The 72,089-nt window shown below is 31.6% G+C and overlaps 4 protein-coding genes and 1 long non-coding RNA gene across 7 annotated transcripts in view; 2 read left to right on the top strand and 3 right to left on the bottom strand.

Annotated features, from left to right (window-relative positions):
- Positions 1–9,327: 9,327 nt before the first annotated feature.
- Positions 9,328–15,292, bottom strand: LOC7478711 (dihydrolipoyllysine-residue succinyltransferase component of 2-oxoglutarate dehydrogenase complex 2, mitochondrial). Its single transcript, XM_002300294.4, has 15 exons — positions 15,160–15,292; positions 14,967–15,051; positions 14,791–14,856; positions 14,602–14,665; positions 14,444–14,471; positions 13,832–13,902; positions 13,111–13,185; positions 12,946–13,001; positions 12,802–12,846; positions 12,423–12,695; positions 12,240–12,334; positions 11,851–11,941; positions 11,636–11,746; positions 10,450–10,644; positions 9,328–9,822 (listed from the first exon to the last, which is right to left on the bottom strand). The coding sequence occupies exons 2-15, from the start codon at positions 15,024–15,026 to the stop codon at positions 9,631–9,633; spliced, it is 1,422 nt and encodes a 473-aa protein (XP_002300330.3). The 5' UTR covers positions 15,027–15,051; positions 15,160–15,292; the 3' UTR covers positions 9,328–9,630.
- A 7,636-nt stretch (positions 15,293–22,928) lies between these two features.
- LOC7470808 (BTB/POZ domain-containing protein At1g30440) lies at positions 22,929–28,190 on the top strand. Of its 3 annotated transcripts, XM_024584387.2 has the most exons (5): positions 22,930–23,364; positions 23,462–23,772; positions 25,060–25,129; positions 25,462–26,685; positions 27,406–28,190. In XM_024584387.2, the coding sequence occupies exons 2-5, from the start codon at positions 23,714–23,716 to the stop codon at positions 27,943–27,945; spliced, it is 1,893 nt and encodes a 630-aa protein (XP_024440155.2). In that variant the 5' UTR covers positions 22,930–23,364; positions 23,462–23,713; the 3' UTR covers positions 27,946–28,190. The 3 variants fall into 3 exon arrangements, with proteins under 3 accessions (XP_024440160.2, XP_024440155.2, XP_002298828.4); XM_024584392.2 differs by having other exon boundaries at positions 22,929–23,772; positions 25,479–26,685; XM_002298792.4 differs by having other exon boundaries at positions 22,930–23,772.
- A 177-nt stretch (positions 28,191–28,367) lies between these two features.
- Positions 28,368–29,881, bottom strand: LOC112324021 (uncharacterized). Its single transcript, XR_002977570.2, has 2 exons — positions 28,868–29,881; positions 28,368–28,758 (listed from the first exon to the last, which is right to left on the bottom strand). It is a non-coding gene; the product is annotated as an uncharacterized LOC112324021 (long non-coding RNA).
- Positions 29,882–36,922: 7,041 nt separating this feature from the next.
- LOC7478712 (aspartate carbamoyltransferase 1, chloroplastic) lies at positions 36,923–42,649 on the bottom strand. Its single transcript, XM_002300295.4, has 6 exons — positions 41,990–42,649; positions 39,375–39,740; positions 39,141–39,280; positions 37,721–37,894; positions 37,307–37,543; positions 36,923–37,198 (listed from the first exon to the last, which is right to left on the bottom strand). Exons 1-6 carry the CDS (start codon positions 42,117–42,119, stop codon positions 37,091–37,093), a joined length of 1,155 nt encoding a protein of 384 aa, XP_002300331.4. The 5' UTR covers positions 42,120–42,649; the 3' UTR covers positions 36,923–37,090.
- Positions 42,650–61,779: 19,130 nt separating this feature from the next.
- Positions 61,780–72,089, top strand: part of LOC18095360 (cation-chloride cotransporter 1) — a 20,474-nt gene continuing 10,164 nt past the window's right edge. The window contains exons 1-5 of the mRNA XM_006369916.3: positions 61,780–62,191; positions 62,275–62,421; positions 62,526–62,610; positions 62,732–62,823; positions 64,064–64,178. Coding sequence (XP_006369978.3) covers positions 62,028–62,191; positions 62,275–62,421; positions 62,526–62,610; positions 62,732–62,823; positions 64,064–64,178 — 603 coding nt within the window. The 5' untranslated portion in view covers positions 61,780–62,027. The remainder of the gene's footprint in view (positions 62,192–62,274; positions 62,422–62,525; positions 62,611–62,731; positions 62,824–64,063; positions 64,179–72,089) is intronic.

Consider the following 72,089-nt stretch of genomic DNA (forward strand, 5'->3'; position numbering starts at 1 on the left):
AAAGTTATTTGAAATGGTAAATGGTATTAGGGATTCAAAGTTGAAGTAATACTCATATTAAATCAATAAATGGGCCAAGTGAATATTTTTGTATGAAAATATATAGATGGACCATAAATGAGCCAAATGAATATTTTTGTATGAAAAATATATAGATGGGTTATAAATGGGTCAAATGAATATTTGAGCATGAGAAATATATAAATGTTCCATAAATAAGAAAAATAAATACTTAAATATAAAAATATATAGAGGAGATATAAAATGACATAATGAGTAATTAAGGATGAAAATTAGACAAACAAACCATGAATGTGCATAAATAATAAGGGAAAAATAAAATATAAATTAATTTTGACTATGAACTAAGAGTATTGTGATGACCTTGTGGAAGTGGTATGAATTAATTGTGTTGTAAAATAAGATAATTGTACAGATTAAATATGGTTATGAAACGGAAGGTGACGTGAATTAAATGTGTTGTGAATGAAATAATGGTGTGAACCAGATACGACAATTGTACAAATTAAATATGTTTGAGGAGATGAATTATACTATGAATAAAATGTGTTATGAATAAAATTTGTTATAATGCGACTATGATAGTTTAATGTGTATAATGATATATAGAGAGTTCATCAAAGATTAATGAAAATGTATTAAATTAAAAATTGGCATAGATTTAGTGTATTTACAGAAAGGTAAAAGGATAATGGTTTTTCTTATATAATTACCAAATGTTAGTAACCAAGATAATATAAATATTTATTAAGATTTTCATAATCTTATGTGTCTTACATGTTTCTTCTATTGAAGGTCTCAATTATTCATAATGTGATATTGAACTAACTCGCCTTTCAAAATAGATAGGTCTTGATATTTTCTAATGAATGTTCCATGAATAATTTATTTATATGTAATTTTAAAAGTGTTGTAATATTTAAATAGTGTGTCATTACTTACAGATGAAAATTATTGAATGGTTAGCTTGTAATAATTTTGATGGTGAAAAATTCTCATTTTTCATGACATAAATAAATGAAAATGTGAAAATTCCATTAAAAAGTAAGGGGTGTTATATTACGTGATCATGGGGAGTTTGAAACCAAAAGTAACAACAATTATAAGGAGATGCCGCCACTTAAGGATACTAATGATGTTGATATAGAGTATACAATTAAGGGTGAATCATTTGTGATTAGGCGATCATTGAATGCTCAAGTCAATGAGGATGATTTGATGCAACAAAAAGAAAATATTTTTCATGTGAGATGTTACATCAGTAGTAAGGTATATAATATGATTATAGATGATATGAGTTGTGCTAATATAGTTAACACTACACTTTTCAAGAAGTTGAATTTGAATACTATAAAACATCTTAGGCCTTATAGATTTTAGTGGTTGAATGAATATGGTAAAGTAAAGGTGAATAAATAGGTTTTGGTTTTACTTTTTAGAAGATATAATGATGAAGTTTTGTATGATGTTTCTATGCATATAGGTCATTTGTTATTGGGGAGGCTGAGTCAATTTGATATAAGGGTTGTACACGATAGGTTTAAAAATAGATATTTATTTGTAAAAGATGACCAATTAAAATTGAAAAGAGAGAGTAAAGCTGAGGGGAGTGAAAATGCAAATTTGATAATGAGTCTTGAGAGAAAAGAAAAGTCAGATTCAGCCGAGAGAGAAAGAATTAAAAAGTTGACCAAGAATAGAGAGGAAACAAATGAGTGAAGAAAGAAAAGAATAGAAATGAGAGTGTTGAGAGAAAAACAAAAAAAAAAACAAGTGAGTTTTTATGCAAAAAAAAATGAGACCAAGAGTGATTTTTATAGTAACTTGCTTATGTTTGTATTTTTGTACTAAAAGGCCTATTTAATGTTAACTAACTTGATCATTCTATTTCTAGTATTTTTGGTTCTTTGTTATAGAAATTTGAAAATGTATTTTCTGGAGAAGTTTTTAGTAGATTGTCATAGTTAAGGGGAATAAAATGTCAACTTAATCTTGTAATTTGAGTTATGATTCGTGTTTGACCAGCCTATAGAAGTAATTTCGAAGAGACAAAAGAGTTTCAAAGACAAGCTAAGGAGCTTATATCTAAAGGCTATATAAGAGAAAACATGAGTTTATGTGTGATTCTTGTGTTACTTACAGATGCCAACTTTTCCTACCAATAGCCACAACACGTGACCTTTCATTATAGTGCCTACACTACTTTACCTGTATAGTATAGATAATTGTTTTTCATCATTACTCCACATAATGTCTATAACTTCATACTTCACAAGGTAATTTTATGTGATAAAGGTATATAAATACCTTAGTTTAACGAGTAAAAACACACAACTACACATAATATTAAAACATATACTCAACTATCTACGTGGTGGCCTATTGGTAAGAGCTTGGGACCAAGAGGTTTGCTCCCTCTGTGGTCTCAAGTTCGAGCCCTGTGGTTGCTCATATGATGGCCACTAGAGGCTTACATGGTCGTTAACTTCAGGGCCCGTGGGATTAGTCGAGGTGCGCGCAAACTGGCCCGGACACCCACGTTAAACTAAAAAAAAAAAACATATACTCTCATAAACTTTTACTCTTTTAGTTATACATTATTTCCCTTTTATAATTTATTAATTTAAATATTGGAGGGTTTCCTATCTTGATAGAAAATATTTTGCATGAGAGCATTAATATGTGGAATCCATATATCTTGATCTAATATGTATTTGTGGAAAGTACAAATCTAATTTGAAGATTTTATGAATTTATCAAAAACAATACCATATCGTCATCCTATTGTGGTCCTTCTAATTATATGTGCAAATGATTTTGTTACAATATAGAAATGGACACACAAAATGTACGTATGTACATTATATCATTACACTTGATATCAATCGACACTTCTCTTCCATTATTTTAGTTAAGTTCAAAAGGGTATGTTGATATGTTTTTCATACATTAATGAACAAATAATGGGCAACTAGTCTATTCTTCTTTCTTTTTTTTTGTCATGATTATACCACTATTCAGGATTAATTAATTTAACGCATCATGATTACTTAGTAACTCTTTTTCCACATCAAGAAATTTTTTTATTTATTAATATGTGTGTTCGGGTCAACTTATATACATCTCGATTAATTTCACGGGTCCTTAAGTTAACAACTATGTAAGTCTCCAGTTGTCATAAGGTTTGTAAGACTCGAACTAGTGATTTGTAGAAAGCAAACCTAGAGCTGGACCAATTAAGCTACACCTCTTGAAATTACATCAAGAAATCTTCTTTTAATGTGTGTGTGTATAGCATGATTTATATATGAAATTTCATAAGATTTAAATATAGAAATTTATTCAAAAAAGAAAAAAAAAATAGTGACCGGAAGTAATGCGATAATGCATAACTAGTATGAATTGATTATGATGATCTCTATCTAGATAGATTTTCTGTTAGAGAAAGAGAGAGAGGTCACATCCTTTTATATAAGTTAATGATTCCTTGTTAAATTCTTGGGGATGCTTTTGTTTCCTTCAGAACGTTTATATCCCCTCTTCTCCCTCTGCTTTTCTTGTCTTTAAAATTCAGCTGGTTAGTAACATGATATCATGTTTTTTAAAATTTTAAATTTTTTATTTAAAAACAGGTTAGTAACATTGTATTCAAATACAGTTAAAATCGTGTTTTTTTTTAATTTAAATTTTTTATTTAAATTATATATATATATATATATTATTTTGATGTGATAATGTCAAAAATATTTTTTTTAAAATAATAAATAAATAAATATTATTTATTAGACTCTTAATCTTTTCACCTCTTCCAACTCATCCCTAATGAGATAGAGTTGTTTAATACAGTAATGTAGTCTATCTTTCATCGAAATATATCATTCTCAGAGTATTTTTAAAATGTATTTTTTATTTAAAAATATATTAAAATGATTTTTTAAAAAAAAAATTATTTTTAACATCATTATATCAAAAATACTAAGAAAAATATTGATTTAGACTGAGAATCGTATCAAAAGATGAACTTAACATATACTAAATAAATATTTGATTATATAAAGGTAGAATGAGTAATTCATCTTAAATTAATTTTGAAAAACAGATCGAGCCACCTAATAAGCTGTAGGATAGAATTAAGAAAATATGAACCTGTCAGAACGCTGCTCTCTCCACAAGAAATAATGGCGTTTGACCTGCCATTTCCCATGCTTGAAATTAATATAAAATGGCCAAAGACAAGTCGAAGCAAGTCTGTGCAAAGCCCCCTCCCTCCTCTCAAGGTTTATTACTCAACAACCTCTACAGCTTTCCCACCTCGATAAAATCTTTGATTATTTTGCAAGCTAAATATACATAAAACCTAACAAAAACTAGACAGCCTCCCCCATCCATGGTCAAATCATGCATCCAACTACCTACTATTTTCTATCCAATATATATATATAACTTAGCTGACAAATCCGGCAATTACTAGTGTGAAAACTGAATGATATTAGTTGGTCAAGATTTGAAATTAGATTGACTGATTCTAAAATATTCTTTTGTTTTGGTGTTTCAAAAATATTTTTAAAAAATTTAATTTTTTTTATTTTAAATTATTTTTTTATGCTTGTAGTTTATTTTGATGTACTGCTATCAAAAATAAATTTTTAAAAATAAAAAAATATACTATAATATACGTGATATTTTTTTAAACAAAAAATACTTTAAAAAATAATCAATATCACAACATAAAATAAGCGTTCATGTATATTAATGATGTGAGTCGTAAATAATATAATATTAAATTGATGTGAAAACTGAATGATATTGATTGGCCAAGATTTGAAATTAAATTGATTAAGATCTTGATCCACTAATCCTTCTCTACTTTCTTTCTTTTTTACTCTAAGATGAAAGTATTATATGTCTGTTTATTTTTGTATTTTAAAAGTGTTTTCGAAAAAATTTAAAAAATTTATTATTATTTTTTTGTTTTAAATTATTTTTTTATGTGTTTTAGATTATTTTAATATATTCATGTCAAAAATAAATTTTAAAAAAAATTATTTAAATATATTTTTATATAAAAAATATTAAAAAGTAATTACTAGCATATTATCAAAGAGCCTTACATGTATGTTATGGTGTGAGTTGTAAATAATATACTATAATAATATAAAAAGACTAACCCTTTTTAACCTTTAGCTCATTCAGCTTGCAATGCGTGGGATTTGAATACGCGCTTTAGACTCCTGCCACAAGGTACGTTGCCACTTGATACCCATGTGCTTATGATGCGATCATATAATAAATATATTTATATTATATAGAATTTATTAATATAGTTAATCCATTGAGTCAACTCATTCATTTAGATAGAAATTTATTATTTGAAATTTTGGTCAGATTTTGAATTGAGTCTGACAATTATATTATAATATTTGTTGCATAATTATAAAATTAACAAAGAAAGAAAAAACACATCTCAATTATTTAAACTTATAGGGAAAAAAAACAATAAAAATTTAAAACATATTAAAACGCAACTTAACTTAGGTGTAGCAACCCAATAAATACATATGTATTGATGTAATTTAACAATGTAATATAGAACCACCAAACCAGAGAATTAAAAAAAAAAAAAAAAAAGGCTCAGTCATTTATTACGGATAAAAACATAGTTTATTATGAATTTCAACGATGAAATAATCATTTTTCTCTTCTAAAAAACTCAATAAACTTGTTTCTAGGATAGAATGGTCTTTTCATAATGGTTCATTTGTTATTATAAAATTGATTGCGGTTAAAAAGGTCTTCTCATATTTCTTATCACGGTTAAATAACTGAATTACCCTTAGAAGTTATAAAAATAAAATAGCATCCAGAAGCTTTTAATCTTTCTATTTTTTTAGCATGGTAAAATTACTTAATTGACACTAAAACTAAAAGTCCTTAAACTAGCTTCCAGGTTTTTTTTTTCAAATGGTTTTTGAGTTATAATTAACTTGTCTGAAAGGCAATTTGGTATATTAATAAATATAAAATATTATTAAAAAAATTAGTTGGTGCCTGAAATATAAGTGCCAATATATAGAGCATCTTTGTGCTTCTCCATAGACATGTGAGGAATTGTCCAGCGATGAAGCGCCAGCTTCTGCAACGACATTGTAAATGTCACCGTACCTCCTTCTATATGGGGCGATGGATTCGGTGGTTTAGGTGTTGGCATGTCATTGATGGTTTCTCTTTTTTCTCTCTCTCTCCATCCCTCGAAATTCACGTTGGCCACTGAGAAATTCAAAGTTATCCTATCATTTACTTATATTTCAAACTTGGTCCTTATTTGTTTGATTTTAATTTTTTTTTGTTGGCCCTTTTATCAAATTTAAATATATTTTCAATTTCATCATTGGATCCATAATTGTGATTTGTTAATTTTTTTCAAATATGGTCTTCATTCTTTTGATTTTGACTCTTTTTTTATTCTTTTATGAATTTGATTTTTATTTTTAACTTTCCCCTTCAATTAAAAATTCTAGATTGTCATCTCATTTACTTTTATTTAAAATTAGATCCTCACTCTCCTAATTGCTATTTTTTTTATTTTGGATCCTTTTATATAATTGAGTTTTTTTTTTTCAATTTCATCCTTCAGCATTTCATTTGTTGCAAGCTAGGGTTTGTGGTTTTTCCATATGGGGAGTTTATGTTTTAGTGACTCGGGTCACAAGTTTGAAAATTTAATACAAGTTGACATCGATTTTTTTTTCACTTATTTTTTTTAACTTCATCCTTCAATATTATTCATTTTGAAAATAAACTTCGTAATTTTCTTCGGTTTCATTTCAATTGAGTTATTCGGATCTCATGACCTAGGCAATACGTTTGGTCGAGTAACCTAGGTATTTTTGTATCGTTTTTTTTTATATTTTTTGATTTTATCCTTCAAAATCAGGTTCTTTTAAGAAATAGTCTTCGTCATTTTTCTTGTTTTGATTTCTATTAGGTTATCTTGTTCACATGATCCAACCGCGAGTTTTGGCAGCCTTACCCAAGTTTGTAAGGGATTGGTCATCGCTTTTTTTCATATGGTTATCGTTTTCACTTTTTTAAAAATTTAATCCATTTATTGTCATTGTTTTTTCTATCATATAATTGAATAAAACCATGTTATTAGATCCACTAGGGTCTATAACTCAAGTGGTGGATTTGTTTTTCATTTTTAAAACACACTAGTAGTGCATCAACGTCATTTTTTTTACATTACAAAAAATATTAGTTCGGCCCATGACGAGGCACATGCCACTTATCTTGTTATTTTTTAAGAAAGATTAGTTTATTTTGTAATGAATATTGAACTTTTTTAAATGCTTAGATAGTATGATTATTTATAGGCACCAAACCAAACATAATAAAAAAAAAATTATAATAACTAATAATAAAAAAAACCATAAGGAAAATAATATAAAATAAATTCTCTTTTAAAAATTAAATATAAAATACTAATATTTCAAAATAATACTAAAAATATAAAATAATCAAAGAATATATATAACTCCTAAATAATCAAATATGAATGAGATATCAATGAAAGAGAGCAAATACGAAAACAAAGAAAGAAAGAAAACAAGAAATCATGAAAGAAAATGAGTGAGTAATCGATGGAAGTATATGAGTGTGAATTCAATGTGAGGTGCACATACACATACATGAATACAATGAGTGAACAAGGTACAATACTTGTATAAGAAAACAATGAGTAAACAAAGTGTGTTACACATAATATGAAAAGAATAAGTCAGTCGCACCAGCAGGGGCTAATGACTTGTGAAAATAATTAATTAGGCGCATGAATAGGGGGGCTATTGATTTAAAAAGAATTAAGTCATTCGCATGAGTGGGAGCTATTAATTTAAAAAGAATTAAGTTGATAGCATGAGCGAGGGGCTATTAATTAAAAAAAAAAAGGAATCTCGTAAGTATTATGCCTTCAGGGTAGGATATTATAAATGGTATGCCTTCACAGAAAAATTATGTAATTATATATCTTCGAGGTAGGATTATATAAATGTTATGCCTTCAAAGCAGGAATATTTAAATATTATACCTTTAGGGGCAGGATTATATAATTGTTATGCCTTTAGGGTTGGGTTTTATAGGTTTTATGCCTTCAAGGTTGGACTATATATGAAGATGCCTTCATATGAGGACTATGATTTAAAAATAAGTTGGCTGCAATAAAGGGAGGCTAAAGTACGCCTCAAGGCACAAGTTAAGTATATCAAAATGAATCAATGATAGTAATTAAGATAAGGCATGGGTTTTGAATTGTTTGAATAAATTGAGGAGTACATAATTAATGTTTAAATTCAATTATGATTATTAAAAACAAATATCAAGCATATGGATAATGTGGGGACGACTGACGAGTAACAATGATTGAAAACGGACCATTGAATATGGTTGTCCTAGATTATGATTTAAAGACAATGAATTAGGATTCATGAATATGACCTACCTTAGAGTATAAGTTTTGAGTATTTATATAAATTATATATGATATGCACCTCCTTTTAAGTGCTTTATTATTAATACATGAACCCTCCTAGTTAGGCGACCACTTGCTATATTTTGGCTTCTTATGAAAAATTGGAAGGACGCCCTTCCAAATCATCGATTGAGAATTTCTTTGAACAAACATGTTTACGACTTTCTTTTATGTTCTAAGTTGTATATATATATATACATATATATATATATAATAGGTTTTAATCCCCAATATATAGTAGTTGTTCATTTTTCACCAAGTTGCATCATAGCAAGAAATTCGATGACCTCATTCTTCGAACGAGCATGCCAGCTGGCATGAGTGCGGCGAACCCTTGACAGTGCCTCGGGTAGATTCAAAGGCATTGTTTGTGGATTGTCATTTTCATTTATGCAAACAAATAGTCCGTTGGATACCCACTCACTTCAGTCTCTTTTTGAAATCAAAGTACAAGATCACAAATCAAAATATCATTTTGATTAAAAAAAAAAAAAAAGTTAATTAGCAAGCTTTACCTTAACTCAACAAGTTGCAAATTGATCGAGTCACCAGCCAGATTACTCCTATTTTTTCTTCGACCTTCAATCGACCTGAGACCAGCAGCTGAAGACGGATCGTCAGTTTCCACCAATTAACGTGTCATCAGGAGCTCTTATAGTAGTGATGAGAACCAACAGGGAGATGGAAATGGCTATTAAAAAATGGCCTGCTTTAAATATCAGAAAGGCTGGATTATAAATCAACGAATCCAAGTCCAGAATATCTAAAGACCAAAGAAATTCAAAAATACATATAAATTTCATGATATATGGGCACTATACGTGCTATTTGCCAGAATCTGGAGTCTCTTACATGTATAAAAATAAAAGAGCAGTTTGCTGATCATTTTGAAATATAAAATAAGAACATGTAGCCAGTTCCTCATTTTAGATTAAATCATGGCAAGCCGCAAATGAAAAGCTCCTAGGGTCAAATTAACAACAAACCCCAACAAAACTTCCATCTCAAGAGTATTTATTCTTGTCAAATATAGTATGTTCTATTGTCAGCATGGCTGAAAACTCTTCAAATTGAATCCATGTTCATACATCCAGGAGCAGCCTGCGAGGATCCTCCACAACATCTTTGATACGACGCAAGAAGAAAACTGCCTCTCTTCCATCAATTAGCCTATGGTCGTATGTGAGTGCAATGTACATCATTGGCCTTGGAACAACATTACCTCCAACAACCATTGGACGGCTCACTATCGAGTGCATGCCCAATATAGCCGACTGCCAAAAAAACATTGGTTGTAAGATTCTTTACCCATAAAGAAATCTGAAAATACAAATACTAATTGAGTGCACAGCAGTCACTTATCCAAGAAAATGTGTTCCTGTCCATACCAAGCCTAATCAGGACCCGACCAGATAGTGGCCAAGCAAGAAAAGCCAGATCACTGAGTCACTGGTTCAGGCAGGCAGCAATGTTTTCCTAGTCTAATACTCAAATCATTGCCAGATTGGATTAGCAAAGAGTTTTATCTTACTCTTTTTAAAATTTTATATTCTATGAGAACCAGTCGGAGCCTGCATTTAACCAGGGAAAACATGATTGATTCTCTAAAACCCAACCTAAGAATGCCTTTCTGAGTTTCTTTGCTTAAATGATCCAAATAAAAACCAGACCAGCTTAGTAGCTGGTTCACCAGTTTTCTGGTTCTACTGGCCAGTCCATACTGTTAACCATGGCCTAGACCATCAAGTTGGAGAACTACAATGTTCATAGGAGAAGCATACACGCATTAATTTAAACAGATGAGATCTCAAGTTCAGCCAAGTAGTAAATTAGTGCTCTGTGTTTCAATCAGAAAAGACAAGTGTATTCATTTAAATTATTATTACAGTAGAATGCCAAACCTGAGGGGGGTTGATAATGGGTGTACTCAAAAGGCTTCCATAAACACCTCCATTCGATATTGTAAATGAACCTCCAGCCATCTCATCAATTGAAATTGTCCCGTCATTTGCCTTCTTTGCAAGGGTGTTGATTTCCTTCTCTATCTCAGCAAAGTTCATCTTACCAGCATTACGGATAACTGGAACAACAAGGCCCTGGAAGAAACATGATAATTACAATAAGGACGTCGAAAGGGGAAAAAACACACAAGTTTATCGTTTGTGAACCTCTATGAATAATTGAAACTTCAACAAAATAACAGAGGAAAGTGAAACCCAACAAGGAATTAAGTAACTGCAGCATTTTTCTCCTATTTATTTGTTCATAGAAATCACAAGGAGAACAAATATTTTAATACAATCACAATATTTGTCAAAGATATTTCAAGTGTACAGGTGGTCAGAGATAAACATGGCAGAAGCTTCATTTAAACTGGCACCTCCAGAGGAGAGGATGGTGTCCTTGTGGCAATCTAGTAATTGAGGGAATTCGATGTCTCATGGTGCTCAACATCTTGGGTGCAGTATTTACTGTGGAAATGGCAGGTAGTATGCCACAAGTCAAATATATATGCCAATGAGGCATTGGTCTGGTTAAAGGACTTAAGGCTAAGGCTGTGGGGGTTGGGAGCACCCAGGTTCAAATCTTCCCACCCCCAAATATCACAAACAGAAGACAAACATGTCATTTCTTCACTAACAAAAACAATCCTTACACTGAATAGCCAATAGCAAGGAAATAGTTGCTTTCGGTGAGACCAGCTTCAAGGGAAATTTGATTAAATGATATTAGGCCCTAGCAACCTAATAAATTGTAATTGAAAAATTATTTTGAAGAACTCATAAATGTGCATAACTGCTCCAATTCTTTGGATAAAAACATATTTAACAACCAGAATCAAACTATAATAGTATCCCACAATTTAGTTAGGCTAAGGAATTATACAAATAAAGATGCTTTTGAAAATGTAAGGAGCAAGAAAGATGCCCGAACCCATTACGCTAATTACAAACACCACAAAATGAAGATATATAGAAAGCAAGTCCAGTGCATAATTGCTGGAGCTTCACCAAACCATAAGTACCAAATGTTGCATATTTGTGTTCACAAATAAGAAGTCAACCGATTAAAGAGATGAAGACAAACCTTTGGAGTACCGACAGCTATACTAATGTCTACATAATCTCTGTATATGATATCATCCCCATCAATAACTGCATTTATAATAGGCTGATTCTGGAGACCACTGACAGCAGCCTGAGGTATTTCACAGAGGAAACAAGGAAAATGAAACCACGTATGTTGGATCAAAAGTATATTTCAGAAATTATTTGTATAATTATAGATAACACATTGTTTACCTTTATAAATCCTGACATAAGGCCCAATTTCACTCCATGTTTTTCAACAAAAGCATCCTTGTAATCAGAGCGAAGCTTCATCAAATTAGTCCTACAATAAGCAGAGAATCAATGATGGGAAAACAAGCATGCAGGAAAAACAATCCAAGGTAATGTTATTTTGTGGGGTAAAGTTCAGGAACTAATCCACCCATTTCAAAGCGCCATTTTCTGTTCTCTTTGGGATAGAAGCATTATAAGGGAAGGAAAACTCAAGAGAAATAAGTTCATGCATCTGTGTTGGCAAAAAGCCAAACCAATAGGATATGACCTAACCACTATTATCAAAGAGTTATAGCTATAACAATAGTGATATAAGCAATGAAACGTCAAAATCAAATTGAACTCACATATCAACTTCATTGAATGTTGTCAACATAGCAAATGTGTTCTGAGAGTCCTTCAATCGGGTTGCAACCCTTTTCCGAAGTCTTGTCATAGGAACCTGTAATCAAAGAAGAAATTGAGACACTAATAGAACAAATCTCAAGGAACATTCCCTAATATATAATGACAAAAGACAACAAACTTACTCTTCTTTCCCTTTCCTTAGGAGGAAGCTGGGGTTCTGTAGCAGAGCGTTTAGGAGGTGGTGTTGCTGGAGTTTTAGGCTTTTCTGGGACAGGTCTAGCTTCAACCTTAGGCTTTTGCTTTTCTTCATCCTTCGTTTGAGAAGCAGATTGCTTAGGTGCAGCTTTCTGTGATATATTCTCAGATGGAGCAACATGAGCTACACCTTCACCAGACTTTGAAATGACAGCAATCTTGGCACCTGGTTCAACAGTATCCCCTTCCTTGGCTATATACTGCCAAAAATCATGCACAACAGTTCAATTAAAATTTGCAACCTCAATCATCAAACCTCCTCCCACAAGAACATAAAACTATCATAAAAAAAAATATATGTATTACCTCTTTTATCACACCTGCTTCTGGACTAGCAACATCAATTGTCACCTGAACATAAGTTGACGTTACAAGTATTAGAAACGCACAACAAATTTTCTATTACATGTGTCAGAAAGCAGGGGAGGAAAAGCATGTTGAGGACAACACCTTATCTGTCTCAATTTGAGCAATTGCCTCATCAACTTCTACACTATCACCAGGATCTGCTCTCAGTATATCATATTCAACAAAATCAGGAACTTGCAATTACATAAAGGACAAAATGTTGTTTGCAAACAACAGAAATGAGAAATTATTACTGGTAAGACATACTCTTTAAGAATTTTGCTAGAGTGCCATCAGTGATGGATTCACCCATAAAAGGAACAACAGCATCAACCAAATCCCCTACATCAGAACACGGAATTATCATAAAGCAAGATATAGCAAAGCTTTAATTTATGATATAACTGCAATAAAAATAGCTGCAGGGTCCTCTTCAAAGATAAAAACTAAATTGAAGCAATCCATCCATTTCATCACATCCAAGATCTTACAAGGGTCAACTCAACAAAGTACCCAACCGTTGTAGAAAGATTCAACACATAGTGACAAGCCAAATAGGTGCTCCAAAGGCTATTACAATCTGAACTGTCATACCACCTAAGCCTAACCCCTCTATACCACAATTTAATGTAAATGCATACCACATTTCTGGCAACTATGACAGTACTTTGATTCAAAATTTTCCATTAATTATGTTTTCCCATGATAAAACTCCACAGCAAGAGCTTTAAACTGCATTCTTTGTTAGAAGCAACTTCAAAGCTATTCGGGAAAGACTCACAAAAGAGCTAGAATGCTAATATCCTAGATAAGTGATTGAAATTAACAATTATAAAGCCATAGGGATTGAATAGTCCAGTGAGGACTAGAATCATGCAATGTCTCCTTCACCAATAAATTGTGCACCAGTGCACACACATAGAGATATTACAGAGCAATGTGTAAGGCACAAATGAAGGGAATCCATAGAGTCCAGTCAATAACACACCAGTGTCTGAAGAAAATGGCCTACTCCAAGTTTTCTTGCTGGAGGCGAGCTCCATGTTGGAAACAACTTCTCTGCGTAACGAAAAAAATTAAAAAAAAATAAGCAGGAGAGAGAGAGCACTGCAATGCAGCTACACAATAAACAGCAAACAACTCTAATTAGGATAAAAATTCTTCATCATTTTCACCAACCTAATCTACATCTTTATTGGATAGTTAGAAAGGACAAGCATTCTCCAATTTACAAATTCAGTGGGAAATAAAAGATGGGAAATCTAGTTCTATACTGACATAAAGCAGGTAAAATGAATTAGAGCACCCCCTCAGGCCACTATCATTTAAGTGCAAGAGTCTCGCCAAGGGTGTATGTATTTCAACCTTGAGGTATAAAAGGTAAAGTAAGATTGGTAAAAGGTTTAGAAAAGGAAACGACATAGACAATCAAACGAGAACATTTCTATTTATTCACTTAAATGGTCCACAATCAAACGATAAGCTTAGCATGGTTTCACAGGTGTCATCCAGTTACTGCTTTTCTGATCCTAAATTCTGATCCTAGAAACGCTAGTCCTGATATAGTTTCTTCAAAGCAAAGAAATAGAACATCACTAACCTCACGGGCCTTGAACTAATTGCCCTGCCTGTAAATAACAAAAAAACCAAAAAAGAAAAGAAAAAAAAAACATGATTAATGACAAACTATTATTGTTGATATTATTATTATTATGCTTAAGAAGGTAACAAAACGCCACACCTAGTATGAAATAATACCTCGGGGAGAAACAAAGCAACTGAATTTCCGAACATGTTCAAATCCTCTGGCATGAGTTAAAATCTGTTGACACACAAGATAGCATTATTGAAATTATAAATATATATATATATATATATATATATATAAACACACACACACAGCTATTTTCTACCATAATATATAAAAAAAATGAAAGTCATCAATACCTCGTCGGAGACTCTAGAGGTAGACGAAGGCGCAGGTCGAATAGTTTGTAATGACTGCCTCAAAATCTGATGAAGAGGCATATCACACAAAGAAATTTCATATCAATAATATAAATTAGCAAATAAATAGATGAATAAATATAGTAAATAAAAAAAAAAAACATTAATTTTCTAACCGCAGATGACGACGAAGACAAGCCTCCATTAGCGACTCTTCTTCTTATAACCCCAAACATCTTGTTGGATTCTTTCGATCTCTATCTGCTTTTTTTCAAAAGATAAAAATAAAGATAAAAACTGTTAAACAAAAAATAAAAAAGAGACAATCTTCTTTTACAAAATTATTTTCATGTTATGACAGATTTTGACCTGATTAGAAAAACGTCAGCAGGGGGTGAGTGAGCCAGCGAGCGCGAGTCTCTGAAACGAGAGAGAAGTGTGTTGTTTGTACTTTGTAGGGTTTGGCTTCTGAGTAATGAAAGACAAGGCTGCAAAGTTGATTTAAAGCACGTAATGCAGTTTCAGTTTGCTTGCGTGTCGCCTTTTTATTGGTTACACAAGTCAAAATTGGCTCGATTGAGGACTTACGGTGTATTATTGTATACTTTTGTCCTTTACTCTTCCAAAAAGGGCTGCACGTCTGATGTCTGTATTAAATAACAATTGTTTTTTAAATTTTTTTATTTAACAATATATTAAAATAATATTGTATTATTATTTTTTAAAATTTATTATTAACTTCAATATATTAAAATAATTTAAAAATATCAAAAAAATTTATTTTTTTATAAAAATACTTTATCACCACAAAAATAAACTACACCTAAATTGAAAATGAAAAAAATATACTTGAGGGAAAAACAAATGTGTCCATTGATTAAGAAAATAAACTAGAAATCTCTTATTGTTCATCTTAAATAGTCCGATATTTTATTAGCCTTCTTTATCCGGGTTAAATTGACTAAATAGTACATAAAAATCCTTTCAATTCCTTTCTTTTCCTTTATAAACATATTTTTATTGTTGATATAGAAGGTAAAAAAAAACCAATCATGAGGATTTTTATGCCATTTTCATCCATCTCTCAACAAAGATATATTCAAAAAATTATATTATTTAAAGTGTAAAATAAAAAATGTTGTAATTTAAGAAATATTAAATTAATGGATTGCTCTACGTCATAGGCCAGATAAAAAAATAATGCAGAAAAAAACTTTTAAGCACTACTAACATATTTTTCAAAACCAAGAAAAATCTGAGATTTAAATCATAGAAAATAAATTTATTTCATTCAATTATATGATAATAAAAATAAACAATCATGGTAACTAAACTTAATGCAAACCCTGATATATAAATCAAGAAATTTATAATCAAATCTACTCTTCCCAAGAAAGTTAAGATTAGGTCTAAAATTGATTTTCTCATTGAAATATGATGTGTTTTTTTTTCTCCTTCCATTTTTTTTAGGATTGTTGTGTTTTGATGATAAAAATATTTTTTTTTATTTTCTCTTTACAATTTGTTTGTTTATTACAACGATAACATATACCAAGACACTAAAACTATAAGTAATTGAACCCCCATCCAATGCATATAAAAAGACACGAACAAGAAGTATAGAAGACGTCACGAAGCCTGGTTAATTCTTTAATAAGTCAGAGTGGTTCAATGAAGAACCAAAAAGTATGAGCAAAACCTCGCACATATAATAATAATTGTTGAAATCAAAGTTTGTCCCTAAAAAAACTTAAATACAAGCTAAATAACCTTATTTTTAATATGTAAAAACATCATAAACAATGTTGAAAAAATAAATAAAAAATCTAAATAAAATAAAATAAAATAAAAAGAATCTCAAATCAACTAGAAAATCAATACAATTCATGTATGGTAGCTTTTAGACCTTATTGCAAGGCCTTTTTTTAATTTCCGATTGCCTTAAAATTTTAACTCAACATATATGAAGACCTTTGCAAACTTCAAGTAAAATTTCAACTCAATCCAATAGTCAAATCGAAAATCATGCTTGTTAAGTAAAATTATGCATTATAAAAAATAAATCTCTAACTATTGAAATTAATTAGCTCGTGAAGTAGATGGATAAATTCTCTCTTGTACATAGATTAAATTAACTAAAGTTTGATCATCACTTGTTGAAGGTGTACCCTTCTTGAAATTCACCTTGGCTCCAAACACTTTGAATAAGCCCATTGAATGCATCTTTAAGTTTTTTTTGCCTTGATCTTGTGATTGGCTCTCTAGAGCTTTTAATGGATCATTTAGTGTAGTTTGGATCGGTTTATCCCCCCTCTCTTCAAAAGAATTCAACCTCAAATCATTACCTACACAAAACAATAGAACCCTGAATTTCTTATTTATATTAAGGAAGGGTCACGCCCCGCTCGTCAGGAACCTGAGCTTTGCCATTAAAGAAAGTGTTTTTTTTCTTTATTTTATTTAAAATAAAAATTGTGTAAGTGAACTGCCAACTTAGGCTCTTTGGAGTCAGAAGGTTAAAGCTCCTCGTGTTGAGTAGGAGGCTGAGACTTCTATTGATAGCAAGCACTAGTACTTTACTTGGATTCGGCTTGGGGCCAATCCTTAATTTCCAATCTCGTTATCGTATAATAATAAGAAGAAGATAGCAACGCGTGCCTAAGAAAGATCATAAATATTAAAAGTAGCACTAACATTATACTCACATAGTAGATCCAATTTATAGACATTGTCATTAATTCTTTCAAGGATTTGTTAATACACCTTCACACTCATGTGACACAATAAAAATATGTCTCAAGACACTAGTATTATTAGAATAAAAACCCCCAACATAGAACAATATTTCAGGAAACTCTGGTAAATTTTCATCTCAATCTAATAGTCGAATTGAGAATTATGATTGTTGCTCTAAAATTGGACAATAGGCACAATTATGTTAGAATCCATATTTCTTTATTCAACCATTTTTTTTTAATCGTATAAAAAGATAACAATAGATAGTAGAAAGCTATTAATGAATTGCATATATGGCACCGACTATTTTTTTCAGCTGCTAAATAACCTTTTATAATTTTAAAGATATATAATTTCACATAAATATAAGATCTTAATGATATTCAAACTATTTATGAAAGATAAGAACTATCCAATCTTAATCTTAATATATCTTATACTCATTTATTTGAGCGCATCTTTTATGAAAGCTCTATGTGTTATTCTATAATATCCAAAAATCATCCTTCTAACTACTTATGTTGTATATAAAACTTAATCATTTAATGTTAATGTGAATCATGATATTATTGGTTGATGGTTGATTTTGACTTTCTTCATTGTTTCTCTTGAAAACTAGTAGTAAACAACTGTTGTTCTTAATCAAACGATACATGGATGAAATATTTTTTATATCAATAATTATATAAGATGATCTTAACGAATGTATATGAAACCTCGCATCAATAATCACATTAACTAGCAAGGATACTTTTACCAAGTTCATATATTCAAATCTTTTTATAAAGAGAGTGATTTATAAGCCTTGAGTGCTAGGTGATGTGATTTTAAAGGGTAAGAATCCTAGACCCCATGATCAAGATAAAAACAACTTAAAAAAGCTAAAATCACATTAATAAAAAACATTCAATCTAATGATTACCTAAACTAAGAAACCAAAGTTATTGGATGAAAGACCCCAATTTATTGACTATAAAGAATCAAGAACTAGAAGTATAAGGGAAAATGTCATAAAGATAATTAATCTTTGATAAGTCCTAAAGAGTTTAATGAAGAACCAAGAGTATGAGCAACCTCACATACAATATTATTATAAAGTAAAACCAAGTTTTTTCTTAATCAAAAGATAAATAATTGTATTATATTACGTAAAAACTTTCTAAAAAGTGCTAGAAAAATAATAAAAAAAAAGTACTAAACCAAATATGAAAAAGAATATTAAAACAACTAGGAAAATAATTTAAATCTCGTATAGTAACTTCTAGGCTTTATCATATGGTCTTTTCAAAATCTAACTGCTACAAAATTTTAACCCTATATTAAAAAAGTTCTCTAGAATCTTCTGGAAAAGTTTCAGCTCAATCTAATTGTCAAATCAAAAGGCATGCATGTTAGCATAAAATTGTGCATTGAAAAAAATAAGCTCAAAATCACCTCTCATTGTCTTATTTTTTCATAAATCATATTGATCAAGGTTTAATCCTCCTTTAAACTTAAATTCATGCTTTATTTGGCTTAAATATCTTGAATTAGCCAATTGAATGCCTCTTCAAGCTTTTTGGCCCTTGTCATTGTAATATGCTTAATTAACACCTTTAATGGATCCTATGCTACTACTTGATAATTCTCATCATCCCCCATCTTCTTAAAATGATTCATCTTTGAGTCAATAATAAAAACACCATTTATAGGTAATACATCTATATAATCCTACAACAAAAAAACAACAACATTGTTTTACATAGGCTTGTTAGTATAAAAAACATTATTTACAATATTTTCTCTCACATAAAAGTTCAACACTCTCTTTCATTCTCTTCAAAAATGGCCTCTCTTTTCTTTTTCTCATCTCACCCAACTCACCATTTGCTTTCATCTTAGTCACTCTTTTCCTGTATGTTAACCCCACTAATATATTTTGAAAAGTCACACTTCTGACTAAAAGTTTTTCACTCCTATATATGTGAACACGTACACGAACTCCTTAGCCATTATTTAAACTTTTATACTGAGACCTATGGTGTTCTCTCTTGTATCCATACGAAGGCAATAAAGCATTAAAGGCTAATATTTCTCATATTTATTATTGATGTGACATCTTAAATAAAAAATAATATTTTTTTTGTTACTTCAAATCATCCTCTTTAACTTGTAAACTCATTGCACACCAACTCATAAGTGACTCATCCTTAACTGGATATTCTATCTCTTCATCACTAACATCATTAAGATCAAAATCAATGATGTCATCTTCCTCGAGATATAAATCTAATGGACTTTCATTTGTTAAAGCATCCATGTCAAACGAATTAGCATCAGAGTTTTTTAAATGTTCAATATTTTATGAATGTTTCACATCTTTTAGATGCTGAACTGCAGCTCCTAAGTTGACAAATAATTTATTTATTTTTTCAATAAGCATTGTAAATATTTCATCCTTGTTCTCTTTCTCATACAAGCTTTCTAATAGTCATCATTCAAGGCTTAGAGCCTTAGTTTCTTTTCTCTCCTAACATTAGAAACCCTTTGGGATTATCTTACTTATAAATTTGCAATCATGACATCTTTTTTATCCATTCAACCCTTTATATCACTGAACATCACATTCATATGCTCAAACTATTATTGCATTGCCAGTTCCAAAAGGAAAGTGTTATTCTTCTCCTTAGTAAAACAAGATATCCTCACACACTTCTTAACATTTTTTCACTTAATGATATGTCATTTCCACTCGTGTTTTACTTAAATTTTAGCTTTTCATTATAATAGTCTGACCTTCCTGCCTTTTACTTTTCTTACTTTCCTCTTCAGTTCCTTAAGAAACTAAACAAAAAAAATAAAATAAAAATCTAGTTTTGTAATGTTTACCGAAGATTTCAAGAAACAAGATTGTCAACAAAAAAAAAAGTGAATATATAAAAAAGGAATACAAAAAAGAAAAAGAAAAATGATACAAAAATAAATAAAAAAGAATGACTCAACAAAACCCAAAAACTAATGTAAACCTAACAACCTGAATTCAGTTGCAAACAATCAATTACACACTCATCAAACCCAAATTAAAACAAAAAACTAATATGAAACCCAAAATCAAGATTTCAAATAACACCCATTAATCAAAGATAATCTGACGTGAATTGTAATTTTTCTCAAGAACTTGATTTTTATATTGTGCGATTTTTTTTTGTTTTGTGGCAAGATTAAACTAACGTGATTTCTTTTCTTTGCTTTTTTTTTTTTTATTATTTTCATACTATTTGACAGTAGCTCTTTTTAACATAATCTTTCATCCAATAACTTTGGTTTAATAGTATTTGTTTTAATTCTTGAATTTGGAGCAACTTTATATATATGTGTATATAGTATTTGCGGCAACGGATTGGATGAAAGACCCTAATCCGTTGATTATAAACAGTCAAGAATAGAAAGTATAAGGAAAAACGCCTCAAAGATAGTTAATCTTTGATAAGTTCTTAAGAGTTTGATGAAGAACCAAAAGTATGAACAATCTTGCACACACACAATATTATTCTGAAATAAAATCAAGTCTTTTTTTAATTACAAGCTAAACAACCCTATATGTAGGTACTAGGTAAAGACATCATAAACAAGGTTAAAAAATAATAAAAAAGTACTAAACCAAATAGGTAAAAGAATCCTAAAACAATTAGGAAAATATTGTAAATCCTTTATAATAGATTCTAGGCTTTATTGTAAGGCCTTTCCAAAATCATATTGCTATGAAATTATAATTCTATATAAAATAAGGCCTTTGTAATCTTCTGGTAAAAATTTAGTTCAATCCAATAGTTGGATCAAAATTTTCGTGTGTTATAAAAAATAAGTTCAAAACCACCTCTTCTTGTCCAATTCTTGCATGGATCACATTAATGAAGGCTTGTCCCTCATTTGAACTCAAATTCATGCTTGGATTGACCCGAATATCTTGAATTAACCAATTGAATACCTCTTTAGACTTCTTCGCCATTTGACCTTATAATAAGCCTAAATGACACCTATACTTAATCTTATGTTACTAATTGATGATTCTCATCACTATCTATTTTCTAACTCTTTACTAACTATTTAGCAAGTCTTTTTATTAGGATGTTATGTTGTTGTACCCAACTGTATTGAAAATTATAAGACACAACATTATATTTATATAGAAAACCTAACCTCAATGATTAGGGTAAAATATCACTTTTTCTTCTAAAAAACATTAGGTATTTTATTTCAAGATATTTATTAGAAAGTTATACAACCAAGTCCTTACTTAATCCCTTGTATAAAATATATTATACTCCCTCAATTTCAAAAACCTATTCATAATCAAGTCATACCAAAGTTTATATCCTAATTTAATTTCTTACCAATTATTCATAATGTGTGTGACTCGTTACATTTCTAATATATTGACCTAAATATATTCGCAATCCTAATTAGAAAAGGATTAAATGAATTAAGTAATTTAACTTATCATCAATCTAATAATTAATTAATTTATATTTGAAGATTAAATACAGTGTGTAATAACATATCATGATCTATCAAATATCAGAAAAGTTATTTGTGATTTGACTTAACATTTTACAAATAAGTATATCGGTGTAACTCATATCCCTTCATTTATAATGTTATGATTTAAACAATTAAACATACAGTATATATACTTTATCAAATCATCATTTTTCTTGACATGATAATTATTAATTATTTGAATAAAATTTGATTTTTTTTAAAATTTCATTTCACATTTTCATAATCAATATCATTTGAAAACACATAAAACAATTTTTTTTAAAATTTTTTTAGAACGATAAATCATTTATTAATCACTCAAACACCTTCATATTATTTTTATTATATTTAATGCTCGTTCATTTGATACATTTGAATAAAACAACATGTAATTAAGATTAAAACATAATATTTTTTATATAAAATAATTTAGTAATTTTAAATCTAATAATTACTTGCACGAGTACTTTATAATTAATAAAAACCGGATAAAAACAAGCTATTTTAAAAGTAAAGGATACCACGATAAATGGAGCGCAGAAAAGAACGTTTTAACCAATCCAAATTATTTATCATAAAGAAATACAAAATAATAATCCTAGAGCACTACTAGCATTGCTGTTTTAATTATTACATGAAAAAAGAAAAGAAACGCATGCACATGGCCTAGCTGGAGAAAGCAGTTAGCTGTAACTTCAAGTGTCCGTTGGCATTAAACTAAAAATAAAATCCCCGATCCGACCAATTTCGTTGATTGCATTAAAGACTAGCTTCTCCAATGCAATTGATGATTTGGTTTGGTTGGGTGCTAGAAACACCTTTTAAAAAATATTTAATAAATACTACTTAATTTTAGTTTTTTTTTTTTTTAATCTTTTAACCAGTTCTAGAACTGCAATTGAGTGTGTTTAAAGCCAAATGGCCCACATGTATGCATGTATAGAAGAGCCCTCCTCTTCCTTCACTTCAGGGGTGTCTTTTTTTTCTTGTTTTTTCTTGCATATAATGATGACTTTTAAGAGGTAGGTTCATGAGGAGGAGAAGCGCCACTGGCTCATCAGCACACTAGTGGAGTACTTGTTTATCTTTTAGTTTGGTGGGATTAAGCCAGCCAAAAAGAAAGAAAAACAAAATTTACTCTAGAGTTAGTTAGCACCATTATTTTTATTTTTTTCAAGACAGCAAATTGGAAGGGGTTGACCTAAAATTGTTGTCTGTTTGTTTTCTGAACTAAACTATCTAAATCTGTTCAAGGGAAGCTCTGTGGTTTTGGACTGGGATTTCTCATTTCAGTTTGTTTCTTCTTCCGTTTTTGAGGTGGGTTTATGTTATTGGAGTGGTTCTTGGGTGTTTGTTTGATGGGCTTAGAGTTTGGGTAACGCGTTCTATGTGAGTTTGCTGGATCTTTCTGTAGGTTTGGCAGGCATTTCAGACAAGGAGCTACATTTGCGGTCTAGCTGAAGGAATTTAAGAGGGATTTTTTAAGGGGGCTTAGATTTGTGTCTACTGCCTACTGCGTGGGTTTCTGTTACTCCCCTGAAGAAAGGGGTTATAGGATTTAAGGAAGTCTGCCTCTGGTCCTGAATAGCTTGCCTGTCTTGGGAGATTGTGTCTTGGGAGATTGTTTTTTTTTTTTTTAAGATTTGTCTGCTTCCCTTCTGAAGCAATGGCTTGCATGAAACTGGGTTCCAAAAATGATGCTTTTCAAAAACAAGGGCAGGCCTGGTACGTGACCCCCCCTCATCTTCTAGTTTAGTGTTTTTCTACGATCTTCATTTTTCTTTCCTTAATCTCAAATAAGATCTTAATCCTGGTAGCTCTAAGATCTACAAATTTGCTTTCTTTTGTGCCTTACCTCTACAAATTGACTGTTGAAGGAGCGCACATTTGATTGAGGTTGAGGGTCCTGCTAACAGAGTACCAACATGCTTGTTTGTGTCTAAATCCCTGGTGGTCTATTCCAGTTTCTCTGTGATAGTTTCCTTCAGTTTCAGCATCATTATTAGTTGTTTAACCTCACTATTTGAACAGATAATTAGTTTATCAGGTGCATGTTTTCATCCTAATCTGCACGTTGCCCATTATTATATGAAGTATTGGCAGATCCCACTTTTCTGATGTGGGTTCTTTCTGTGTGTCGGTGCTCATTTGACGCATTTTTTATGGATTATACACGAAATACTTAACCCGTTAAGTACTTTAGCTAATGGATACATGGATTGCTGTTGAGATTTATACCTACTGCGCTATAATCATAGGTTTGACAACCTTGGGAGAGGAATTATAGGCAAGTCATGTTAGTGGTGGATTCCACTCTTGTATGTGGAATGCTTGCTTGCTCATTTTATTTTTTGTTTTTCTGATAAAGCTTGCTTGCTCCTTCTGGAATCTTTTATTATTAATGGAATTATGAGGCATTGTATCCCATAGCCTCCTGCTAACACATGTTGGAATGTTAATGTTGGAAGAAACATCTCTAATGGCAGTCTTAATTTTACTGGTTTATTAGATAATGGTAATTACTTTAGAGTATAAACTTGCCTGTTGTCCCAACAAACTGCATTTATTTTACAACGTGGAAGATGTTTGAATTCAAGCAGCATAAAAATGAATGTTATACCCGCACAATTATTAACAGAAAACACCGAGTTATATATCATTCTGGCTCCGGTGGTTATGGGCCTCTGGTGCATGGCACTGCTTTTGATAGTGAAGGCTGCTTTCTGAGCATGACTTTATAAAGCACTGATCGTATAGGATTGTTTTGTTAGACATTGCATTTGCATTAAATACAAAAGGAAGCAGAAGAACCTAAAAACACACATTTAAATGTCTGCTTTCTGATAGCATTTCTTTTATGAAGTGGGACTTCTGTTTCTGTAAAAAGGGACTGTAGCCTTTTTTCTTTTGCACTAACCATCGATGTACTATTCTCTCTATTTTGTGCTACTGGCTTGCATGTCTTTTATGATATCCCTGCTTAACCTTCAGTTTGACATGGAATGAATGTAGGTTCTGCACAACCGGGCTTCCCAGTGATATTGTTGTTGAAGTTGAGGAGATTTCCTTCCATCTTCACAAGGTAGTGTTACTAATTACCATCTTTAATTTGATCAAGCTCTATTTGGATGTTCTTGATGAAATTTAATCAATCATGTATAAGTACTTCACCTGTTAGAAAATAGCACAATGTCTTTTTAACTATGTATAATGGACAAGTTAAGTGAATAAATGACTAGTACTGATTCTTCATAAACCTATATTCTGCTTTCCATGTCAATTGAAATTAGACTGTTTGCCATCTCCAAAGTTGCTTTTCACTCTCGCCAAGTGCAGCTCTTGTTAGTAATGTTGATTTTAAAAAGCTCTTCACCATCAATTGTTTTTTAGACCTTTGTGATACAATTTATGCAGTTTCCTTTGCTTTCTAGAAGTGGGGTTATGGAAAGGTTGATTGCAGAAGCATCGGAAGAAGGAGATAAAAAATGTGTCATAAGTCCCCCTAAGATTCCTGGTGGGGCCAAAACATTTGAGCTCGTGGCCAAGTTCTGCTATGGGGTGAAACTTGAACTTACAGCCTCAAATGTTGTGTATCTTCGTTGTGCTGCCGAGCATCTTGAAATGACCGAGGAATACGGGGAGGGAAATCTAAGTACACAGACTGAGACATTTTTAAACCAAGTTGTCCTTCGTAATTGGAAAGACTCTCTAAAAGCACTGCAAACATGTGATGATATTCTTCCCCATGCTGAAGAACTACATGTTACTAGGAGGTGCCTTGAGTCACTAGCCACAAAGGCTTGTACTGACCCAAATCTCTTTGGTTGGCCGATGATGGAACGTGGACCCATGCAGAGCCCTGGGGGAAGTGTCATGTGGAATGGGATAAGCACAGGAGCTAGACCAAAACATTCAAATTCAGATTGGTGGTACGAGGATGTATCCACTTTAAGTTTACCTCTGTATAAGAGGCTGATTTCCATTATGGAATCTCATGGAAACAGACAGGAGCTTCTTGCTGGATCCCTTGCCTACTATGCAAAAAAGTACCTCCATGGGCTATATCGGCGTCAAGGTGCCAATGAAACTACCTCCTGTTTAATGCCCATGACTTCGGGGGCTTCACCATCAGAAAAAGAGCAGAAGGTTTTGCTGGAAGAGATTGATCAATTACTTCCAGTGCAAAAGGGTCTAGTTCCAACCAAGTTTTTGTTTGGTCTTCTCCGGACAGCATTGATTCTAAAATCAAACCCCTCTTGTTTGGCAAACTTGGAAAAGAGAATCGGGATGCAGCTTGAGCAAGCAACACTTGAAGATCTTTTGATGCCCAGTTTCTCTTATTCCATGGAGACACTTTACAATGTTGATTCTGTGCAGCGGATTCTTGAGCACTTCCTTGCCATGGATCAAATTACAGGTGGATCCTCTCCCTGTTCAATTGAGGATGGACAGTTGATTGGATCGCCATCACTGACGCCAATCACAACGGTAGCCAAGCTGATTGATGGCTACCTTGCAGAGGTTGCCCCTGATGTTAATTTGAAGCTCCCCAAGTTCCAGGCTCTTGCTGCTGCTGTTCCTGAGTATGCAAGGCCCTTAGATGATGGTCTTTACCGTGCAATAGACATTTATCTGAAGGTACTAAACTCTAAACACCTCAATATTGAACAGATCCTGAAAATTGATAGTTTATATCATTCGTCGCAACTGTCTATTGGTTCGTTTTAGCATCAAACAAAATTAAATTGTATTCTCTTGCAAATTAAGCTAGGTAGTAACTAAACCCAATTCTAAGTGGAATCTGTTATTCCTATTGCATTCTGTTTTCTAGAGTTTGTTGTGTGTAGCCTTGTGACCATGTCATGTTTTCCTTTTCCTTTTTCCTTTTGTTGTTATATTCTATTCCAGCTCAAACATCTTACCACCATTGTTTGTTAAATAGAAAAGGTATTAATAAAAAGTCGGCATATTTTCACTCTATGTAGTTGCTTACTTGATGGTTTTACTTCCAACTCAACCCTTCCAAGCTGCTTGCTTAAGTCACTGTTGTTTCTATGCCTTCAAATTCCCGCAACAAAACAAGAAGACTTTATTTAAAAACTAGTTTCTACCATATGTACTTGCAATTCTGCAATTCCACCTGTCCCTTTTAACAAGCATATGTGTGTTTATAGTCCATCCAATTCCTTCATCTTAAACTTCCGCAACAAAACAAAACAGTCATGGTTTCTTAAATAATGACATCTGAATTGACAACCATTAAGAAGAGGAAGAAGAGTTCAGAAAAAGGGGAGAAATTAAGAACATTTACTTGGCCATTCAAGCTCATTGTTTTATTTTTTTTGGTCAAACTTGCAGTCGCACCCATGGTTGGCAGAGTCTGACAGAGAACAGCTCTGCAGGTTGATTGATTGCCAGAAGCTCTCCTTGGAAGCTTGTACTCATGCTGCCCAGAATGAGAGGCTTCCCCTAAGAATAATAGTCCAAGTTCTCTTCTTTGAGCAGCTTCAATTAAGGACTTCCATTGCTGGCTGCTTTCTGGTTTCTGACAATCTTGATGGATCAAGACAATTGAGAAGTGGCTTTGCCGGGTCAACTGATGGTGGCTGGGCTACAGCTGTTAGAGAGAATCAAGTTTTGAAGGTGGGAATGGATAACATGAGAACGAGGGTTTTTGAGCTTGAGAAGGAGTGTTCGAGCATGAGACATGAGATTGAGAAATTGGGTCGCACCAAGGTTTCTAGCACTTGGGGAAATGTGTCAAAGAAATTTGGATTTAAGATGAAGTCTCAGATGTGTAGTGCTCAAGAAGGGTCTGTTAGCAAGCAGAATAATGGAAGTGCCAAGTTTGAGAAGGCCAAGGATAGACATGGAAAGCACAAGAAAAACTCTTCTTAAGATGGGTAAGAAGAGTAAGATCCCATCCTTACATTTTCTTAACTGCCTTGTTTCTTTTCCCATTGTAATCTTAGATCGTTATTAATTGTACTTTGGATTGTGGATCAGAAACTAGAATTGCATCTCCTTCGTGTATCTCATATGCTTGTGCTTCTGTGTTTTTCACTTTGTCAGAGACTTGACTTGTAATGGGGATGGAAGAGATAGTCGCAATATAATTGGTGGGTTGTTCATGACTTTGATAATTCTGGATCAATCTGTTCGTCGTCTCTCTTTTCCAATGAATATAAACTACAATTATGAATTGAATCCCGAGAGAAGATCGATAAACTCTCTCTTTCTTGACTCTAACAAATTAGAAAGAAAAAAAATGCAAGTAAATTAATCCAAGGCAAAAACGAAAGAAAGTGATACAAAAAAGATAAAAGTTGGAAAAGCTAATGAAAGATCATTTTATATTCTTACAAAGATTAAATCTTATGTGAATTATAATGCGTAGCTATATACGGGGTTTATATAATAAATTTCAATATTTTGCTAGTTTTTCCTTAATAAGGAGACAAGGAAGTTTACTACCAGCAAAAACACCTATATGAAGATTTTTTCTTTAATTGGAACTTCATGGCTGCCTTGATTTCATTATTCCTTGACCTCAACGAATCTACAAGGATAGGAACCTGTTCTGTACAACCGAACCAGAACCTCTGCAAACCAGATGGAGACAAAAGCTAAATGGAGAGACTTAGGACTAGCTTTAGAAAGAAACCAGATGCGTGTCCGCGCTCCGCTGCTGTTAATTACAGTTGTGAAAACCTGTGCTAGATCATTCAGTTAATTACAGTGGTGAAAACCTGTGCTAGATCATTCAGTAGAAGACAGAAATCTGAACAGCAAACAATCATCAGGGAAATTATTTTTATACCTCAATGTTTTCTTTGCAAAGAAGCATTGCTAACTTCAAAAGCAGAGAACCAACAACTAGGATTAAAGAAATCTCATGAAGTTTGAATCTTGATAGTAGCATTGGAATCGATTGTATAAAATCCGAAGTCAATTGTGATCTGATAATGCCGTAGCAAGAAAAAGAATGCTGGCAAGAGACTACCTAACAAAGCAATGCTGGCGTAAACTAGCATCTTCTTGATATTATTTTATTTTTCACTGAAGAGAAGCAAAGAAAATAGTTGCGTAAACTATCATAACATGCCAAGTCCAATGGACTGTCATGTCACCAAGTTCTTTTTTAAATAAAGAAATTAAGCAAAAGCAGGCAGTCGACTAATTTTTCAAAAAACAATATGAAGCCAAAGTTGAATTTAGAAACAATAAATGCATTGACGGAACATCCAAGAAAGGAACAGAGTTTTGATCAGATTTTTTTTTTTTTTTTTTTGCAGCAACAGGAAAAAACACAGGCTAAATGAGCAAGCTGGAGCATCAACTTAAATGGATATTTGGCGCAAGAGTAACTAGTAGCAGAACCAGCTGTGTAAGTAAAGATATATATGATCCCCATGCATCAGCAAGACTTGCCATGTGTTGTGCAAGACGGCTGAACAACACGACTCTATGATTAACTGACAGAGAGCTTCGCAAGCAGCAGTTAACATACATATAGCATCCAAGAGGCAGCCGAGGCCAATGGAACCCCTAGATATAGAATGCAATTTTAAAAGCATAACAACTAATCCTAAATAGCGCAAATGTTTCAGGAAAGACTATGTTTTTTGAACTAATCGACTGTGCATCTCCTCCCCAAGACACATTCCAACCAGCCTAGAACATAAAAAGGTATAGGACCTTGCATTGCTGCAAATTCTGTCAAATAAGCATCGAAGAACCAGAAGCAAAACCTTTTTGCTAAGTGCAAGAAAGGTAATGCAACACAATCGATTTAAACAGCAAAGACAGGCCATCCAAGAACACCAAATAAACGATAAAAATATTCTGTAAAAAAAAAAACATGCTTAAGTTACCTTAAAAGGTGTTGTTGTAGTTTGTAAATGAATAAAGAAAGAAAAAATATTTATCCTGCATTTTAAAGAAACACTCCCTCCTAATGTTTATAAGTGTGAGTTTTTATTGTGTAATAAATTAAGTCATGGTGGAAGGATTATCCTAGTAGGCTTTCTAATGCTATCATATGGATATTTATAATATCAAAAGATGACATTTGACACTTGAGCACTTAGAACTTAATATGTTAATGAAATTAATTCATTCTTGAATTAATTTTTGTAATTAACTTTGACATTTTGTGTCTGTTGAAATAAAACTAAATAGCAATTATTCAATTTAATTTAAAGTATAACTATTTCATGAAAAGTCATATTGTTTCATCAACTATCATATTATTTTATCAATAATCATATTGTTTCATTGTTATGTTTTAAGTCTATTAAAAACTTGTTACCACATAGAAAACAACATAAAATAAAAAAAAAACACATCTTTTTTTCCGTCTTATCTTCTCATTCTTTAGAGGTTTAGAGGACTTAGTTGTATCTTGAAGGTGTTGTCTCTGTGTGGGACAAATAAACATCTTAAAGACAATATTTTCACGCCTCCAAGTCAACTCCATATTTGTTTCCATCCTAAATTTTTCTAACAATTTTAAGGTGTTTATCCTGATGGAGACAAATATGAATTCCAATGTTAGGGTTGCTAAGGATGTCAAAATTCAATTAGATCATTTTAATGGTACGAATTACTCAAGGTGGATGGACAAGATGATGTTCTTGCTTACTTCATTCTTGACCCGAATCTGTCTGCACTACCTAAACCACAAGAAGATGAATCTGCTACTGTTAAAACTGAAAAATTAAAACGTGAAGAAGATGAAATATTTTGTTGAGGGCATATTCTGAATACTTTGACCAGTTGGCATTATAACATCTTTTCTAAATTAAAGTTGCCAAAAGAAATTTGAGTTGTCTTGGAGACACACTATAAGCAAGAAAAATCAGGTTCTGATCGTTTTCTTGCTTTAAAATTTTTCGAGTATGAGATTACTGACAATAAGCCAATCATGGATCAAGTCCATGAAATTTAAAAGCTGATATCAAAACTTTGTGATTTAGATATCAAAGTTCCTGATTCACTTCAAGTGGGGGATGTTTTATCAAAACTTCCTTCATCCTGGAATGAATATGGGAAGAAGATGTTGCATTCTATAAACAATTATACCTTTGAACAGTTTCAAACACACTTGTAAATTGAGGTTCAATCTCGTATGCGTGAATTGCAAGCAACAAATTCTAAAGTGAATTTGATTACTGAAACTAGTTTGACAATGACTCAAAACAATCTGAAAGTGCAAAAGAAAGGAAACAAATTCAAGAAGAAACAAAATGCTAACAAGAAGCATAGGGTTTGTTTCCATTGTGGGAATAAAGGGCACTACATAAAAGAGTGCAGATTCAAGAATTTCAACTAGAAAGGTGGTTCTTTCAAAGTGAATATGGTTGAAAACGATGAAGTCAGAGAGTTGGTTGCCATGGTTTCAAACATTTAAATTGAAATGATTACCGAATTAAATATGACAACTAATATTATAAAGACTTCGAATTAGTGGTCGCATTCTGGTGTAACAATTCAGGTTCAAAACTAATGACGAATTGAATAAACATGGAGAGGTCTTGATGGGCAACCATAATTCTGCCAAAATTTTGGGAAAAATGAACTATTGAGTTGAACTTTACTTCTAGACAAAAATTATCTTTAGTCAATGTGTTTCATGTTCCTGAGATTAGGAAAAACTTTATATTTGCTAGTCTCTTGAGCAAGAAAGGGTTCAAGATTGTTTTGGAGTCTGATAAGGTTATTTTAACTAAGAGTGGGATGTTTGTAGGAAAGAGTTATTCTTGTGATGACATGTTTAAGTTCAGTATTAATGAAATCAATGTTATTTCTGTTTACATGGTTGAATCTACTTCTCTTCTTTGGCATGCCAGATTAGGACATCTAAATTATAGATATTTGAAATATATGTGTAAGCATGGTTATATTTCATATCAGCATAATAATAATAATAATAATAATAATAATAATAATAATAAATGTGAAGTATGTATTCAAGCAAAGATGATAGAGAAGCCTTTTTCTAAAGTAGAAAGGAATTCTCAATTACTTGAGTTGATCCATTCTAAAATATGTGAAATAAATGGTATGTTAACAAGGGGTGGGAAAAGATATTTCATAACTTTCATTGATGATTATTCTCGTTTAACCTATGTTTACTTGTTAAGAACTAAAGATGAAGCCTTTGAAAAATTCAAAGAATTCAAAAAAATGGTAGAAAATCAAAAGAAAAGACAAATTAAAATTCTTAGAAGTGATAGAAGTGGAGAATACTTTTCTAAGGAGTTTTTTATATTTTATGAGGAGAACAGAATAATCCATCAAATGACAGCACCCTATGCACCACAACATAATGGACTTGTTGAAGGGAAAAATAAGATCTTAGTGGATATGGTCAATGTCATGCTTTTGAATGCCAATTTACCAAATAATTTATGGGTTAAAGCCTTACTTACTACATGTCACATTCATAATAAAGTATCATCTAAAAAATTAAATGTTTCTCCCTATGAAGCATGTAACAGTAAAAAACCAAATCTGAATTATTTTTAAGTGCGGAGGTGTGTAGCTTTTTATAAAGTTTTTAATCCTCAAAGAACAAAATTAGGACCTAGAGGTCTTAAGAGTGTTTTTGTTAGTTATGCACAAAATTCTAAGGCTTATAGACTTTTGGATTTAGAAACTAATGTGATTGTTGAATCTATACATGTTGAATTTATCAAAAATAAATTTATAAGTGATTCAAATATGCAAGAACCAAATCTAAAAGTAATGACTCCTAGCTCAACGTTAAGTGAAAAACATAAAAAACTAGAAGTAATAGGTTCAAGTGAACCTAGAAGAAGTCAAAGAGTTAGAAAAAAAAATCACATAGATACAGATTTTATTTCTACTGATTCAATTGTATTTTTAGTGGAAGATGATAGAAATACAATATTGAAAAGGACACCTATGATCCTAAATATGAAAGATGATCCAAAGACATTCCGTCAAGCTATGTCTTCTAGGAACGTTGCTTTTTGGGAAAAAATCGGTAAATGATGAATGAATTCAATATTATCTAACAATACTTGGGTCCTAGTATATTTACCTCTACATTCTAAGCCAATAGGATGTAAGTGGGTGTTTAGAAGAAAATACAATACCAATGGTTCTATACAAACCTTCAAGACAAGATTAGTTGCCAACTGTTTTATTCAAAAGGAGGGTGTTGATTATTTTGACACTTATTCTCCGGTGGTAAGAGTTACATTAATTAGAGTTTTATTTGCATTAACATCAATTTATAAATTATATGTTCATCAAATGGATGTAAAGACGACTTTTTTAAATGGAGATTTAAAGGAGAAGGTGTATATGGAGCAACATGAGGGTTCTATCCTTCCTGTAAATGAAGAAAAAGCTTGTAAATTGATATAAAGTCTTTATATGGTTTAAAACAAGCTCCGAAACAATAGCATGAAAAGTTTGTCAAAGCAATTTTATTGAATGGTTTTCATCACAATGATGCTGATAAGTGTATGTATTCCAAATTTACAAAAGATTTTGGTGTGATTATTTGTCTCTACATAAATGACATGTTAATATTTAGCACCAATATGATTGGAATAGTTGAAACTAAATGGTATCTCACTTCTATTTTTAAAATAAAAGATCTTGGTGAAGTAGATACAATTTTAGGTATCAAAGTCAAGAAACATAGTAGTGGCTATGCACTTAATCAATCATATTATATTGAGAAAATGCTTGATAAGTTTAAGCATCTCAACATTAAGAAGGCTAATACCCTGTTTGACTCTAGCATGAAGTTAAATGATTATTGTGATAAAGCGGTAGCACACTAGAATATGCTAGTGCCATTAGAATTCTTATATATGCTATGCATTGTACAAGATTATATATAATTTTTGTTATATGCAAGTTATCAAGATATACAAGCAAGCCAAATACATATCATTGGAAGGCTATTGCGAGAATCTTTAGTTACCTAAAAAGAACGATCGATTTGGGCTTGTTTTATTCTGATTTTCCAGTTGTGATGGAAGGATATAGTGATGCAAGTTGGATGACTAGTTCAAGTGGTAAAAAGTCCACATTATGATGGATTTTCTCACTTGGAGGAGGTGCAATATCTTGAGCATCTAAGAAACAAACGTGCATCTCTCATTCTACCATGGAATCAGAATTTATTGTTATGAATGTTGTAGGTAAAGAAGCAGAATGACTAAGAAATATGTTGTTTGATATTAAGTTGTGGCCACAACCTATGTCAGCCATTTATTTATACTGCGATAGTGAAACAACTATGTCTCGAGCTTATAGTAACATTTACAATGGTAAGTCAAGACATATAAGCATTCGATATGGATATATTCGAGAGTTGATTACAAATGAGGTAATCACCATTGTTTATATGAAGTCTATGAATAATTTAGCAGATCCGCTCACAAAAAGACTATCTAGAGACATATTACGAAAAACAACTAATGGAATGGGGTTGAAACTTGTAATTAAAGATACCAGTAATAGGAACCCAACTTCGGGCCAGCAAGAAGCTTATCTTTAAGTTTAATGGGTAATAACAAGTTATTGTTTAGTATCTGTTGGACACTGATAATTAATTTTAGACCATATTATGATAGTATTTAGTGTGTTTTATTACGTAAATGAGGATGAGCGTAGGCTCTTAATGAAATTTAAAGTTTGTGTTTAATGTAATAAAGACATGTATAATTCCACCTATATGAATATAGAAGTGGTGCCGTTTTTAACAAAAGTGAGGGCTTTCTCTTGTATTCATGAAAATAAGATTTTAGCACATGGTCATAATAATGTTAAACAGTTGTAAACCTCTTTAAGAGTTTGGATAATATTACGTGTGTAATATATTTTATTCTACAACAAAAGTTTTGGTTTAATCTACGGACACCAATAACTTTAGTAGGATTCAAGTTCTAACACTAATTGAAGGTTTAAATTGCAAAATACCTTCTTGTAAACATAATTCTATCAAGTAAAAAGACATTCATTACAAACTAGTGAGGGATTGTTGGTGTAGTTTGTAAATGAATAAAGAAAGAAAAGATGTCTATCCTATATTTTAGAGAAACACTCCCTCCTAATGTTTAATAAAAAAGCAAGGTGTATATCTTTTTAAATGGATTGGATGATTAATGGGATAAAATCAAATAAATTAATGTTTGTTAGATAGGTTACTCAGGAATTACAATCTAGTGTCTTATTATATCTAACTTTTCATATTTTTCAGGATACTCTCACTAAAAAGATAATTGGTCGTGGTATTTACTAGAATTGGTTGCACACCAAGTGATAGGATGAGATTATTTTATGACAACAAGGCAGCCATAGAGTTATTTCACGGTCGAGTACAACATGATTGAACAACACATGTTGTGATAGAATGACACTTTATCAAGAAAAAACTTGAGACCACAATTCAGTTTCTATGTATAAAATTTAAAGACCAATTAGCAGATATCCTAATAAAGACTTAAAGTGCTGGTTGAGTATTAAAGATATTTACACACTAATTTGTGGTGGGTGCTGGAATAAGTTATCAAAATTAAAATTATAGAAATATGAATTCTTTATTCAGAAGATAGTAGTCATTAGCCTAAAATTTAGTATATAATTAAGACCTAAAAAGTGCTCTATAATCTATGTATGTTATTCCTCGGTGTCAATGAAAATCAAACTCTCGCCACAGTATTCTTAACACATTAGAATAATTTTTCTATAATTTTGCTAATTTCAATGTCCTGCGCAAGTTTTTTATTTATTTTATTTAATAAGTGAGCTTAATAATCAAATTCTCAGCATCAAAGAAGCAATTACCTCCGAGATTTTTATGCAAGGTCGATGCCCATTTTCTTCCATCTAAATTTCAGAGCCATGTCCTTCAAAATTAGGGAGAAATCATAGTGTTGTTTAGTTATCATTCAATCCGAGTAGGCTAAGATTTTAAATACGGGGTTTTTTAACAATATTTGTTTCTACTTTTTTGTACGATAAAGGACAACAATTTCATACGGCTGAAGTTGCTAGGAATTCCTTACCCAACACATGACATTAATTCTTTTTGTTTTTTTAGTTTATAAAAATCTTTTGTTTTAACAGCATATCATTGCTCATAGAATTCATCATGGGACCCCCCACCTTCCCTTTTGGAATCATATTAAATAAATTTCGGTTGATATTCTTCGATTTTTCTTAATTTTAGAATTGCATGCAGATTTTATAGTTAATTAAACATTCGAGAAAGGTCCTATTATAAGAATCTAGTAAGCCATTCAATCTGAGAGTTTTATCAAATTGATTAAACCAAAAAACAAAAAAAAAATAGAATTTTGAAAATAAAAAAAAAAATTACCGAAAAAACCAAACCGTGAAAATAAACCAATTAAACCGATTAGAATTTTGAAAAAATCAACCGGTTCGGTTAGGTTTTATAAGCATGAAATCAAAAAAACCGAACCGAACCTAAATCAAGCCAAACCGGAAAAAAACCGAGCCAAACCGGAAAAAACCAAGCCAAACTGGTTTGAACCGGTTTTTGTTCTAAAAAACAAACCGAACCAAAACCGGTTGGTTTGAACCGGTTTCGGTTTTTTTAAAAAAAAAATCGATTTGGTTATTTTTTTTAATAAAAACCGAACTGAACCGAGAACTGAACCGAAAATGATTACCCCGATGTCTATTTTCTTTGATCTAAAAAAAAAAAGGAAATAAAAAAAAAGTATGGAAACATTTTTTCATATATTTTCTTCAGTTCACATTCAACTAGACCGAGGACATGGCTGGTGAGATCAGAGAATGGAGAATTGGAAAATCGACCATGCGCAGCATGAATTAAAACAAAGCACAATGCAACCTGATATTCATCAAAAACGAGCATGCACGAGATTTAATCAAAAAATGAGACAAAACCCTGTAAATTCAAATCCAACTACTCCATTTTATGTTCTTAGCCTATCACTCATAAACCACAAGGACATGCAAGTCAAACACTAAGCATCAAAATTTCAAGATTAAGATAATCCATCTCTCACCACCCAACAAGTAGAAGTTTCAAGAGAGCCATTCTGATATAGAGACCATTCTTCGCTTGCCTAAAATATGCAGCCCTTGGATCAGCATCAACATCAACAGTTATCTACACAACAATAATGAGAGGGAACAAATAAATCAACAGTTACAATTGCTAACAAAGAACGCTTTCAAGTGTAATACCAGGACCAACCAATTAAATACCCATATTTACCTCGTCTAGCCTGGGGAGAGGATGCATGACCACAGCATGATTCTGCATCACATTTAACACATCATGATCCACAATGTACTTTCCCCGAGCTTCTTCATAAAGGTCAATTCTCTTCCCAAACCGTTCTCGCTGAATACGAGTTTGATATAAAACATCACACTTTGAAGCAACTTCCATTAGATCAGCACTTTCTTCCCATTCAACTCTTTTTGATGTCAGATAGTCTTTTATGTCATCCTGAGGAAAAATAATAATAATAATAAAATGTAAAAAACCCAAACTCAAAAAATGTCCATTACAGTTCCCTTAATCAACAGCATTTCGATCAGGTTTGTAAAAGCAAAACGCTAGTATTTATTTATTTATTTTATTTTATTTTTTGGGGGGGGGGGGGGGGGGGATCAGTTCTATTACCTTCATTTTTACCACATCAGGAGAGACAAAGTATATCTTCACATCTTGGTATTTGGCAAGCAAATAGGCAAGCGAGCGGACTGTCCTCCCATTAGCAAGATCTCCCACAAGTGCAACTTTAATACCATCCAGTTTCCCTATCTCTCTGTCAATAGTGTATACATCCAGAAGAGCCTGTAGCATTATGAAACAAAAATTAAAACAATATCAGTAGATACAAAAGGCACGAAACTTAATTGTACTTCAAGAGCACATGTTAAACTGCCATAAAGTGTATTGCTGAAGCAACCAGGCATACTGTCCAAAGTAACACTTACTGACACTACAGCTCTAGGTCATTAGCCACATGCAGCACCAAATATTATTCACACAATTAACAGCTTTTCTGGACAATAGTTCCCTGGTTGACTAAAACTTATTTGGAAAAGGAAAAGTGTTGATCAATTGCTTAGACAACTTATGATTTTATTTTATATAGAAGATTAACAAACTCCAGATACAACAGAAAAGATTATTATTGTAAGAATAAACAAGAGATTAAAATAAACAGCCATCCCTATAATATATTAATTTGGTCAGATAAGCCTCTCTAGAAAAAAAGAAAAAACAGAGAGAGAGAGAGAAAATTGACCACTCTATCATCGAATATTACCATTGGAACTAGGACACATGTCAACATCTAATCGGCCAGCAACCGATCAACTAACATTGTTCAATTAAGAAATATGCTCCAATTCATGTGATAGAGGGGTCAATTATAGTCTTTTATAAAGGGCCTGATCTGACTAGATCAATATGGTACAAAGACTTATAGTGATTTTTATCCGGTAAACAAGTGTATTTCTTCCTCTTGTTTTGATTTTGCGGTGTCCATCATTCTACATAAGAACAAAATTTGCTACAGCCATCCATAATCACTTACTAGCAATACCATTAGTAGTAGGTTCAAAGTATACAAGACGAACTCGGAGTAATTGCACATGCTAGGAAATCCTCAAAAGAGAAAAATGAAATGAAAGAACAAAAAAAGAAACAAATGCACACACAAAATTACAGAGAAGTACCACAATTTACTACTCCACATGACAAGGTCTTCTACACAACCAAACAATTACCATCTTCAAGTCACACATGAGAAGAATGAAAGGTGAATTGTGGACATGAAAGCTGAATGTCAGATTACTCAATTAAGGTAACTTCTCCATTAGCAAATTCTTTGATTTTACACCAACTTTATCAAACAAACGTGTTATTCAAGTATTGAACAAGGAATTGTTTACAACTTTCCAATCTCAAACACATAACTTGGGCATTCATTCATCCAGAGGATGAACCTCTGTAACAAACTGCCAACGAAATAATCAAATTTCCAAACAAGTGTTACGTTATCACTATAAAGAGGGTGTAAAGTCAAGCAAACCTGAGTGGGATGTTGTCCAGGACCATCTCCTGCATTGATAACAGGAACTTCAGCTGTTGCTGCAGCTCTTTTAGCAGCACCACTTTCAAAATGGCGCATTACAATAATATCCGAATAGCCTTCAACAGTTCTAATAGTATCTGCACAAGTTAAAATCCTAAAACAAGTGACGAACCCAAGAAACAAACTCCACTTTGGTAGTTGAATTTTTTTTAATGAAACTGAAACAATTACCCTCAAGAGTCTCTCCCTTGGCTGCGGACGAAAACTCCCTCGCATTTTCAGTTGTCAAAACTTCACCACCTAGCCTTTTCATCGCAGACTCAAAAGAAAGCCTGGTACGAGTAGAAGGCTCATAAAAAAGAGTAGCCATTAAATACCCCTTAAGGACTTGACTCCCAGGAGAATTCTTCTCAACCTTTTCCATCTCATGAGCAACTTCAAATATATCAGCTAGAATTTCCCTATCAAACTGCTGAGCCTCAATCAAATCATCAAGTTGAAACTTTTTCCCAGCAGAAAACGAAGGTGTATTCTGAATTCCTAATAATTGGCTATGGATTCTACTCCTCGTTGACAACCTTCCACTCTGTCTAGATACTGAAAGAAAATATTATTTGGTAAATAAATCAGAATAATTTGCACATTAAAAATCAGAGAATCCTCCTCATTGGCGTCAATAAATAGAACCCACATGATAAAGCCAAAAAGATTACATTAATTAATTAATACAATAGAGATCAAAAACCCAATTCATAGATCTTACTCTAAATTCTGAAAATAAAAATTGAAATGATTAAATAAATTAAACTGAAGATGATAAGAGAGAGCAAAGAAATAGCTATTGTCAAACCTTAGAGGGAGAGATGTAGAAAATAAGATTTTGTATGCTGCTGAGAAAAGAAGATAGGGTTTTAGGGAGAGACAAAGTATGAGAAAGTTGGGTTTTTAATGAAAAGCAAGATCTCTGGGAAAAGCAAAATTGTGTTGGTACTAGTTACAAACAGCAAATGAAAATCTTATACTATGAACATTTGCTTCTTCTCATGTTGAGAGAGCAATTTATCTGTTTAAGTTCCAAATTCACCATTTATTTTGAATTCAACGACCTACATTATTATATATACACATATTGAATCTCTAGTTTTTTAATAAGCTCTAGAGATTTATCATTTTTTTTCCTTTTTTGAGCTTTTAGACATTTTTCTTGATTTTGGTATTGACAAGTAGGATATATGAGTTTTTAAGTTGATAATATCAAGATTAATAACAAATTAATATTTGATTAAAAATTAATTACACAAGTATTATTATTAAACACAATTCCTATAATAAAGATAATTCTACTAATTAGTTAACTATTAGAATTTACTTAATAAAACTTAAAAAAAATAGCTATATGCATGCATATATTATTCTCTATGACTTTCATTTCCTCAATGTTTAGGTACGCTCTCTCTAACTATCATTTTCTTCATTTTTCTTTATGAATTTTATTCAATACAAAATTTGGTGCATTTTATTTTATTTTATTTTATTGTTTTGAGTATCTATATCCTCTGCTTTTTAATTACAAGTTGTGTGTGCTTTTTTTTTAATTACAAATAGTGTTTAATTCATTGATTTGTTGAATTAAGTCTATAGGTTTTCAATAAATTAAAATTATTAACAGAGCTTTTAAATTGAAAAGAGTTTGTTTTCATACAGATTGGTCATTATATATGGACAAAAAATATTAAAAGAAAAATGCCGCAACGTGTGAGTTATCAACAAGTTAAGTAATAAAAAGGAAATACTTAAATATATCTAACATATAATTGATATTCATTCATTTCTAATTTAATAATTTATATTTGACAAACATGTCAAAAAGAAAAATAAGGGCATCTCGTTCCAAATCTAGAATTCTCTAACCACTGATTTGATGCTACAATTCATACCACTTTGGGATTGTTCGGGCTGGGCACTTTCACTCTTAAATTTGGAGGAGAAACAAAATACTTGAGAGTTAAGATGTAATCTTCAAACCAATAAATAAATCGTTTGAAATCAAAATGAAAAATAAGAAATTCAAATGAAAGTTCAATATTGTGTTTAAAATAGTAATAAAGAAACGGAATGAAATGACGTTTTAAAAATTTTAATATTTATTTTATAAAATGAGTAAGAGTAATGATTTTAATATAATTTCATCAGCAATGAAGATATCTCCAATAATTAAATAATAAGGTTTTTATTATTTGAGGACCAAATCTGAATATTCAAAAAATAAAGGACCAAATAAATGATAATGACAAACCTAATTATAATTGGATTGTTCAAGAATAGAAAACTAAAGCAATCGCGCAAATCCTGCACTTCGGTAGTAGGGCATTCTTTTCAGAAAGTTTTTATGTATTGTGCTAGGGCATTCTTTTCTCTTGGCAGGGTGGCGCGGCGCTAATTATAACCTTCCATCTTTTAGGGTTTTAACTCTTCACAGGACCAGCCTATAGCAAATGCCCTGGTCACTTTGATATTATCGCCACCATATTTTTGTTTTGCCCAAAGATCTTTTTCAAAACCAACATGAAAAAAAAAGCGCTGATAATCAAAATGATTTAGGGCTTAACACATAAGATTTAAAAACAGAATTCATGGCAGTCAGTCAATCAATCAAAATCAAAGAAGCACCGAACACGCAAAGCAAATCAAACTAAACAGATTAAATCCAAGGCCCCACATCCCAGCTTCATTGCGAAGCCATCTCATTGAACCGTCGCACCCAGCACTTTAAATAATTTAAAAACATATATATAATCAACAACTTAAAAATTGCACAAAAAAGGCGATGGAAGCATGAAACTAACCTCCAAAAACAGTCGAAGCCAAGCTGAAGGGCTGGTGGCGGGTGGCTTGCACGTTCCAGCCAAGTACTGTCGCCGGCGGTGAGCTTCCGCTCAGGATGCCGGCGCGTGGGGGGTGGATCGCAAGCCTCATGACCTCTTCCTACAATGGAGGTTGTGAGAATAAGAACCAGCCGACGAGGAGAGATCGGAGTGCTTTTCCCTTCGGTCTCTTCTCTCCTTTGTCGGAGATGCCGTGAAGATGGCCGCGGAAGTAGGCTGCTGGGTTGTTCGTGTGCTGCTGTTGCCGGGTCTGTTTCCGAAGGGAGGAGGGGCAAGGTCGTGGTTGTTGGGGCTGCGGTTCGGTCGGTTTTGGTGGCGTTAATGCTGGTTGTTGGCGGAGAGGAGGTGGAGAATAAGAAGGGAGGAGAGGAAGAGAAAAGACGGGTTTGGGTGGTGGTTCGCCGGATTCTGGCGGATAGATAGAGAAGGAGAGTGAGGAGCAGATGAGTCTTTTTTTTCTTTCCCTGCCGCTTGTTCCTTTTGAGTGGTGTGGATGTACTTTTACTGTCCTGCCCCTCCTTTTCTTTTTTTTCTCCGAATCATATTTTTAGCACAAGCAAAATTTATTGTGAGTGTTCAATCACTCATTTTTATTCAATGAATTCCTTTATTTAGTCTGACACTGAAGTGTTGGGTGTAGAAGAGGAGAAGATTACAGAGGAATCTTTCTACAACACATGCTTCGAACATGAAAACCTCTGGTTTTATTTCTTTATCATAGGTTATTCATGGAGGATGGTTTGAAACTTTATGGAAGTTATGGTATCAAAGAGTTGAAAATCAAGGACCAATTTACACCTTTTCCACTTAGGTTATAGACACTACGAAGGATATTAGATATCTAATTTATTCCACCCAAGAGGTCCCGGTGGAGCGGTAGACATGCTCTCGTCGCTTACGAGATTGGGGGTTCGACCCTCTTCTCGTCTGCAGAAGGACGCTTGGGGAGGCTTTGTCACCCGGGCCGAGGAATTAGTCTGGGCCAGCGCCTGGGATACCCTGGTTTGACCAAAAAAAATATCTAATTTATTCCGATTACTGTTTATATTGAACATTATATGTATAAATCATTTCTATAAATACAAAATTCATATATATCCTCAATAATAAATTTAAATTCATTCAAAACTAAAAAAAAAAGTACTAGAACAAAAAAAAAATACTCATTTAACAAAGTTAATGCAACCCTCGCTCCATTACCAACAAATAAGTTTGGTTTGCATTATTCAATTATAAACATGCTTGAAAGTAGAATCTTCAATAAGTTTTTTAACCTTCACAGTCGCTGCAAAATATTCATTGTGGAATTCTTTTATAGAGATTTTTCTTGTCACAATGAAAATAAATACCCTTGTTTTTCTTTATGTTCTAAGTATGCTTATGTGATTTTAATGCAAGGATTGTAAGATTTAGTTAACGTTTAACTCATATTATATGACAAAGTTCAATTGACCTAATTTTCTAAAATAACTAATCATTTTTTATATATGGGTGTTCATCTAGAAACCTTTTGTCATCTTATGATGGAACAATTCCTTCGAGATTTTGTATCTCCTAGTCCTGCTAGCCGTATCAAATAACTCTTTGAAATATATAATTATGCTATAAGCACTAATATTCCTATTTTATCTTTGAAGTTCACGTGATATGCTAGCTAACATAACATATATAGCTTTCTTATGGTTATCAATATGTCATTGATATTTAGTTTTAATTCTCTCATCAGTGTCGTCATCAAAGACAATAAAAATATGATTTTCAAGAATATATAATATTTTTTTAGAGTAATATTCACATTTCAATATTAGTCCAAGAAGCTTGTTTCAGTCAATTTTTATCATCAATTATGCTACGTTGAGATATATTTTCACTCATGGTAATTTTTCAACCTATTCATGTAAAGGTAATGAGTATTGGTTTCATGCTTATATATATAACCAAATTCAGATAACATCTTTGATAATAATTTTGATCTCCCACCATTTTCTTATAAATTAATAACTCTTCATATTAATTCAAGAAATCTCGCTTAGATTTTCTAGTGGTATAAGATCTTTTTTAATTTATATAGCTTAACAAATAATAATAAATTAAATTATATAAATAATATAGCTTATTAATCACATCTCTATGTAACTCATAGATAAGTTAGTTGATAACTCTTTGTCCAGACATAAAATTTATGTTTCGCCTAACTACTGCCTCTAATCTTATATGATCATTTGTGACTCATCCAAATCATATAAGTTTAGTTAAGTATGACTCAACTTCTATAGCATTAAATATATTTGATTAAAGATAACCTTGAGAAGCTTAACATGTTATTCATGAATGAAACTTTGTTTTTATGCATATAAAACTGGAAAGCAACAAATCATATTCTTAACATGTACTTAATATATTAACAAGAAATTTATTATATTAATCAGTTCTCATTTCATGAAATAATTGATATATTATATATAACAATTATATATAAACATACACCCCTAGCATGCCATTCAAATTGGATGATTATGGACATATCTAAACTAATTCCCTCAAGTCATTGAAAGAAATTAGGTGGTCAAAACCTAGGTAATTGTTGCAAATCTTTATAAGTCCTTGCGAGAATCACGATTGTATTATTTTTTGATATTTTTTCTTTGTCTTGAATTACAAAATAATTTTCCTATACAAATTTATACTTTTTTATATTACATAACATTTACATTGTTGTATAAAAAACCTCAAGTAACATTCAAGAAAAAATTGATGAGAAAAAAAATTTATAACCCAAAAGAAAAATAGAGAAAATGCAAGACATGCAGATCCTATTTAATATTACAATCATTCAACCACCAAAAAACACAATCACATTGGTCTTTTAAAGTCCATATTTATAGGGGTGACAATTTAATCTAAACTCAATGGATATCGACCCGACTCAACCCCAATAGATGAGTATTTTTTGGATAGATACTTTACTCGATGGGTAATGGATATGTTATGGATATTCTCAAACCCGAATAGAAACTCAACTCAAATCTAACTTGAAGTATATATTTGTATTATATAGATATTAACATAATTTTCTTGAAAATGTTATTTTTCAAGATTTAATAAGAAAATTAATCATATTAAAATTATTATTATCGTTCTAAACTATTTTAGGATCAATTAAAAAAAATCCATCTTAAAATATTTTTTTATTATAGAAAAACCATCTTTCTATATTATTTTAATAAAACATTTTAATAAAATTATAATCTAATTGAGATATTTTAAAAACAAAAACAAAATTTAATTAAACACTTTAAATCCTAGACCGATTAGGAAAATTAATTCTATAATTAATTTAACTTGGAGATTCAGTTTTATTATATAATCAATAATTTATATATTGTAGAATTATAATTATAATTATGCCCTATAAATACCCAAATTATAATTAGACATAGGTTTCAGGTGTAGAATTGTAATTCAAACACCAAAAGCCCCAAAATTAAATGTAAGGGCAAAATCATAATTTTGCCTCTTTTTTTCTTCTTCCTTACTATTGTCGGCGACAACAAATATAACAACCAACATCGCAAAGTGTTGTTTTGGTAGGGCAATAATCATTAGCTACTACCCCCTCATCTTTAATGATTGTATATAAATTGTTGGAATTTTTTAATTGTTTTTTTTATTTCTATTATTTAATGATTGTATGTAGATTGTTGGAATTTTTTTTACTTTTTAATAAATTTAATGATTGGATAAATGTTATTGGAATTGTTTTAATTTTTTTTTAATTTTATGTTATTAATATGGTTAGCTAAATGATTTATTGGTGTTAACAAACAGTTTTTAATTTCATGAAAAATAAAAAATATTTAAAAATAAAAAAATAGTAGCCATCATAAATAAATAAAAAATAAAAAAGCTAAGATAATAGTTAGGGTAAATGAATAGTTTTTAATGTGAAATATTGATATTATATATCCTTTAATATGTTTATATTAACCACTTATAATCATTTCACAAATGGCCGTATCAAAATTAATTGAAAATTTGGTTAAATTATCATAATTGAAACTATTTGATTGACATAGATTAAAATAAATTCAACTGATTTGTGATAATTCAATTTAAATTATTATGTATTTGTAGGTTTAAAAATTTTAGGTAGTCTCCCGTATAGGGAAGGTGCTACCGAATTGTTTTTAATATTAATGGTTTAAGATACCTTAATCCTTTAATTTGTGTAGATGCATAGGGAAAAGTCAATAGCTCGTTGTGCAGACAAGATCACTGCTAGTTCTTCTAGCAAAACTTTTGACGACCATAATTCGTTAGATGTCGACCAATAACAAGTACCTGAGACATAGGCAGCCACGCTTGACGGGGGCTCGTCGAGTGTGATGCCTTCGTGTCAAGAGGGGTCCCTTCATAGCGAGATCCATTTACCAAGAAGTATTAGGCTCAGTGAAAGAACGACCTTTCAATATAAGTTTGTTTTCCCTTCACATTAACATGTTAATAATTTTTGAAAAAATAATTCAAGCAACATCATTAATTTCAAGTTTACAAATAGTGAGGCTGTCAGAACCATAATATCGATGATGAAATTATCGATGGAGATTCTATTGTTTCAATAGAGTCAGGTTTCTAAACATCCTGAATGGAAACCTATGATTGATGCATGATTATGAAGGTTTAAGGTTAGTATTAACTTAGATATTTTTAATTATATTAATTCAGTTAATTTATTAATATTACTGAAGATTTTCTTGTAAAAATGTTAACTACAAGGAGAAACTTGAATGTGATAGAGCCGACAACGCTATTGCAAGGAGGGTTTGAGAGAATCACGCTGCAACTAGGTAAGATTAAAATCAAGATAAAAAAATCTAATCCTTTTATTCAATTTTATTATTCATTTAATAACAGATAATTCATTTGTATCATATAGGTTATGTGATTTTTTGTACGAAAAGCAAAAAAAAACAAAAAAATATGTGAAAGAAAGAGAGCTTTCAGTCTCGGTTTGGAAGGATTTCAGGCCTTCGTACATCTCGGAGGCCGTGTGGGTAGAATATATTCAACACGTGATGTTCGATTGTTTTGTGTGATGATCACACTTCTGTGCAGAGAACCGGAACTGAAGTGTTCACAATGTTGTTACCACGCACACTGGCGGCTCCGTGATGTTCGTTTCACATGTGAAGTGAATGGTAAGATTCTTTTTTAATTACATCCATTTTTTATTTCTTGTTTTTTAAAAATATATTTAACTAATAACAATTTTCTTATGTAGACTAAGGTTCTTGGATGCAAACCAAGCCCGATGGCGCTTATTGTGGAAACACAATGCAGATTGATGACTGCCAAAAAGAGGTGCAATAGTTTGTGGATAGCCGAGCTCAGCACTTTATAGTATGTTGTTTTCAACTATTTTTTTCTTAAGTTATTATTATTTTTTATTTTGCTAACTTATTTTTTTCATGATACATATAACACCCGGTTGAAGGAAAGACACGGTGACGATCTTTCGATCCATTTGGATCTCAATTCGAATTTGTGGTTGGAGAAAGGATCGTCCTATGGACCCGATAGAAATCGGGTAAACGATCTCCCTAATACTATGGCTGAGAACTTTTGGATGACCTGCAGTGTTTCAATTATTGGATTCTCACAATAGATTCTGAGCGCTCAAACTCCGAAGTTCGAGGCGACTTTAGACCAACGAGTTAAAAATCAGACAACCCATTTTGCTGTTGATTGTGAATGACTCAGTGCTGAGATGGCTAAACTCTGCTGATTGGTAATGGAGATGAGATCACAGATGACTGGTACATGTGCTCCCTCTTATTTGCCCCACGGTCCAAACGAAGACTCGCCTCCTCCTCCAATACCTTTATTCTAGATTAATTGTATTTGAACTTATAACTGTTTAAATTTATAAAAAAATATTTGAATTTTATATTAATTTAATTTTTTTATATTTTTGTTTAATAGATTTTGTAAAAAAAATATATTTTTAAATTATTACTGACGAGGTTACTAACAGACTAAGTTTGTCGGTATATTTTAGAGAGTTGAGAAAGAATTGCTGCAAATGTCACTGTCATTGTTTACTCACTAACAAAATAACAAACAGTTTGTTTGACAATTATATGTCAAATTCACCGACGAACATACCGATAAACGAAAACAAATCATTGATGGAATGACATGTTGACATAATCAACGATGGAAGTACCGATAGAACGAAGCAGGTAAAGGTTTTTTTTGTGATTTTTTCGTTGGTAAATTCATCTAGTAAATTATCACCGACATACCACAAATCACAGGTGAAGGTTTATTCGAAAGATTATTTCTGTCCATGAGCTCATTGGTAAGTTTCATACCTACAGACTGTGAGTATAAATGCCGACATAAAATTATATCGATAAATCTAAAAATTCTAGTAGTGGGAGAAGTCAGCGGGGTGTTTTCCAAAAAAACAAAAAGGAAATTGAGTTAAGAAAGTATAATAAAATCACAGTACAATTTCCATGGATTAATTCAAATTCTTTTTTTTCTTCCACAAATTCTTTGCATGAAAATTCTCTACAATTGATCTCATCTAGGATGTCAAGATGTAGGTTTCTATGGAGAAAGTTGAAGTGCAAGTTAAAAGAATGATAAATTAAACCAAGTCTTATTCCATCTAAAACATATCTTAGGAATTTCAGTGGCTTGGAACTAGGAGTGAGCAAAAAAACTGAAAAACCGATTAAACCGAAAAACAATAACTGAAAAAACCGAACCGTGAAAAAAAAACTGATTAAACTGATTAGAATTTTGAAAAAACCAACCGGTTCGATTTTGGTTTTATAAGTCTGAAATCGAAAAAACCGAACCGAACCCAAACAAAAAAAAACCGGAAAAAACTTAGCCATATCGGGAAAAACCGAGCCAAATCGGTTTGAACCGGTTTTTTCCTAAAATAATCGAACCGAACCGAAACCGGTCAGTTTGAACCTGTTTCGGTTTTGTTTTTTTTTTAAATCCGGTTTTGGTTATTTTCTTTTATAAAAACCGAATCGAACCGAAAATAATCACCCCTACTTTGAACATACAAGGGAGATAGTGTTCAGGAGGTTGATGAGGGTTTCTATTATAGTTTTCCAAGAGCATGCAAAAGGGGCGATGTTGACACATGATTTGATGATCTTCGAGGCATCAACATCCAATAATATGGATCAGGACTACATTAAAAGGACTTGCTTGTTTTTGCGTTTCAAAAATGCTTTTGAAAAAAATAGAAATTTTTTTTATTTTTTTCTTTGCTTTAAATTAATATTTTTTTGGTGTTTTCAAATCATTTTGATGCGCTGATGTCAAAATTAATTTTTTTAAAATAAAAAAATATTATTTTGATGCATTTTCGAGTGAAAGCACTTTAAAAAACAATCGCAACCACAACCACACTTTCAAACCGAACCGAAACTGGTCAGTTTGAACCGGTTTCGGTTTTGTTTTTTAAAAAATCTTTTTTTGATTTTTTTTTTATAAAAACCGAATCGAACCGAAAATAATCACCCTTACTTTGAACATACAAGGGAGTAAGTGTTCAGGAGGTTGATGAGGGTCTCTATTATAGTTTTCCAAGAGCATGCAAAAGGGGCGATGTTGACACATGATTTGATGATCTTCGAGGCATCAACATCCAATAATATGGATCAAGACTCATTAAAGGACTTGTTTGTTTTTGCGTTTCAAAAACGCTTTTGAAAAAAATAGAAATTTATTTTATTTTTTTCTCTGCTTCAAATTAATATTTTTTTGGTGTTTTCAAATCATTTTGATGCGCTGATGTCAAAACTAATTTTTTAAAAATAAAAAAAATATTATTTTGATGCATTTCCGAGTGAAAACACTTTAAAAAACAATCGCAACCACAACCAGACTTTCAAACACCTAGGACCTAACATTGTATGTAAAATGATGTTACACTCTCTTTTTCTTGATCATGACAAGAGAAGCGATTTTTCTTTTGAAGTATGAATGACATCCTATATATATACAACACATACACAAACACAAACACACACACACACAAACACACTTTTTCTTTGGTTTGTCCTATCCCGTCATCCTATCAGGCTCCTTACACGAGATGGATTTCAAATTAAATTAATTATGAATTGAACTTACATAACCACATCAATCTAGGAGATTCTTTTGTGATATGATTGATCCGATCAAAATCTAATTTGACTTAAAAAAAAATCAAGACAATGTCGTTTTAATGTTGTTTTAATATTAAAATGATATTATTTTGCATTGATTCGGATCAACCTGAATTAACTTGCTTAACCCATGACCCTAGTCATGGGCTCAATTAAGTTTAATAATTTTTTTTTATTGAACCTATTTTTTTATTTAATAATATAATAATAAAAATAAATGTTTGTAGGAAAGACAACGAATAAGGTTATAAATGAGAAATATATTTTTTACATCAAAATTGTCTTTTCTATCTTTTTATTTAAAAAACATGCTACGATAAAAAAAATCATGTCATTGTTTTAAAGAAAATTCTGGTTTTTTTATTATGATATCATTAATTGCTTTACAAATAATTATGTATTAGCTCAATATACAGGTTTTTTTAAATAACTTGCTTATTAAAATTGAATGAGAATAAAATATCTATTTTTTCTTAATTTCTTATTTTTTTTTTATTTCAAATTTATTATTCTCACATTTTTTTCATATAGGTGCGTAAACATGATTAATTTATGATTTTTTTTTATTGAAACTTGATTTCATAATCATGATAAGTTTTTGCTTAAAACAATGTTTCTCACATAGAAAACATGTTTCATCAAAATAATAAAAGAAATATGTCGATAAGAAAATTAGGTTTTTTTATTAAAATATATAATTGTTAATTTTTTTCCAAATATTTTTTTCTAATTGTTATTTCTTTATATTCAATGAGCTATGCCGTTTATTGTAAAAAGATTGAAAATTCAATCATTTGAAATAAGTAGAATTGTTTTTTTTAATTTAGTGCACCTCTTTATTGTTTAAACAAAAACATGTTTTTTAATCAGAAATAATGTTTTTTAAATATAAATGCATCATAATCTCAAAAGCAAGTTTTAATAAAAATAAAATATTAAAATAACATCTTAATATTTTGTACATGATTAAAGGGAAAGAAAAGTAATTAAAGTTTAACATAATATAAAATATATATTAAAAATAAGAAAAATAAAAATTTTATTTTCATTGAATATTCATGAGCATATTTTATTTTATTTTATTTTATTTGCCTATTAGATATATAACAATTAAAAAATAAATTATTAATATTCCCATAAAAACCTATAACATTACTTAAGAATATGAAAAATATGAAAAAATAATTTAAATATCATAGCATGTTTAACTAAAAATCTAAAAACAAATTGGAAGAATATATAAAAAGAGGATACGTGCGGAGGTTTGATCATTGAGCCTTATAGGTCCATGCATGCCAACCTTTTTTATTTTGTCTGCCCTTTTATTTTATTTTTAAATAAAACAAAAGAGATGATATGTTGTTTTTAGTAGCAAACAACGTGTTATTTACCAATTTAGATTCTGCTCACAATAGAAGTAGTTAGAAAATCAGACCTGTATTTTTTTTATAAGATCTCGTCTCTTTTGTTTTCGATTTGATCAATGTGCCTTATAAGATCCTATCTCTTTTTTTTTCTTAAAATAAAAAAAAATTTATGATTTTAAATTGTTTTGATGTGCTGATGTCAAAATGAATTTTTAAAAAATAAAAAAAAATCATTTTAATCCATTTCTATATGAAAAACACTTTGAACCACCACTATTATCATAATCTCAAACACACCCTTAGAATCTGCTCACATGAGAAGTAGTTAGAAAATCAGGCCCTATATTTTTTATAAAATCTCGTCTCTTTTGTGTTCGATTCGATCAACGTGCCTTATAAGATCCCGTCTCTTTTGTTTTTTTTGTTTAAAATGAATTTTTTTTATGGTTTCAAATTTGTTTAATGTGCTGATGTAAAAAAAAATTTAATAAAAAAAATTTATTTTGATCCATTTCTATGCGAAAAGCACTTTGAACCGCTACTATTACCACAATCTCAAACACATCCTTAGATTCGCTCAAATGAGTAGTTAGAAAATCAGACCTGTATTTTTTTATAAGATCATGTCACTTTTGTCTTTACCTTGTTTGTTTTTGCGTTTCAAAAGTGCTTTTGAAAAAATTTGAATTTATTTTTTTTTTCTTTGCTTCAAATTAATATTTTTTTGGTGTTTTCAGATCATTTTGATGTGCTGATATAAAAAATAATTTTAAAACAAATTAAAAAACATCATTTTAAAGTATTTTCAATTAAAAAACATTTTAAAAAGCAACCGTAAATCTATAACCACGCTTCTAAACAGGAATGAGACTCTTTGCAAACAAAATCTTGACCTGCCGAGGAAGCTGGACCAAGCAAAACTATATTGCAAGCTGACGATTCAAAACTTTCAGAGCTCACAAGTGAAAAGCCAGACTTGAAGTAGAAATTCAAAAACTAATCGAGAAGAAAGTATCTGTTCTTTCTTAAATAACAGGTGGATTGAAATAACATAACAAAGATTAACAAGTTAGGATTATTTCTAAATTTTAATTTGAAATTTTTTAAAGTTTTTTAAAAATAACTAATTGTTTTTGAAGAAAACAAAGAGATAAGTGAGAGAAATGCCACCTGAAGAAAGAGAAGATCGATACTTTATTTGGTCAATTTTTTTATTTAAGGGTAATTTAGTCATTATATTATATTTGAAAATTTATGTTTATACCAAAAGTAAATTGTAATTTTTCAAATCATGACGGTTAAGTGGAAAAAAAACCAAATTACAAGATGTTAAATGTAATTTTTTTTTAATTCCAAAACTTATTTTTACCTATAAACACCTTAGATTTCAACGAATCAATTTCTAACTCCAAAACATTCTTAAATCTTTTTAAAAAAAACACAAAATTAAATCAAATAAAAAGTTCTTCATTAATTTCGGTCTAGTTTTATCAACAAGATGGAAATTCAAAAACACCTAGATAACACTTATCTAGTCAAGAAGAATCCATTAACACTAATTTTTTTTTTTTTGCTAGAATATGGTTAGTCGACTACTTTTTCTTTCCCTTTTTATTTTTTGATAATTTTCTCTCTCCTCTAAAATTTAAGAGACTAAAACATAAAATAAATGAAGTATAAAACTAAAACATGAAACTCTCAAAATAGAGGGATCAAAATAAAAAAAAAATTAAAAATATTAGGGACAAAGTGTATTTATGCACGCCTAATAAACAATAAAAAGAAAAGGAAAAAATGATTGTTTTTTTGTTTTTATGTTAAATTTGGTTTTTGTTGTTTTAATATTTAACTAATAAAATTAAATTTTATTATTGAAAAGCAAGCATTTATTAAAGTATAATAATGTATCATTCGAAACAAAAGGAATAATCAATCTTTAAATCGTGTTAACATTACATGCAAGGATTAAATCAAAAATAAATTAATTGATTGCAACGAATAATTACCAAAGAAAAAAGCACTATAGTAGTCAACTCTACAATCCACCTAGGTCTAGAGCAATAAAAAAAAAAGTAAACTGACATCTTGTTTTAGTTTATACTAGAAGGAATCTAAGCGCGCTGCTGCGGGCTTGTGGCATGTCTATATATTACTGCGGGCTTCTAAAAAAATCATAACAAAATAAAATAAAATTTTCAACCAACTTAATATTAAAAAACTAAGATTGTTGCAATTCACAATGTTTTCAAAAAAAGAAGTACAAAACTAAATTCTCAACTAACTAAATATTAAAAAAATAAAATCGACAAAGATAATTTTGGAAAAAATCATAACAAAAAAAAACGAAAGGAAAAAAAATTATGTAGGGAAACTCTGTAGCAATCTATAGTGTTTCGTGAGAAAATCTACAGTTGTAATTCTTTACCAACTCAATATTAGAAAAATAAAATCGACAAAGATAATTTTGAAAAAAAATCATAACAAAAAAAATCACGTGGGGAAAGACTGTAGCAATCCACAGTGTTTTAAAGAAAAAAAAGTACAAAGCTAAATTCTCAACCAGCTCAATATGAAAAAGTAAAATCGACAAAGATCATTTGGAAAAAAAAACATGTGGGGAACACTGTAGCAATCCACAATATTTTAAAGAAAAAAACTACAAAGCTAAATTCTCAAACAGTTCAATATTAAAAAAATAAAATTGACAAAGATAATTTTGAAAAAAACACAAAAAAAAAAAGACAATTTTGGAAGAAAACATGCACGGAAAGCTGAAGTTAAATTCTCAACCAGCTCAATATTAATAAAATAAATTCAACAAAGATAATTTTGAAAAAAAAACTTGTGAGGAAACACTATAGCAAAACAAAAACCATGTGGGAAAACACTGTAGCAATCTATAGTGTTTTAAAGTAAAAAACTACAAAGCTAAATTTTCAACCAGCTCAATATAAAAATAAAATAAAATTGACAAAGACCATTTTGGAAGAAAAAAATCATAAAAAGAAAGGAAAAAAAAACCATGTGGGGAAATATTATAGTAATCCACAATGTTTTAAAGAAAAAAACTAAAAAGCTAAATTTTCAACTAGTTCAATATTAAAAAAATAAAATCGACAAAGATAATTTTTTTTTAAAAAAAGACAATCTTGGAGAAAAAACAAAAAACAAAAAAGAAAAAAAACCGAAAGAAAAAAACATGTAGGGAAAGCTACAGTGCTTTCCCCACGCGTTTTAGAGTGTTACTTAATTATTATTACTGTGTGCCTAAGTATATCACAACAGTAAAATAAATATTGAAATGGAACACACTATAATGCAACTACGTGTAGAGCAACAATAAGAAAAAAATAGTGAAATAGCATCTTGTTTTAGTTTATACTGCTACGTATTGTGCCTAAAGCAACAATAAAAAGGTATAAAAAATAAAAGTGAAATAGCCTCTAGCACAGTTGAGAGAGTCAGATATATTATCTAGGAAATACGAGTCAAGTCGCAGATGTCATATGCGACTCAACTATCACAAATATCATTTACGACTTGCGTGTCGCAGATGCTATCTACGACTCCTCTAACAGAGGCGTCGAGGAGCAGTCTATTTTGCCATTAACTTCCTGTCAAAAAACAACAATTCGCATAATCATAAATAACTAGTTCTCCACTATTAAAACACAATTCACTAAGCAACATATAATATATTAAATCGCAAATAACAAATGTACACTAACATTTAAAACAAATAACATTTATTAAAAATTAAACTAACTATACATCTATCCACAATTATCATAACATATAATAATATGTAATTATATCTAATATTTTCTCCATCTCGTCCAACTCGAGGTCGGGTCCGTAATATCCATGTAGGTTTGAGGAGGACTAATATCATCTCAACTCGTGGATGGACTTGGGACGCTCGTGGACGTGCCTGAGACGCTCGTGGATGGGCCTACGATGCTTGTGGATGGGCCAACATCCCCAACACTCCCATGATAAATAATCTCATCTTTCGTTAATGATGTTTCAAGACGCCTAACCTCCCCAATCTCTTGAAGTCCGCCACAACATAAATTGAGCGTGGTACTGGTCACAATACATCTCATCTCATCGACACCTTCACAGATAGTCGTTGCTGTTTTCCGAGCTTCCTATACCTAGTAATTAATCTATATACATAGATTAAAAACCAATTAGTAGTCATTATCCATAATAAATTTATTTTGGTATTTAATAAATATAAAACAATATTGCATATCAATCGATTCTGTCTCAGATACCGGGGGCATAAAGCATCGGGTTGTATAGACATCTTAGGAAATGCTATCATGTCAGTGTAATGAAACAACACGTAATAGACATATACCATGTTATGTAGGTATCTATATCAATCGTAGGTTGTCACTCCTCGAAAATACGATCTATCATAGCATCTCAGAGATCAAGGTAAGATGCATGAATTACCTATTAAATCCCTTTGCGTTTACCCTAGCAACTAACATTGTGCAACTCCTCTCTGGTATCAACATGATCAGGTATATGCTGAGATAGTTTAAATTATCGCATTACCCGATTTGGACAAAACATCTTAACAATGTTGAAGCAGTGTAGAGCGACTTATGTTAACCAAATGTTAGATCTCTCATGGCATATATGTGAAGCTGAAAGTATCAAGTCCTTCGCATATGACATCCATATAACCTATTATAATATATATATAAACTAAATAATTAACTTTAAAATAACAAAAAATTAAATACATTTGTAATATATATCTGATACGACTGTTATGCGTCCAACTCATCCTAATAGAAACTCGTGGACATGAGTGATATTTACTGTAAAATGTTTAGTCTCACACCATCTGACAAGACAAGTCACAAAGTTAGTAGTACATTGTTTACATTCAATTTATAATTTAACCTAAATCAATAACAACATTTCAAACGTTTAATTTTGTTAATTCACAATCAACAATAATCTAAAATAATTGATAATTAAACAAAATAACATAATTATATCTAATTTACAACTTCAATTACATCGAATTAACCTAATTCCTAATTCAAAACCTTAACATTCAATAAAATCAAATTAACACTAATTAAACATAAATTACATCAAATTAATTAAGGGGAGTGTTTAATATACCTCTAGGAGTGAAATGTGGGTGGTAAGGGTGATCGGTAGTGATTGGTTTAGTCGAAAAACCCAACACCCGCCGCTGATAGAGAGAGAAAGCTTAGCTGCCGCGGGTTTTGCTAAAGATAGAGAGAGATAAGTGTTTTAAGGTTTTTAGGAGGTGTTTTTGGTGGTGGAGAGAGAGAGAGAGATCTTGGATGGTTGTTGCGAGGCGATGTTGGGACTGACGCAATTTTAAGTTCCTTCTTGAGAGGTATGTTGTTGGAAGGGAAATGATTTTGGTTTCATCATAAAATTATGATTAAGGTTCAGGAATCGCTATCTAATATCAAGGTTACTAGGAAACTTAATGATTTGCAAAAGTCCGGGTAAGGAACTGGTAGTGCAAGGAGAAGACACATCACCCCAGTGCACCCTATTTAAGGTAAGATGCATTGTTGTTTGATTGTTTTTCTACGTCAAGTTTCTATTCATTGGTATTTTTCTAAGGTCCAAGGCAATTCTCCCTTTGTGAGGAAATCTCTTACCTTATCGGGTTTAATCCTAATAATTCTAAAGTTAAAAAATTTTCATCGAATTTATTTTGCACTTTGTATTTTTAATACCTGAGGATATACTCTATTGTGTACTTTTACACCTTCCAAATATTAAAGTCTACATCTAAACCCTAATATAAAATGAACAAAATGATTGGTAAAGAGTTTTTGATATTTTGGTCAAATCCTAACGGATAATCATAAACTGGTTACGATATCTATTTTTTTTGCTTCTTTTAAAAAAACATGAGGAAGATGCAATTTTTTTTAATGAAAATATGCTAGGAAAACTTTTTAAAATTTGGCTGTATGCATGAAAATAAAATATTTTTTGTTTTTTAAAAAGAGAAATTAATTTAAAAGTTTTGAGATTTTTTTTGAATTTTTGAATTTTTTAATTTTTTAAGAAATGTTTCGGAGAAAACCAGATATTTTAATATCAGATCTGTAACTTACAATGTAAAAATACAACCCAATACTATGTAAAATTGGTAGAAAAACTTGCGAGAAAATCAGAAATATTTTGAAATGACCCTTGGAATTTTTTGGATTTTTTTTTAATATATATATATATATAATATAATATATATTATAATTATAATTATATTATTATTAAATATATTGGGTTGGGCCGGACCTAGTCAGGTTGGGTCGATATTAGCCTAACGGATCCGGTCTCTTCTTTTCATTTTTTGTCAGGGCCAGCACGAGTCCGACCCAAACTTGAGGGGGAATTAACTACTCCCCCCTGATGTCCTGCAAGCAGAATGAATTATCGTTCTACATGCAAAAAGATGGCGGAGGGGCGAAAGAGAAGAGGAAGAGAGGAAGGGATTACCTGACATGGGGAGCTGTTGGTGGCCTGTCTGATGTGTGACTGGTGGTGGTGCTAGTGGAGGAGTTAATGGCCGCGGTTGTTGTTGGAGGATGAAGAAGAAGGTTTGCAGAGAAGAGAGAGAGAGAAATGAGCTTGACAACGCAATCACCACGTGAGGTGGTCGGGCGGTTGCTTGTGGTGGAGATGACGGTGGTTAAACCGGTGATGAGGGTGCTGGTGTCTGAAGGCCACAATGGAGAGAGAAAGGAGCTTGACAACATAGTCACCACGTGAGGTGGTCGGGCGATTGCTTGTGGTGGAGATGATGATGGTCAAACCGGTGATGAGGGTGTTGGTGTCTGAAGGCCACGGTGGAGAGAGAGAGAGGAGAGAAAGTTCATGGTGGTAGCAAAAATAGGGAGGGAGACTTATTTTTTGTTGACTTTGAACCTGGTTTTCTCCTCCCTCGGACCATGAAATCCACTCCTATTTATAGGGGGTGGAAGAAGAACATGTTGTCTTTTATGGTGCCAAATCTTGGCCCTAAATTCAGTTGGGAAGGATCCTAATCATTGGCTCAAAGTAAGTACCAGAAACTGTCAAATTTGATAGTGAAAGGTTGCCTCAGTTGACCTCTTTAGGGCGGCGTCACGGTCGTTGTGATGTTAATCGGCTAGAAAGGACTATACCAGGGTGTAGTTAGATGTTAGGTGATCATTTTCATGCAAGTTTTGTCAAATTTGATGGAGAAATGAAGCATTAAATGCCTCTGAAAAGTAGCCTCATAAGCAGTCTTTTTGGTGGAAATTTTGAACAAAAAGATGGACAGTAACCAAAACGACGCCATTTTAGTAAAGTTCATTTTAGTCCTTCAATTTATGATTTTTTTAATTACACCCCTTATTGGTTTCAAACTTTTAATTTTATGCAATTTTGCCCTTGACGAACTTCAATTTTAGTCCGAGATTTTAGCGCCTTTTCACATTGGTCCTTAGTTTTGAATTTCTTTAATTTAACTCCTAATTGACTATTAAACTTTTAAATCTCTTCAATTTCACCCCACATTTCATCCAATTGGGTCACTATAGTCCGGTGCATTTTGCAGATTGGTCATTGATTGTGAATTTCTTCAATTTAACCCCTAATTGATCCCAAAACTTTGATTTTCTTATGATTTTACCCCTGATTTCGATCATTTAACTTGGTAAAAATTAAATTTGGTCTTCTAAAATTTCAATTTTCTTAATTAAGCCCAAATTAAGCTCCCAAACTGAGCATGTTTGGAAGTGTGGTTGCGGTTGCTTTTTAAAGTGCTTTTCGAGCCGAAATGCATCAAAATGATGTTTTTTTTATTTTTTAAAAATAATTTTTGAGATCAGCGCATCAAAATAATCCAAAACATACAAAAAAAATTAAACCCCTAATAAAATTAATTTGATCCATTTAAACTATAATTAACTCCTTACACCTAATTAAATCCTTCAATTGGACTCAAATTAATTCTTAAACATAATTAAACTTTAATTTGGCCTATGATAAAATCAAATTGGCCTATTAAAAATCTAATTATGTCCTTAGTCTTAATTTTAAGCAAATTTGTCCAAAAATCATTTAATTTAATCTTAAATCTCTATTGTCTCTCTAGTTTTGGGTATAATAGGGTACAATTAGGCTTGCAATTTGTCCAAAATTGTAGCTTGATCTTCCTATATGTTTGAAATCCTTCCTCAACTAGCTTTTCCCACGTTGCCAGTCTCCTTGCTATTATTATTTTATTTTGGAAAGAAAAAGGTGAATTTAGGGAAGAACTCATAAATAGGTTATGACAACGGTGGTGAGAAAGGAGAAGGGGGGGTGGAGGAGGAGAGAAAAGAAAGAAAAATGCATGGTCTTTAATTCGAAACAATTCGCATATAACATCTACGATTCAGTTAAGAAAAAAGAGAGAGAGAAAGAAAGAAAGGAGAGAAAGAAAAAAAATGCATGGTCTTTAATTCGAAACAATTCGCATATAACATCTACGATTTGGTTAAGTATGCTAGTTTCCCAAATATTTTTTTCAATTATGTTACTTTCCTAATTTCTTTTAGTGCTACATCTTATGCCTAAAGCAACAGTAAAAGGGCATAATGTTTTAGTTTATGGTGTAATGTAACTAGATAGGAGGCCCCATAATGTTACGCTGAGCTAAATTTTTCCTAGTGAAAAAAAAAGATAAGTAGGCGATGAAAGTGTTTCTAAAGAAGCAAAAACAATTTGGTAAAAAACAATGACTAATTGAAAAAAAAAAATGCTTGTCATTATTATAAAAAAATACCCTTTAAATATTCTTAAAATATCTCGAAGATCTCATTTAATAACAAAACAAAAACTGAATGAGAACGAGATAACCTCATAAAAAAAATAGAAGCTTAATTACTAGTAAATCAAACAGACTTGACTCAAATTGCAATATGACAAAAAGACTTGACTAGAGTTAGCATGTCAAATCCATGATCCGGTTATGAGGTCGAGATAACCCCGTACAAAAGAAATCGGATAAAATAATGGAGGTCAACTCTCAAGCAAATTAAATAAAGAAAGGAAAGATAGAGAAAAGTTGAAAAAAATTAAAGTTAACCCGAGTTAATTCGACTAACCCTGAGAATGAGATAACCCCTTAAAAAGGATGAAATCAGAAAAAAAACAATTTTTAAAAAGAAGTAAAAAAGACTAAAGTCAAATAATGTTAATTTTTTAAACCCGGTACTTGGATCATAATAATGGGTGATGTAGCAGAGCTTGTAGAAATAAGAGCCCAACAATATCAAGTTATTTGCTTGTTATGAATCATAATTCTATGAAAATTTATTACTTGTTATGTGTTGCTACAAACATGGCTGGAGAGGTCATAAAGTAGGGTATGGTCAACGAAAGGATGATGTGGATATTTTTTAGGAGAGAAACGTCCAGGATCTCATTATCGAGACTTATATCCCTAGCCATTATTAAAAACCAAATGCATGATAAGAGGAGATAGCCTTTAAAGCAAGAAAAGATCAAATTCATATATTTTAGTTTAGTGTCAAAATTCCAAATGCTTTTTAGGTTTTATGGTTTTGATATGTAAAAAATAAATTAAAAAGATAAAAAATATAATTTTAATGCATTTTCAATTGAAAAATATTTTTATAAAACATCTTGAATTGTTTATCAAATACACACTAAGAGACTGTTTGATATTGATGAAGCTTCTACTTTTTTCCCAACCATGAAGAAAAAACAGTTTGGTTATCAAATAGCTTCTGCTTCTTGCATTGGGCTCCACGTATAATTACATTTGATTTTATATAAACTAAAATAACATGTTTTATTCATATAGATTTACTTTTTATTTATTTTACATATAAAAATTTATCTTAAATTTTAGTTTTAAATAAACATATATTTTTTAAATTACAGATGTTTTTTATTTAATTTATTTACTTTTTTTAAACCAATAACACTATACAAAAACACACTAAGATGTTATTGTAACTCTTACTTCCCGTGAAAACACTGAAAGTTTACATGATTATTAATTTTAGAATCTGTAAAATTAATCAAGTTACATGCAAACTGCCCGAATAATCACATTAATTAAAAAAAAAATTTACATCAATTTTTTTTTTTTATCAAAAGGCTGACTCTTCATTCTCAAATTCCTTTTGAATCTGTCTCTTATTTTGATTTGTACTCCAGTTCAGATAAAGCACGGCTTTATCCTCTTGATTTTTTTATCCTCTTGACTTTTCCATGAAATCTGAGTAATATTTACGTTTCTTTGCTTCTCTTTAATTGTGTCGCATGCATTCTGGAGAGAGATCTGTATCATTTCAGTTTGGAATTGGATCTCCATCAACTACCAAACTCGCTGACGAATACTAACTAGATCGATCTTGGAAAGCGAAAGTGAAAATGGACAACGGAGATATTGAAGGTGGTGGTGGTTTAGAAGACGAATTCCACACCAACCAGAGTGGTCGCAAATACAGGCCTGTGGTGGCTCACGATCCCGCCGTCCTTGAGATGTCCTCCATTCCTCCCGGATCCTCCTCCTCCAATCACCAATCTAGCCTCAAGTAAAAAAAAAATGAAACCCCTTGTTTATTATTAATTACTTTAAACAAATCATTATCGAAATCCCTTTGTTGTTCACTGGCAGGAAAATCATACCAGGAGGTTCCACCCAAGCAAAAACAAACACGAATACTGGTGGTGTGAATGATAATAGTACAAATGGGTCAGAGAGGGAGCACAAGTTGGAATTGTTTGGTTTTGATTCCCTTGTCAATATTCTTGGTCTTAAGAGGTACCATACCATAACTACCTACTTCATTCTTTTTAAGATCTATTGCATTGTCATCTTGTGTTTTTATTGTTTACTTGCTGCTGCTACTACTTTTTTTCCCCCAGTATGACAGGGGAGCCAGTAGCCGCACCGTCCAGTCCCAGGGATGGTGAAGATGGTTCTATCTCTTTTGATCGAGATCGCCCAAGGGTATATGCTACCTGCTTTTTATTACCAATTTCTTGAATTGCATTGCCTTGCAGGTGGAAAACAACTATTAAGTTATGTGTTTCTCTTTAACTGCTTCATTTTCTGCTCATGTATCATGCAGCCCAATGACCTTAAACTGGGAACAATGATGGGTGTTTTCATCCCATGCTTGCAAAACATACTTGGAATTATCTACTACATTCGATTTTCGTGGTAACTCTCTTGCTCGATGCTGTCTTTTAGCTTTCTTTATCTTGTTTTAGTGTGACTTATTATAGGGCCTGTGCAGATGGACATCACCTTGTGTCTTGCTTTTAATTGTTAGCAATGAAGTTTTGAAATTTCAAGGAGAAATCTAGCTGAAATTCCTGTTGAATATTTTTGAATTTCACAAAGTGCTGTAATTATCAGCTCTCTCTTTCATATATTAGGTGCATCATTCAAGTTTCCTTGAGAAATATGCTTGAAATTTCCTTTTAATATATGCAATTCATTGTTTAACTAATGTCAAATTTTTTTAAAGCTTGTCCATTTATTAAACATGCTAATAATGCTATTAAAAAGTAGTAGTAACAAATTAAGAGCTCTGAAATGCTCTCATTTTATGATATACCTCCCTTTTTTTTCCTTCTTCTTTATAAGCTGTGGTACTAACTGTCAATTGAATAAAGGCCTATGATGTCCGCTCATGAACGTGGTGCTGATTGTAAAGTTCAATGTACCCACGTCATGGACATTCATAAGTTGTGTGTTGTATTTAGATTGTTAAAAGTTTTTATTTTATGGACATGGCTATGGTTTGTAATCAAGCTTGAGTTTAACATTGAGGTCAAGGAAAATAAGTTGGCATTCAGGTTTGGTTTATTAAGGGCTGGTCATTAATATTATCAGTGGTTTTTTAAAGCCTCAAAGCTTTTTTTAAAATCTGTTAATTATTTCCAAATAGATAAACTGTGAATATACATTGTTACTTCTTTGGGACTTTTTTTTTATCACGGGGTGGGGGGGGGGGGGGTCGACGGGGTTGGGGGGGGGTCGACGTTGGGGTGTTGTTAAGGGTGGGAAGCAATAAATGTGTTAAGAGACCCAAGTTCACAACTTTGTATAAAACTTAAACATCCAGAATGTTCAGTATTGAAATTGGCTTGATGCTTGTAAAGGTTTGGCCATAAGATAGGGAAAGGGTTGATAAGAGACTACAATTAGCTGGTATTTGAATGGGGTTATTTAGCCAAGTGAGAAGAATTTTTGTTCTTTCGTCCCTATCTGTTTCTCTTTTCTTAGGAACATCTGTAATATCTGGAACAAGTTGCTGGTAGTGCTTCCATCAAATGATTTAACTTTACCTATTCAGTACTGACTGGATGTTGATGATGCACTTTTAGTTTCATGCCTTTGTGTTCTTAACCATACAATAGTGTTTGATTGCTTTCTGTTATTGCAAAAATGGCAGGATTGTTGGCATGGCTGGTATAGGTGAATCTCTAGTGCTGGTAGCTTTTTGTGGATTGTGTACTTTCCTAACAGGAATTTCACTGAGCGCTATTGCAACTAATGGTGCAATGAAGGTACATACGGCATTATTAAATCTCTTCTCACTTCTGTTTTGAACAAAGTATTGATGGAGTCTAGTATCTACAAGACTTTTTTTACAGCCTTTTCTAACACCAGCTTAATGGCTTGCAAAATGTTAAATAATCTTTTTTGAATGAGAATATGGGATATGTTTACTATGATTGCTCTTTAGCTCTGACTTTGAGCATTTGATGGACATTAGTGAAAGATGATTAATAAATTAGTTCTTGTCAGTAATTATTTTTGGTTCTTACTAAAAGAGGAAACCTGTTTTAATTGATATTTTTGGTCTTTCCATGCTTTCACCATTTTGTTTTACCTTTTTGGCAGTACTATTGTATCTACTAGATATTTGTATGACTATCCTAAATGTCCTTCCTCCTCAAAGGTTGATATAAGTTGTCTAATACTTGTTTGGTCCAGAGAAGCATGGTAATATTGTGATTTTTAATTTATTTGGTTCATTTGAGGATTATTTCTGGACAATTTAGTTATGATAGTGAAAACTAAATATGAGTTTGCTCATAGATACACATGCAAGGATATTTAATGTGTGGAACTAGGGGAGTTAAGAAGAATTGATGAGTCAACAAACTGTGTATTATTTAGTTAGCTGTTTATACTCTGTGACTAGTGGGTAGTTGAATCAAATTGAACTAAATGCTAGGTAATTGACCCCTTGGTTCTTTTCCATAATTTCTTGTTATTCTCCATTATTCCTTTTTGTTAGACATTCTCATATAGAATTATGTTTCACAATTTATGAACGTTTTCAATAAAAAGCACAAAAAATAATATTATATATCATGTATTCTCTCCATCCCACCCCACAGTTTTAGTTGCTTTTGACTTTCATCTAGATTAAGAATGAGCAATTAATTGGATGCCATGTCATGTATTCTCACATCATTTTTTTTACCCTTTTATTATATTTTAGAATCAAATACTCATAAGCTTAATCGAATTGGGCTAATGGTGAGAGGTTTGATATACAAACTAGTTAAACAAGGTTCAAGTTTGTTGAACAATAAAAAAATAGGTAAAACACAATTTTATAAGAAACAAAATTTTCGGATCTCACAATATTATTGCCGAGATAAAGAGTACAATTAATTCTTAAAATTTTCATTAAAATTCATGAGACATTTACTCCCAAAATTCTCATGGATTATATACGAAACTTTTATTTAAATATAAGTTAATAAGGGAGAAAATAGTCGGGTTGAAAGAATTAAAATGGGTTTCAATTAGGGGGTATAATAGGACAATCAAATAGTTAATACTTTGACTTTTTCACAAGGGACAACAATTCTGGCCATCCTAAATTGGAAAGGGGGGGGGGGGGGGGGCATGAATAGATTAATTGGTAAGTAATAATAAAACCACCAATGCTATTTTATTTGGTTCAATAGGTTTGTGAAAAGTATTGAATCGAAGATTCATTTTGAATTGAAAATTCAGTTTGGTGCAAGATATGAGGTCCTAGTTCAAGTAATCAAACAATGAACAACACTTGTGTGGAACACTTTTTGCTGATCAAAGTTGTCAGAATAACATTCGAGATATAAACAACATGTAGTTTTAAGTTAAAACGATACATTCATAACTTAGTTGGCTTGTTCAAGAGATAGGTAAAATTGAGAAGGGGAAGAATACAAAGAACCATCTTGTGACTTTGCCAATTTGCGCTTCAATGACTAAGCTTCAAAGGCATGTGGTTGCCCTTCCGTAGCATCTGCTTGATCCAATTGTATTATAAGTCCTCCAACTTTTTATTTTTATGTCATTGAGTCGTAAGCCTTTGATTTTTAAGATGGACCAAATCTATGCTATGTAGGCCTGTTCATGGTTCGGTTTGAACCATAAAAACCAACCGAACCAACTCATATTTTTAAAAATTCAAACCGAGCCGAACTGAATTTCGGTTCAAACCGAACCGGTTCGGTTCGGTTGAATCCGAATTTGTAGCTAAAAAACCGGGAAACCTAATCATTAAATTAATGGGATTTTTTGACTTTTTTTAATGGGCTTAGATTAAATTGGGCTGTTAAATTTTCTTGTTGGGCTAAGTTTATAGGCTTTTTAATCAAAACTCTTTAAAATGTTCTAATTTGATTAATTTTGTTATAAGCTTTTTAATGAAATTAAAATATTGAATTTTTTTTGAAATGCTTATAGTAACAATAAATTTGAAATGTTCTATCTTACTATCTTTAATATGCAAAGAAATAAGCTATGAAAATTCAAATCAATGCAATATGCAAGATGCATGATCAAATTTGGGCACCTCAAATTAAAAGAGGTGTTCACACTAAAAAAGTTTACATTAGCAAATAGATACATTAGCAAATAGCAACCAGTAATAAATTATCATAAACATCCGGCATAATTTAAATAAAAAAAATTCGACACCAACACTACAGCAGCATCCAAAACTTCCAGCAACAGCAAAAGCCAAAAGATCCAGCAAGGATAATGCTATAAAGAAACATTAGCAAATTAGCAACATATTACAGTTCGACTATTAAAAAAATTAGCAATGCAAAATTTTAAAAGGAATTAATAAGGTAAAGTAAATTAATTATCCAAAACAATTATATTCTAGGATTGCACCAACATCATCAATACAACTTACAAACACTCAGTTGAGATTTTTAAACTTTCATCAAATTCTACAAAAACATAAATTAAAATGTTAGATTAAACATATGTAAATAAATGATATTATAAAATAACTACATTTAAATTTGTAAAAGAAATTACCTGACTCAATCATCTCAGAATTTTCAATATAATCCATGAAGTTTCTGATGTTGATTGGAATTGATGCTAAACTCAACCAATTCTGACAATAAACCAGTGCTTGCACTGTCGATGGAGATAAAGAGCTTCAAAATGAATCTAAAATACGACCACCAGTACTGAAAGCTGCTTCAGAAACAACTGTAGATACCAGAATAGCTAACACGTGTTGTGCCACCTTAGAAAGAATCTTGTATTTTGTAGCATTACACCTCCATCAACCCAAAATAACTAATTTAAAATCATTAGGATCCTCACAATCATCACCCAAATACCTCTCAACCTCATTTTTTTTTTGGACACCGCCTTCTTCCTCTAAATGTTTTTTGAATTGAGAAGCTAAGTCATCCAACATATCATCATTTATCACCATTAAATCAACATTAACATTTTCATTTATATTAGTTCCAACACTACGAACAACCTCAACATTCTCATCAACATTCATATAATGCACAAACAACCTTATTAAAGTATCTTTAACCTTAATTGTAAAATTTTCAGCCTCTTCAACATCATACAATCTTCCAAAACAAAATCTCACATACTTCAATTTGAAACGTTGATCTAACACAACAGCCACATACAACAAAAAGTTTTGTGTATCTTGATCCCCCCAATATTTTTTATACTTTGCTATCATATTCTTGGCCATTTTACTTACATAAACATCTTCACTTCTACAAAGTTGAGATATGCTTGTGTGCATGGAAATCAATTCATGGAAAAAAGAATTAGATGTCACATACAACGAGCCAGAAAATTTCAATGTAATCGTGTAAAATAGTTTCAAGAACTTGACAAAAAATCTAGCCTTTTCCCAATCTTCTTAAGCAGGAGGACCTAAGTTTTTTTGTTTTCCTTTTGAATCAACCTCAAAGTAACTCAAATACCTAGGATCGGTTTCTTCTAACCTCATAAAAACCACATCAAATTTATCAGCCGCATCTAGCATCATATATGTAGAGTTCCATCTAGTTGCAACATCCAAGCAAACATATTTTTTACTCCCAATTTTCAACCTCTCCGCACATTGGTTAAAAACAAGTTGTCTAGAAGGAGAAGATCTAACAAACCTCACTGCATTCCTAATCTTAACAACTGAATCATCAATATCTTTCAATCCCGCACATACAATAAGATTAACAATATGTGCACAACATCTAACATGCATAAAGTCATTTGACAATATATTAGTTGCCCAATTACTTATTACTCTCTTCAAATATTTTATTGTCAAATTATTTGATCTTGCATTGTCTACTGTAATTGTTAAAATGTTATCAATTCCCCATTCCAACAAACAACTCTCAATTGCTTGGCTAATTGTTTCACCTTTATGATTAGAAACTTGACAAAAGTTTCGAATTCTTTTATTCAAGTTCCAACCTTCATCAATCCAATGGGCAGTCAAACACATATAATTAATATTTTGGATTGATGTCCAAGTATCGGTTGTTAAACATACACGTTGATCCTTAAGAGCTTTCTTTAATTTTTCCTTCTCAACTACATAAATTTTCAAACAATCTCTCCAAATCATCAAACGAGATGGAACATCAAATCTAGGTTGCATTACTTGACAAAATGATTTAAATCCTTGGTTTTCAACAAAGTTAAAAGGTAGCTCATCAAGTATAATCATTTTTCCTAGGGCTTTCCTACACTCTTCATAACTATAACCCACCGCCTTAATAGTCACCAGATTTTCCTCTTCATTATTACCCCCCTTTATTATAGGCCTAGGTTCTAAGACTAAAGTTTTTTGTTTTCGGTCAATCACAGAAGGAAATTTTTTGCATACACCTAGATGACTCCACATGTTACTAGTCTCATTAAGTATAGTATGACATGCATAGTCTTTTCCATAATACATACATGTTGCCCTAGGAGCCTTAACATTACCATCTAGTTTTTTAAAGTGATCCCAAATTTGAGATGTTTTTCTTTTATTAGATCTAGAAGCTGGATTACCTTCACTTTCAGTGTTGCTATTTGTACTAGAAGTAGCAACTAGAACTGGAATAGGCAAAGAATTGGGTTCCGAACTTGAAGGATTTGATTCAATTGGTGTAGGATCTTCCCAATTATCCATTTGAAATTAAAAAAAAAACAACATGAATCAACATTTGACTACAATTGACTAATTGAGAATCAAGCAGAAATATTGTAATGGACTAGGCAAAAAACAGATTGAGAATCAAGTAGAAATATTAGAAATACTGTAACCATATACTGATTTTCCATGTTAACCAATAACCATATTAACCAATGCAATATACAATGTAATGGACTAGGCAAAAAACAGATTTGAGAATCAATTATTGCAGAAATACTGTAACCATATACTGATTTTGCATGTTAACCAATAACCATATCAACCAATACCATATACACTGTAATGGACTAGGCAAAAAACAGATTGAATATCAATTATTGCAGAAATACTGTAACCAGATTGAATAAAGCTATGAACACTGTTCAAATCCATTTTGATAAAACAGGTTCACCCGACAACCATGAAAAAACAGAATGAATAGTTACCCCTCTAGGTTTACTAGAAATATGAAGCAAATATATGACCAGAATGAACTCAAACACTTGTAAATATCTTTATGACCAGAAAAAGTCAACAAAACTAACAGTGTTTCTTCTCCACAGGATTAAGAACAACAGCGTGCAGGTTTAAGTATTATAGGCATTAAAAAACAGATTCACCCGACAACCATGAAAAAACAGATTGAACTTATTATTGAAGCTAACATAACACCCGACAACCATAATTGATAATACAGATCAAAGAAATGCTGTAATAGGCAACATAAATCAACAGAAAGGAGAGAGGGCGGGGAAAGAGGGGCAAACCTGAAGAAAGATGCAAAACCCTAGCTGTAAAAAAGATAGAAAAATGAGAAACAGAGGTCAGAGAAGCATCAAAGTTTGAAACAAAAAGTTGAACTTACAAGCACACGAAGATAAACTTTACCTTGCTGCCTTTTCTCTAATGGAGGAGCCCTCTCTTTCTGCTGCAAGTGAAGAGAGAAGCCAAGGGGTTTTGTTTGGGTTTTTGTTCGGCTGCAAGTAGACTAAATGGATGTGGAGATGTGGGTTGTTGACTTATTGTTCGGCTAGAGAAGAGACATGCAGGGGGCAAGACGCAGGGAGGATGAAAATTGAAGGGCAAGAGTCAAGACAGATGCAGGGGCAGGGGGCAAGACAGATGCAGAAGGGAGAAGGCGATAAATCGTCTTTGCTCTTTGGTGTGGGCGGCGGCTTCAGATAATGTCAATTAGGGTTAGGCTTAGTGGTTTACTGTGTTATTTATACTACCGATTCGGTTCACCGGTTTAAGTGGTCAAACCGAAACCGAACCGAACCGGCAAGATTTTATGGTTTTAAAAATCGGTTTAATCAGTTTTCTATCTCGGTTCGGTTTTTTCGGTTAATTTTTTATCGGTTTTTTCGGTTAATTGGTTTTTTTGAACATCCCTAATGCTATGATATATTTTTGTTCAACTGACATAATCCTTTACTCTTCTGTCTTTAGGTTGTGGAAAATGGATTCGATCTGATAATCTTATTCAATGTGGTGTCCTTGAATGAAAACACTAACTTAAAAATGCAGTGGTTTTTAATCAATTATGTGTTGCGTTTTTATCATAGTTGTCATACCTGACCCGAGGATTGACCTGGAAAAGGCTTAGTCCACCAGGTCATCTGGTCAAACCCACAAGTCATTAGGCCAACTCGGGTTACCCTTTTTTTTTTATTAAAATAATGTTCTTTGTTTTTTTTAAAAATCCTTGGTATTATCTGACTCGGTTTTGCCAAGTCAACTAGGTAACGAGTCAAACCGCTTGGTCAAGCTGAGTTTAATAACTATGGTTTTCATTGGTCTTGTATGGTTTTGTTTTTTGTAATGATAAAAAGTAGTCTATTTCTTGTTTTATTTATGTATGCTCTGTTTTTTTTTTATTTGAATGTTCCAATAGATGATCATGATATGTACATAAAATATTGGGGATATTTTCATGTGTAAGAGGTGTTTGGTAGAGTATTTGAAAACATCATAGACAATTGTTAGAAATTAGAGGTTTAGGACTAATTAGAAAAGGTACAACTACAATTAATAATACAATTATCTCTTCGATTTAACTAATGATTCAAAGGCAAGTGTCAATGAAGAAAAGCACGAGCTTAGTGTCCAAATTTAAATTTGGAAATTAGTCACTCAAGTGCAAATGGGCCTAACTAAAGGGTACATTTTCGCATTTACCTAAATTAAGAATTATGCAAAAAGTTCAAGAATTATGCTACTATGTTGGATCACTGTTGTTAAAACCGTGCCATAGGCACATTTTAAAAGCATTCCTTAGGCATATTTGAGGCATAAGGCAGGAATGCTAAAAGCCAAAGCTTTTATTCAACTTGGTGAAGATCCAAAGGCTCAAAGCCATGCCTTAAAAAGAAAAATCTTCTTTTTTTTCCAGGGAAAAGGTTTCCTTTCTAAATATATCTTTAACTATTTATCCATTCTCTCTCTCCCTTTTTTATCTTTCTCCTCTCTATCTACCATATGTTTTCCTTGGGTGAGGTCCATGACCTTTTTTTGTCCTTTGCTATACCATTTGCGCTAATGCTCTAAATAAAATATTGTTGTACTTTTATACCCTCTCTATTTCTTGGAAATCTTTCCATGCAACTTATCATGCATTCTGTTAAAAAAAATACATGCCTTTTGTCAAAGAACCATCTCAACCCAATAGCTTAAGCTGTTAGGTGAGGTCTCAGGATATGATTTATATTATTTTCTAACACACCCCCTCAAGTGAAAGTTCTTTGGGCTTGAAACTTGCACAGGCTCACATTACCTTGTGCTTAATTTTTATCAAATAAATGAGGAAGGTGAGATTCGAACTTGTGACCGCTTGGTTATCAAAGCTCTGATACCATGTCAAGGAACCATCTCAACCCAATAGCTTAAGCTGTTAGGTGAGGTTCCAAGATATGATTTATATTGTTCTCTAACACCTTTCTCCCAATCTCACACCTGCTCCTTCATGTAGGCTCCTAGAGCTCTTGATGCATCGGTGCACTTAGCA

Source organism: Populus trichocarpa, chromosome 1, assembly GCF_000002775.5.
Source record: "Populus trichocarpa isolate Nisqually-1 chromosome 1, P.trichocarpa_v4.1, whole genome shotgun sequence".
NCBI classification, from domain to species: domain Eukaryota; kingdom Viridiplantae; phylum Streptophyta; class Magnoliopsida; order Malpighiales; family Salicaceae; genus Populus; species Populus trichocarpa.

Coding starts and splice junctions, on each gene's coding strand:
- LOC7478711 (XM_002300294.4), bottom strand. CDS start 15,026: ATGTTTGGGGTTATAAGAAGAAGAGTCGCTAATGGAGGCTTGTCTTCG. Junction 14,857..14,966: donor TGTCTTCGTCGTCATCTGCG/GTTAGAAAATTA, acceptor CCTCTTCATCAG/ATTTTGAGGCAGTCATTACA. Junction 10,645..11,635: donor TAGCTGTCGGTACTCCAAAG/GTTTGTCTTCAT, acceptor TGTTTCTTCCAG/GGCCTTGTTGTTCCAGTTAT.
- LOC7470808 (XM_002298792.4), top strand. CDS start 23,714: ATGGCTTGCATGAAACTGGGTTCCAAAAATGATGCTTTTCAAAAACAA. Junction 23,773..25,059: donor CAAAAACAAGGGCAGGCCTG/GTACGTGACCCC, acceptor GAATGAATGTAG/GTTCTGCACAACCGGGCTTC. Junction 25,130..25,461: donor TTTCCTTCCATCTTCACAAG/GTAGTGTTACTA, acceptor CAATTTATGCAG/TTTCCTTTGCTTTCTAGAAG.
- LOC7478712 (XM_002300295.4), bottom strand. CDS start 42,119: ATGAGGCTTGCGATCCACCCCCCACGCGCCGGCATCCTGAGCGGAAGC. Junction 39,741..41,989: donor GGCTTCGACTGTTTTTGGAG/GTTAGTTTCATG, acceptor ATTTTCTTTCAG/TATCTAGACAGAGTGGAAGG. Junction 37,199..37,306: donor CTCTCCCCAGGCTAGACGAG/GTAAATATGGGT, acceptor ATTGTTGTGTAG/ATAACTGTTGATGTTGATGC.